Raw genomic sequence first — 72089 nt, forward strand, 5'->3', positions numbered from 1 at the left:
TTATACTAATAAGAAATTGAGTGGCCCTCATCGCTGTAAGGTAAAGGTCCCGTGTTCGAATCCAGCGGCCCTGCGTTCGAACCTGACATACTTACGAATGGGCTTCTTTTTTTTTCAAAAACCCCAACACCCTGAGTATGTAATCTCGTAGCTTAAATGCGCACAACAAAAAGGAGAAAAAGTTTGTGAATAGAGAATGTTTGTATAACTGGACCCGTTTGATAGTAAAAAATTGATAGGTCGATACTACCCTGTGAAATATTAACTCGGAATTAAAAGGAAGATATTGTGCGCATCCCTTGAATATATTTACACACACGTGAAGGTACTGAATTTCCCTTTATTTTGAAACGGTTACGATTCCACAATCTCCTAGCATATGCTATGACCATAAATTGTAAAAAAAGTTGAGAAAATAAGTTTTATTATAGAGTCAAAAACACAATTTTTACACATGGCGAATTTTATGAAGCCCTGTTGAGAGGTAAAAGAAAAAGGTGGGTATTAAAATAGAATGCAAATTAAAGGAAAATTGTAAAGAAAATATTGTTTTCGACGAAGGTTTTAATTAGTATTCAAGTTATAATTCCTAGCTAGCCTGTCAAAACTTTAGAGGCCCCTTATTTTTTTGGAGTTGCTCTTTTTGAATTATTTAAAAAAATATGATAATATAAAAAACTAGTGGGGACTCCGCTCACCAACCCCCTACGGCAGCCAGTACACGCTATCTTTTTCACGAGAGGATGATTGAGAAATAAAAAAAATGAAAAAATAAAATAAAATAATAAATTTAAAAAACAACAAACACAGAAACAGCGGGGTTGGCGAGCGAAGCGAGCAGGGAGCGAAATACCCTAGTTTCATTTAAAACATTTTTTTAATAGAATCTTCCAAACCTAAGATAAATTATTCCAATGATCTAACGTTCCATGCATAAGTTTGTTGGCAAGTTGTGTTTGGAAAGTTTTAGGTAATTGCCAGAAGTCTGATTGTCCCAGATCCATCTGGTCTACCAATTCTCCCCATGAGAGATTCATGTTCAGTATATTTCTGATTAAACAGTCTATCATCTATTCGATCAAATGCTACATGAAATTCATTTTTAATTGCATTACAAATTATTTCTTATTGGTTGACCTGAAAGTTGTTAAATATTTAAAGTTTTAACATTCTGATGAAAAATGTATATTCCGCGTAATGAATGCTTTCTTTCAAATAGGCCTCATCCCGGATCGATTTTTAAAATTATTTTTAATGTAGTATATACTACAAAAATGCAAGTTTAAAACCGCTGGTGCGTCCCCGTAAATTAGGGGAAATTAAAATTACTGTCCCTGGAAAGATCCACTTCGTGGCCTTTTCCTGATTTCGTTGACAACCGTGGTGGGTAGCTGTTTAATAGCTAAAATCCTTATCAACTCTGGCTTAGGAAAGAATTTATTACCCCTAATAAATATTTGCTGGTCTCCGTTCACAACGCGGGCTATGTTATGAATCAAGTATAAAAAACGTAGTTTTCGTGATCTATTATACGCGATCTTGACTCGCACAGAGTCAACAGAAATATATTTTAGAAAATATAGGTAAATTTAATCCGATATAATAAAAACTGTGAGAGAGGAATATACTTTGCCAGAGAACAAATCTATCAGAGTCAGCCCAGGAAATAAAGACGGCAAAAGGGCAGGTCTAAAAGAACGGTGAGGGCGAAAAAGATGACCGGAGAAGATTACCTAGATGCAGGAGTGACTTTGGCGCTAATGCCAAGTATGTGTCTGCGTGCCCTTCACTAAAAATAACTAATTTTCTATTTAGAAATATCAGAAATAAGGTCAATTTGAAAAAAAAAACTCAGTTCCATCGCCATGCTGATTGTGTAATTTATGGGTATTATAATTACAGAGTGGTTCGCTTTGAAATGCACGCTAATCGGGTTAGAGTAAACTGTAAATTAAGTAAAAATTTACCAGGATTAAACTAATTTAAAACTGAAGAAAAATACTGCTAGAAAAATAATATACAAAATATTGGCAATTATGGATTAAGATAAGTTTTTGTTAACTTAAAAAACATGCCGGCACGTTACTCTTGACTAACTTTACGAATTACTTCTAAAAAGCTGATGAATATTACCTTTATTATTACTCGGTTTGATCGTTTGCCGTTTTCTAGTTTTGCAGCAAACATAGATAGAAATCAAACTATTTTTTACTGTTTTGCGCAAAAACGGACGTCACGTCAAAAAAATTATCGGTTACTTATTCATTTTTCATCAAAATTGAGGACTTTTTAAAATCCACGTGATATATCCTCAATTATGAGTCCTCCTGAACATTTTCAGTCCAACTGATAGCCGTTCCGCTGGTACAAGCCAAACAAATTTTACACTTGAAAACCTTTTGAAGAATTTAAGAAAGTCACTACCCTGTGACAAAACCTCAAAATTAACAGAAACTGCTTGATTTAACATTCTGTTGAGAAGAATTTATAGTATGATCGGTGTTTTTTTCGAATATTCAGCGTTTCGTTAATAAAACAATTTTGGCATATATATAAATAAAATCTCCCTAATGTAAAAGCATGATTTTCCAATGATAACCCGTTTTTTTATTTTGCAGCAACAGTCATTGTGTTTTCCACAGACATGCTTTACATATGAATCAAATGTCAGTCTCTTTTAAGAACGTTTTGGATGAGTCTGTTCAAATGATTAATTATATCAAGTAGCGGCCATTGAATTTAAGACTTTGCACAGTATTATGAGACGAAATGAGAAGCGTTCATCATTCCCTGATTCTCCATCCTAAGGTCGGCTGTCTTTCGATTACAGAAACTACGTTCTTAAGCCTTATCTTGTTGATGGACCACAATGTCCAATTGGATAACGTTTTTAATGATAAAAAGGGCAATGTTATATTTATCAGATGTTTCTATTAAAATGAATGAGATGATTCTTTTCAAAGGAAGAGTATGATAATTTTCGATGCTAATGACAAACGTAGCGCCTTCAATAGAAAAATACACTTTTGGGTTTAATCATTTGAGGTGGTGTGCTTTCCTGTGTTAAATGATTTTTGTTTTAATAGAAAACTGGAGCTTACGAACCGCACGTTGATCGATGAAATATGTGAACACCTCAAAAGTTAGGAGATGTCCTTTGAGCACTACTTCCCAACTGCTAGTGACATGCGAACCAACATCGATATGAGTAAAGTATCGAATATTTTCTTTCGATATGGAGTATTTTTTTTGTATCGAATATTGTCATCCAATACAAATACTGAGGGCGTCGGTGGCCGCAAGGTTTAGTCTTTGACACGGCGCTCATCACTGTAACGTAAAGGTCCCGGGTTGGAATCCTGCGGCCCTGCATTCGAACCCGACATACTTACAAATGGGCTTTTTTCAAAAACACCGGCAGCCTGAGTGTTTACATGACCTCTGCTGTTGCAAACCCTCGTAAAAAAAAAATAAAAGTACTGTATAATACTTTTTGTATTATCGGAAAATATACTCAAATAGATTTATTAAACTTACCTTTCATCGAACTGGGAGTTGATTAATTACTGTTAAGAGCGCCTACTAGCGGCATGTGTCAACAAAGTTAATCCATATTTTTTATTGGTAACTCTGCTGATAATTCCGTTAACTCGTAATTATTTCGCGCGTCGAACCTCGCACTTTCAATTTCAGTAATTCCTTATAAAATTTTTTTGACTTCAAGATCCTAAAATGGGTTCGCCTTTTTTCTCGTAGTTAGATACCTAATCATGTCTCCTCCCAAAAGTAAGGCATGAGGTTATTTTACTAAGAAAACTGAATCTTCAGTATCTTGTAATCTCTGGGGAATACATGGGAACACGTCTTTTCTTTCCAACTCTTTGAAAACTACAAACCCGTTGATCAATTTTCTCAAAACTCGATAATATTTTTGATTCAATTTTGTTGAAATGTGTTGGCAGCTTTTCCTTGTTCTTACCTACGTACCCACTGTATGAAAAAAAAACTTAAAAATAAAAAAAACTGCAACTTCTTGATTAGTTTATCGCATAGGCGTATTTTAACTAAAGTCCGGAATAGTAAGTTGATCATTTGTGAATAAACGAAAAACTACTCATATGAGTAAATACTCGTTAGTATCGAATAATTTCTGTCTATACTTCAGTAGTATCGAATATTTCTTTTGATACCAGTATCGAATATTTCTTTCGATTACAGTATCGTGTACTAGTATCCAATATTTTCTGGTATCGCACGTCTCTACCAACAGTTCCAGATACAATGCTGCAAGACCATGAATGGGTGGTCAAACGTTTTCCGTCTCGACAAAGCCAACCGAATCTTCAAGTAAATACGAATTTTGATAGACATACTTCAGACTCCACCATGATATCAACTGACTTTCGAGTCCGGTACCTACCCTAATTTAGAGTCTGATTGGAAAACAAAACATTTTAATTCAATTAATTTTCTCGTGCAAAAATCAGCCTTCATAACTAAATACCGAAGCTGTCTAGATGCTGAACCCGATCGTCCGCCTCCAGCTATCAAAAATTAAAACCAACATATCCAAATTGTACAGGCTAAAACAACCTGACTTCCAATTAATTCATTAATCATTCATGTTCTAATTATTACTTTAGAAATTGGTTCGAGTTGTAAATAACTATTGATTCCGTTCTGTCCAGTTTGATTTTTGTGTTCCGGGTTTTGTATATAAATGTAAGTATGTCAATCAAATGTTTTCATATCCCCTCCATCACCAAATTTGGAATTGACTGGCTAATTTATCATATTTTAATTTACTATATGGTATACGAATCTTGAATCAGACCTGGAGTTTGGAGAAAGGGGTCCTCTGGCTAAAAAGTTTGGGAAGCCCCATATTTACTAATGTTTAAATATTATAAGTTGCTGCCAGGGGAAAAATATCCTTTGACTTGGAAAGTTCAGTAGATGATTCATTCTCCTCTAGCTCTTTCATAAGTCGGTGAGAATCGAATTATGATTACACGATATTTGAATATATGGCAAAAAGAGGGCAGTGGAGAGGAGTTGGTATCCGAGTGGATCGAAGTAAAGTCAGAACAGCGGCGTATTTAGCCGAAGGTCGTGGGTTCGAATCCCACTGGTAGCTTTTTCATCTCATCCAATTCCTTAGACAAAAAGTACAATTATTTAAAATAATTAATGCGGTCAATTATGACTAATAAATACATGTATGAAAAAAATATTAAAAGATGAACAGTTACATCAAGGTAAATAATTAAATGTCAATGTTACAGATAGCTAAGTTTATAAATTAATCAACACAATTTGAAGGGTTACTTTTTTTAATCACCGGATATGTCCTTTGAATTACCATCTGTTCCGATCAATACAAAAGTTAAAACAAAAACCCTTTTCAGACAATAGGAAAAGTTTTCTTCTTTATGCCCAGTATCAAAGTTAATTACAATTTTTTTTAAACAATAGTCGTAAACCTTTTAGGAAATATGTTGAAATCAATAACCAGGAAATATTTACAAATGTTTAATACATTATTGTTAAAAAATATAAAAATAGGTAGAATACGAATTAAAGCCAAAGTGATTTGGAAAATCGCTGGGCAAGGAAGTTAACCGCTAATTTGAGAACAATATTAATAAATTACAATTAATTACGGTTTTTAGTTGAGATAAAAAAGTCTAGTGACTAGTTGGAATTATGAGAAAAAAATGGCACGAGCGTTGAGCGTGGGGTTGAGATGGGACGTTATTGTCCGAGTGGATCGAGGTCACGATAGCTCAAGTGGTAGAGCAGCGGCGTATCTAGCCGAAGGTCGTGGATTCGAATCCCGCTCGTGACACTGACTTTTTTCTCAAATAAAAACCTTAATAAATATTAATTGGTCAAGCGGACCACGAAATTAGTGAATACAATTAAATATAAAAATACTTTGATAAAATAATTACAAGCAGAGTTTTAAATTATTATGTTTTTATATTTAAAGCACGTAACAACATAATTGTTAAACGTAAAAAGTTACCATCTTAACTGTTTTTCACTTGTTTACCCATTGCTTCATTCTTTGTAACTCTAAATTAACTCTTCTTGAAAGCGTGTTTATTTTTGGTCTTCGAGCTAACTACGTTCTCATGAGTTGGAATCTTGTAAATGCTTTTTTATTTATTTATTTTTCTTTTAATTTAAAACAAATTTTTCAGTCTCCCAATTGTTCACTTCTACGTACACGATGTATCTCGACCGTAATTCAGCTATTTTTCATACACTGAGGCGCTAGAAATGTCTTTTGTTTCTAAGATCATTCATATATCCCGGACTATCATCACTCAAAACTGAAAGTTATCAAAGTATATTGAGCTGGCTGGTTTTCTCCATGGTACTTCAGCGTGATTACAATAGAAATATTTAATTTAATAATAGTCTCAGATTATTCCAATTATTAATTCGTACCACTTAGAACACTGCCAAGATGGTGGCAAACGCATCGCGTCATCTTTTGTATTAGCAATTTGATCGATTTTTTTAATCAAATTTACACCATGCTTGCCAGTTGACGCGATTTTCCTATTTTCTTCTGTGGTGTGGTATTTCAAACTTATATGTAAACTACCCTGTCTCAACCATGTTCAAGTGAGATGGGAAAGTTTACATCTGTTCTGCGTGCAATGATATATCAAGAGAAATTGTATGAAAAGAGATCTGCTTGGAAAAATAAAAAGTTGATTAAGCTGGAGCTCTTCTATCGTAAAGTGACGGGTCTAAGATGATAAATGGTATGGGCATGGGCGTAAAAGGGCCTAACTTTGAACACAGCATGGCCTTCGGCCCGACCACAACCATTTTTCAAACCGAACTGCAAGCCATATAAACATGTGCACATGAAATAAATAATGAATTTCTCAAAAGTGCAACAATAATAATGCTTGCAAGCAGCCAAGCAAACGATTTCCGAGTCTATTAGATCACGTCCAAATAAATCTGAACGTGTATAAATGCCTTCCCCCCCCCAAAAAAAATAGGATGTTGAAATAGCGATAAGGTGGAATATGAGAGTTTAAAGGCAAGGAGGCAAGGTATATTTCTAAAAAAAAGAACCTCGGAACATGACATAAGCCAAAACCTATTTTGTGCCATAAGCTATAACTACATTAAAAAACATTCTTGGGTATCTCAAAAACACAACAAATGCTAGGAGTGAAAAATAGGAGACAAGCAAAAGGACTACTCCCAAAAGCAAGCCAATGGGAGAATAAGAAATACTATTTAACAGGGATGATTGAAATACTCTAAACGGTATTTTCAATTAATTAATCTCAAAGTAAGGTATTGGTTGAGATAAAAAAAGAAGTGTCACGAGCGGGAATCGAACCCACGACCTTCGGCTAAATACGTCGCTGCTCTACCACTTGAGCTATCGCGATTCGATCCACTCGAATCTAAATGGTATATTACAGGACATGCTCCAGTAAACTACCATATTAAAAAATTGGATTATAAATATTTGATTTATGTCTAGGTGAGAATGAGACGACAGAACATATCCTATGCAACTAACCCACAGTAGCTAAAAAAAGGTTTTAAAGGCTATTTGTTATTTAATTTAACAATTTATTTGAAGACAGCGAAATAAGTTAAACTATAAAAAATATAATCTTAATTACTTACTTAATAATTCTAACAAATCTTAATTAATAAAATAAAATTCAACCAGTATGTCTTTTCTGTTCTATTCTGTCTGTTCTGCGTTTTCATTTATATATATANTGTGTTGACTAAACGAGAGTCTTTTTAAAAAGAACTTTATTAGTTAAACACAAGTTATAATTTGAGAAGAACCTTTCCTGTTCACGGATATGATTAATCTGAATCTGTCTTTACAAGTGTAAAAGGAATAGTGAACAGGGAAGGGTTTATTGCTTACAAACATTCTCCGAATCTGTACAGACGCAACATCATATGTCGCTGAACTAAGGGTTTTGTGCAGGCGTAACTTATATATATATATATATATAGTTTTGTGTTCATCTCAAGTTTTCAGCACCTGGGAAATATGTTCTCGAGCCATGCATATTTTGATACGATAGCCCTCAATTGTCCATTCCATAAAAGAAAACAAAAATTTTTTCAGGAAATACATTAGCAATTACCGTCAAAATAGACGAAATTTTAAGTTCTAAAAGAAGAAATTCATACGGGACAGAATTGGAGGGGAAAAAATCTAAAATGTTTGTCACTTCTTAGGGGAATACTTTTTAACTATCTAAATTTTATGTCCAAAATTTGAAATTTTCAGTGTTTCCCGTATAAGATTATTCAAATTTTAAATTGTGGCCAAACCAACAAAAGCCTGGCTCAGTATTCAAAAGGCATAGTTTTGTAGATGTGAACTAATTCAGCTTTCCATCTTGCCAAATCCTGTTTCCTGAGTTAAGAATCATATATTTTGTTATTTGTGTGGTGTTTAGTGACCGTTAGTCAATGATTATTCGTACATCTTCAGATTCGGTCAGGTGTGACGTACTTTTTAGAAAAACATTTTCTTTATCGTTCCAACGTTTCCATTTTTTTTTTTTTTTTTTTTTTACTGTGGCTTCCGTCATCTAGGTCATTTCAGCCCCCAACTAAGTTTATATTCTATTTGCCCTTTCAAACACTACATTCATACAAATAAATACATTCATACACATAAATACTTCCATACAGTACACTCATTCCGTTTGGTCGGTGGAGTACCTGATATTCCACCACCTATACTTAAACTAATGTAGATTAGGGTCGATGGAATACTTTTATAAATATTCCTCCACCGACCCTATACTTAAACTAATCTAGATTGGGGTCGATGGAGTACTATCATAAATATTCAGCCATCGACCCCGAACACAAACTCATACGCTCTCAACGTTCGGGGGGCGATGATGTTATATTTCACCCTCACCCCTCGTCATTCACGCTAATAAATACATGCACTCGATGAAACATATAGACACAACACATAAGACATATTATATACAATAAAAAACCTCAATTTCCCCTAACAAGCAGAACAGGGGACTATGAAACTCACTACCGTGTTCGAGAACTCTTCTTAAGTCGGGCGGCATGCCTACACGCTCTCTGTATGGAGCCAAGGCATGACACGCCTCTTCCATCTTTATTGAGATCATCTTCACTGGGATTTATAAACATTGCTTAAATTATGCAAATACATGTTGGCTGTGAAAAAAGTGAATTTATATAATGCTAGAAATTTTAGACTCAATCCAAGTATTAGTACTCACTGAAAGTGTTTGTTTTCTGTGTAGATGTTGAGTTCTGGGTGTCTGTTGAGTTTGTTATTGTTATTATTTTTCTGTTTGAGTTATAACCTTCTATATTATATTTCCTAAACTTAAACATACAATAATAATGTTAAATGGTTGTGTCTCAGATGATCGAGACCTTGTTATGAATATAAAAAAATAGTTTTGTTAATGTTAAAGTTGGGTAAATGTTTTTCCTATTTCACTTTGAACTTAGTCAAAGGCAAACATGTGCCCACGTAATTAGGCTGTGTTGTTTAATAATTACCAATGTTGTTCAACCGCCGTTCTCTAATTAAATTGTAACTGAATTCATCCTGGTGAACCGTCGATGTTTACTAAAGTTGTGTCTCACGTTACGAAAATATGATGAGTAAACACGTTGTCATCGCGAAACCATCTCACCCGGCATTTCACCGGTGAACATGTTAAATCCGGGTATTTACACAAGCGCAAAACTATTTAGTTACAGTAAAAATATAAAGCAAGGTGCGGTTAAAAATTTAATATAGAACGAAACCCGAGCATAAAATTGCGGTTGTTGGTGTAAAAAAGGCGATGATTACGCCGCTTTATTCTCGTTTATTAGAACCTAAGATCACATAAAAGAGTTTACAACGCCTCGGCATGTTCGCTGCTAGTTTGTGAGCCTCTGCACTCGGCTTAATTCCGCTCTAAAGCTGAATACAAACTGTGTTTACCCCGTATGAATACCTGCAAGAATATTAACGTCAAACGCCAAGAGGGCACACAGTTTGTACATAACATTAACTTGGGCGGCGTTTGGAAAGTGTCTCCGTGAGGCACAAACCCCACCAATATACCTCCTTTGAATATTTCTTTTTCTCCCTGCGTTAAGAACGCGATTGCATGATTTCAGGCGTAAAACTTAGCACACGGAAGTTCTTTTCTCCTTTTGCTCAAGCCCATGATAAAGATATCTGAACATAAAGACCACTAATCCATTAATACAAACACGCTTTTATTAAATAAAAATTCAATTTTGTATTAATTACATTGACCTTTTATTTTTAAACATTATTTTCAAAACTCGTTTTTAAATCAAAAACTATTTAAAATTATGTAAAAAAGAAAAAAGAAGTATATTGCCAATTGTATTGTTTATTTATTTAATATATAATTTTCCATACATTTGGTAAAAAAGTGAAATAAAAGGGGAAATGTCTACGACATTGTAACATCCTTGTGGCAGAGGACTTAAATATATTTACAATTTTTGCTAATTTGGTATAAAGAAATGAAGAACAGTGTTGAACAATTATTATAAAAACCACTTGCAGTCAGATTAAATAAATTATAATTATAATAGGCTTCGTACACAGTTTGACTAGACTTGTATATTATCTAAGTTAAATAATTACGCATTTCCATCAAGAGATAAACATTTACATTAATAAGTTAATAAATAAGCCATTTAATAAAAAATACTAGACATGAACAATAGATAAGTTTAATAACAACACATTTACTTTAGTAATAACTATTATCATAAATAAATTATTAAGTAAGCAAGTTAATTAATAATTTCTAATTATAATAAATTAAAATCATTGACTAGACTAATATAATTACTCATTTCTTTGGTAAATAAATAAATTAATAAATAATTTAGTAAATAATAANAAGTTTAAACTTCCAAAAGAAATGGTGTCTGTTAAGCAGATGCAGTGAAACTGAGGAATAAACCAGGAGGAAACTCTTGTGTATCTTACCAAATCCATTTCAAAGCGGATTAACACGATTGTAAACAATTCTTGTTTACTTTTGTGGGATTGTGAAGCATAAAAAAGAGAATAAACATGAAGAGATTTAGCTGGATTTCTCTAAAAAGAATTTCTGTTTAAAAATTAAGGTGGTGCGTTAATTTTGAGCAGGAGTTTATATTCAGTCATAATGAAATGTGTTTGATCCTTCTGGGTTTCCAATTTTTGTTGAGGTTATAGTTTCCTACATTATTTACTGTCGTATTTGTACTCTCAGCGCTTCAAAAAAGGAGCTAGTTAACCTTTTGATGTCTTCCTTAATGTATGAGATGTTTAAAATTTCATGCGTATGGCTTATAGGACCACTTCTTTTAGAGGATGTTATTAAACTTAAAAATTTATTTTGAATTGTTTGTAGGCCCTGTACATTACTTGTGTAGCTCTGGCAATGTACCTTGGGAATTGGTCTTTTATAAACCTATAGACAATTCCTTTGTGCCAAACCGTATCAAATGCCTTTTCCATGTGAAACAAAACTATCCCCCTGTGTTTTTTTTAAATTAAAATTTTGTATCACGTGATCGACAACTCTAGTATGGTATGGTAAAAAGCATACTAGGAAGCGGGGTTTGCGTTCCCCAGGCACTGTAGCCTTTTGGCTTATTGCACCTTCCTTGTTCCTTAGTTAAATGCAATAGACTCAATCCTTCTCTTTGGAAGTATCAGGTCATTGACTTTCACTGCTGCAAATTGATTCCCTAAGTTTTTGTCGTACATTAGGTTAAATCTCCACTGAGCTGTTGCTTCGCAATCGAAGATGATATGAGTGGCTGTTTCTTCCTCCTTATTACATACTCTGCAAGTGAGATCATCGTTGTATATACCCATGTTGTGTATATGTTTTCTCAGATGCCAATGACCGGTTAGTAGTCCTACCACTACTCTGAATTTAGCCCTCTCCAAGTGCAGCAATGCTTTTGCCAGTCTTGGTGTGGGTTGTTTCATCATAAGTTTACTATGTCTAGCACCGCTAGAGTTTATCCACTTCTCCTTTTGTTTTGTTTGGATCCATTCTGCGATGGAGGATTCAATATTTATTTTTGTTATCCCAAGTATAGGTTCGGGACCTATGTATGGTCTTGCAGATCTTCCTTTTGCCAGTCTGTCTGCTTTCTGGTTACCCAAAATTCCCCTTTGCCCTGGCACCCAAGATTCCATCAGGTTGTTGTGTTTATCCAGGTTTTGGAAATTTTGGATGCATTCACTGACTGACAACTCTGGATAATTGAGTTGTTGTGCTTAGTCCCAGACGAAACCCATGTTGGCATTCAGAAATTGTGTTGTTGGAGAAGAGGTGACGGTTTATACGAGTGACTAATATTTTTTCAAAAATTTTGCCAATTGTTCTGAAAAGGCTGATAGGTCTATAACTAGTAGAATTTGCTGGTGACTTTCCAGGTTTCTTTATGTATATGACCTTGGATTCTTTCCAGTACGGGAAAGTGACCGTGAAAAAACAATGAACTAAAAAGACGATAAACTAGTAAGATCTTTAGCACGTATTTGTAATCAAGACAAAGTCAGGAGATTTCCTACTTCGACGGGACCTTATAATGGATTTTATCTCTTCAGGAAAAACAGGGAAGCGACGGTGGTCGTACGCACCAAGTAGTTTTCTACACTTTTAGAGTTAAACCTTTCAAGAAATTTGGGTCATTGATTTGTAGTTAGACGGTGAACTGAGAAGAAGTATTCACCCACTTTTCCGACCTTTTCCGTCTCATTTTTCCTTAGTGTAACATCGAACAAAAATTGCGTTTCATGACTGTCTTTTTTATTTCTGAATATTTTAACTACGTTCCATATTGAGTTGTCGTTAGTTTTAACAGATTTTAAACAGGTCTTCCACTTCCTGTTTCTCCAATTATGAGTTAGGTCGTTAATAATTCGTTGGAGATAGTTAACTAATCTCTTATTGCCAATAATTCATAATATTTACGTAGGAATTTTTGTTTATGATATAACTACCTAACTAGTTGATAAGAAAAAACTTATTTTATAACCTACTCTCAGGTTTATAGATTAGTAATTAAAAATATACTCAACCCTCCCATTCTTGCAGTGACCATCCAGGTCATGGTATACTATGGATACTGCAGATTATATCCTCGCTAAGTTGCACACAAAGAAAAACTTCTTGCTTTTTTCAATACATTGTTAAATGGGTGAGGATGATTCCTCTGGTCGTAATAAGTTGTCCCGTTCTTTTAATTCTTTCTGTGATATCGAGATAAAAAAGAATTACATTTGAAGGCTTATTATAAAGACAAACTGAACCTTTATTAGGGAATTTAATCTTTCTAACATCGAAAGTATTAGAAGTATGATAACGTTTTATGCTGAAGTAGAAGCATAGGGGTAATATCCCATGTCTGAAATCGTCACGTGTTTCCTTCGGAGTTTAATATTTCTCAGCATAAGTCTTAATACACGTCCTACTTCATTTGGTGAGGCCATCGCATAAATCCTCAGATTAAGTTGGAATTTGGCGTGTTATTACGTGATAATCTGAATACCGCTCATCTAAGCTTTATTATTTTGCTAATACCATAGCCCGAGGATATTATGTTACATTTCACACCTCCGTTACCACTAAGCTCGTTTAAACGTTATTACACAATACCTTGGGTTACTTTTTAATATTTGTTCAACTAATTGCCGGTGACGAAGTTTACAGGGAATTACCCTTGGATTTTATCCTCAGACATTAGTTGTTGTTTTGTTCAAAAAAGTATACAACATCCTTACATGCTTTAAAATGCAACAGCGTTAGTATCTCGTATTTTTTTGTTATAAAATTAAAATTTAATTGTATGTCTAATTTTTAAAAATATCTCAATGTTACGTTTTCATTATCTTGTCTCATTTGATTCAAACCTTCCTTTGTTTTTCACTCGCTGGATTTCCCAATTTTCATTATTCTTCTTTTGTTTCAGATAATTAGTTACGACTCCCCACGAGGTGGAGTTAGCGTAATAACAGAAAAGGGAGAAACGACAACAAGCTTCCTGCTGATTCAAAAAGCGAACCCTAATGATTCTGGGAGATACCAGTGTAACCCTTCCAATGCACAATCCAAGTCCATCAACGTACACGTCCTGAACGGTAAGCATTTTTCTTTCTTTTTCTTATTAAAGCTGTATTGAATTTATTTAAACCTATTTGTACCCTCCATTTCCATAAGTACTAACATTCGAATAATAGGGGTATTCATGATCTTTGTGTTAAATCTGTAAAGTTTGTTAGGTCCTGCTAGATCGAGAAAAATGATGACGTAGACTTGTAAGAATCGGCTAGTTAACATTCTCGATCTAACAGGACAGGGCGAATGTTATATGTTAGTTAATTAAGGTTTTTAGTTGAGATAAAAAAGTCAGTATCACCCACGACCTTCGGCTAGTTACGCCGCTGCTCTACCACTTGAGCTATCGTGACTTCGATCCACTCGGACTCGACTGACTCGATCCATTTGTCCCCGAGAATCAAATAGATTATACGACATTTGAAAAGTGGCAAAAAGGAGGGAAAATTCAAAAGGAGGGGTCGAGATACGAAGTTAGTGTCGAGTGGATGAAGGTCACGATAGCTCAAGTGGTAGAGTAACGGCGTACTCGGAGGGCCGCGGTAGCCGAATGGTTAAGGCGTCAGACTCTCGGCTAGTAGATCCCGCGGTCGTGGGTTCAATTCCCACCGTCGCCTCTAGACTTTTTCTGACGCCAAAGGGGACCGGTGCCGCAATTGAAAGAAACTGATACGGCACCCATCAATGGAAGAAGCGGGATCGGATCTCAGTGACTCTGAATTTGGTCCCAACCTCCTTCAAAAATGAGTTTCTTCGATGGAAGAACACCGGTACAACGGGGGCTCAAGTTCACATTTGTGTTGCCAGCCCTCCCCCAAAATATAGAGCCAGGAATAAAGTACAATAAGCTGTACTGCTCAGCTGCAGTGCTCAGGAGGGAACTCCTCAAGTCCCTGGTATCAAAAAAAAAGGCGTACCTAGCCGAAGGTCGTGAGTTCAAATCCCGCTCGTGTCACTGACTTTTTTTATCTCAATTAAAAACCTTAATTAATTGAAAGATATTAATTGGTCAAGCGGACCACGAAAACTAATGAATGGAGTTACATGTCAGGTCGAAAATGTAGTCACTGCTATCCGTTAGTGCGTAGGTAACCAACATAGCAGCCATGAATTTAACAGCTGTTTTTTGTTTACACGTATTTTTATTCTTAAATACGCGTTAATTAAATCAGAACATTACATTTCTTTTGTTAATTTTTGGCCTGTCCTTATACTCTCATTCATAATAGATACATCCCCTATCATAAAAAGTTGAAGGCAGTTAGATGTTAGGGTACAAGTTAGGTTTGTCAGCACGAATTGAAGCGTGTCATTTGTTAGTACTCTTCCAGTGCATAGATAGCATTTTGAATGAAAGAGTTGATTAATTTTCCTTTTTTATTAACTTCTGGTATCTTACTATTTAATACAAAAGAAAACCAAAACAAATAACAACAAGCATTGAAGGACTGTTATAGCTTTATTTTTGGTTCTACCAATCGCCACGCGCAGCATTGCTGAAAAATTAACGTTTAACATGGTAAGAAAAGAAGCGTTCACGATCTTACTGGACATTTCTCTATTTGAGTTAACATCTTACAAACATCGTGAATACCCCTAATATCTTCAAAAATTTTCATTAGTAAATGTCCATTCATTGTTTATAAATTTTTAGCAAAAATTGATTAATTAAAGCTAAATTTAGTTTTTTACCCTTTAGCCCATTGTTAAAAATAAAAGTAATAAAAATTGTAAAACAGAAATTGAAATTATTTGCGTTGTATGATGAAGTTCTATTAGATTAATATATCTGAAGTCCCTTCCCTCAACAATACTGCATGTTTCTGTTGATACTTGAATATATTTAGAGGCCTTTCAAAAAGTAATAATAACATGATGTTGCAACATAAACAAGTGTCTGGGCATAAATATGAGAAAAGTTCCCTGTACGACACGCGATAAGGTCCGTTTCTGCCAGGCTGACATATCGGAATTTCCGGCCCAGACCTTTTTTCCGTCCAAGCTGACAAAAACTTAATTCACGCTCGAATTTGCACTTATACGATGGACTGAACGTGGAAAAACCCCGCTCGTTTGCCGAGTTATTATTTAAACGGCCGGCATTCGGACCAGCCTTATTGTTGGACGAGATTCGGTGACCCGGGGGCGGAAATTGAAAGCCAGAAATGGTGTAACAACTGCTATCATCAAAAGGTTGTTAGCAACGACCAAATGATAACATTCGGCCGCCCACTTCCATTTTCGACATTCGCTCACAAATTGAAAACGACTTGTCATTTCCCGTTAACAGAGCAATTCTAATCTTTCCGATTTCAAATCTTGACGTTTTTAAATCCCTACACATGTTTGGACGCATATAGCAAATTGATAAATAAAGCAGTTCACTTTAGTAATATTCTGCAATCAGTTAATCACCATGTGAAAGCGCGTCAAGAAAAATTCAGTAAATATTTATAAAAAGCGTAATAATTAAAGACGCAAAGTTACACTGAATTCAAAAGTGTCACTTTGGAAGAGATGGGTCAATATTTGACTTCTATAAGTCGCAAAGTTTTACCCTGGATCAGAACTCTAGCTTCAGACCACCATCCATTTAGAACTTGCCAGTGTCGAAAAGCCCTTCTGCCTTGCGTCAAACTTAGCCTCGAAGGCAGTTTGTTCAGTAATATTCATACCAAATTCTTCCTCTCGGCTCTTTATTTTCCTCCCTTTACATCACTCCGCCTGTTATTGGCACGATTTGAAAAGTTGGCGTTTTCAAGGATACTAATTATAATAACTGCCAAATCGAATATTTCAAGACACTTTTCTTTCGGAGTAGCCAAGGCGGGGAGAAAAGCCCGAATGTGACAAGGAAGAAACTTAACACTAAGTTGAAGGAGTTCCACAGCCCTAGCCTGTTGAATAATTCTCCCATGCTGAGAGCGAACACATGTTCAGCTAGGTAAATTTAATGCTACACAGTCTAAAACTTAACACATTCATATAATAAATAGAATAAAAGTGTAAACTGATTATAACAAAAATAAAATTGTCTATAACAATTGCCAAACACACACACACACACACACACACACATATGTATAAATAAGTGGTTTTCTATAAATATATATTTATTAGCAACTTTGATTTTTTGTAACGGACATCAATTATTAATTAAAATCCCATTAGGTCGGTAAAAGTAAATGTGCTTGTTTTAAGAAATACACACTTTAGAGAGATAGTTTATATTTATCGCACGTTATTGTCGAAAACTTTTAACATTTACGTTTTTGTATAGTAAATTTTTATCCGTGCTTTTTAGAAGGAGTGAAACTCACGACACGATCTCGGAGAAATGGCATTTCCCACTACGGGAAGGATGCAGCAAGTGAGGGACCTCCATAAGTGGTTTATAAGATTTAGGCCGAAAATTTTAACCTCCTTTGCTGGATGGCGACGGACTAAATAGATTATTTTTCAACCTTTTACCGTGGTCCACTGATAAACTAATTCACCAACAACTTTTTCCGGCTAGTTCGAAGTGTACCCGTATAATTTAAACAGACATATATTTTTTTAAATATAACCGGGAATTTTTTAAAGTCCCTGTTTCATAAAAATAAACAATCAATAATTATTGAGATCATCTTCTGGGTCAGGGATTTATAAAAATAGTTTAAATTTTACAAATACATGTAGGATGGGAAAAAATGAATTTATGCAACGCTAGAAAATTCTATATTCAATCTTTTATATACAATCAAAGTATTTGTACTCACTCAAAGTATTTATTTTCTGCGTAATTGTGTCATTCTTGTGTATCATGAATTATGCAGAAAACAAACATTTTGAGTAAGTACAAATACTTTGATTGTATATAAAAAATTATTTTTTTCACATCCTACAGTATTTGTAAAATTTAAACTACGTTTATAAATCCCAGGGCCGGAAGATGATCTCAATAAAGATCGAACGTTGGCACGATAAAGAAAATGTTTTTCACACCAGACCGCATCTCACGATCTCAGAATAAAATAAACAATATTATAAATGTGAATGAAACATTATCTTTGTTACTTCTTGTCTTTACGCCTCATTAAACACCATTAGCCGATTTTTGTCTCGTAGGAAAAACATTTGCAAAGGAAATAAGTCCCGAACCAACGAGATTCTTTGACAGGTTGGTAGATGGATTGAATTTTAATGCTGATGACTGGATTAATTTGGAATCAGCGGTAACTTCTCCAGTTCTCTAGAAGTTCACTATTTTAAAATATATATTTAAAATTATTTTATTGTACTGTATGAAATGTTAAATGTGTTAAATGGTAAACCTTTTAATTTATCCTTGCCACTCGGCTGTACAAATTCGCGCATGTTACAGGATTAATTTAACGAACCAATGAAACACACATATTTGTCCACCGTGTCAAAACAAATTTAAAAATTATCCGAGATTCACTGGTTATAACACAAATTAATAATGCTAAGATTAAACAAATCATTTTACAGATGAAATAAATATATTGATCCTTGTGGTATCAATTCGAACAATGAGTAAACAGATTGTTTAAGCCGATCAAATGTTTTGGTTAAGGAAAACAAAAAAACGCCTTTTTTTATCTTTCCGTCTAGAAAGTTCATTCTTTATTCAATAATGAATATATTTTTTTAATAAAATGGTAAATTGAGGTACTTACTTACACCAATAGATCACTGCGCGTTTTAATTTTTTTTCGGATGTTTTATTCAAGTGCACCCAGAGAAAAAATAATTCACTAATTACAAACCCCTTCAAATACTACATAATTACAGTTATGTACTTAAATTTAAAAAAAGAAAAGAAATGACCTTCGCCACTATTTTGCCTGGATAAACGAAGAATGATTTACATTCCTGTGTTACTAATCAAAAGAGTTACAGAACATAATAATTTTTCTGTAGACACGACCGACAAGATGGAACACTTTACACAGAAACATACCTCATGATTAAACATTGCACCTAATTAAAAACACTCACGATTTTTTGCGGGAGGTTAAATTGAAATTTGTTCCTTTTAATGGGCAGGCTACTTTTTAAAAAACAATTTTTATACCACGGTAAAGAAAAATACATACGTAGAGATTAAATTGTACACAGTAGGTGACATTGAAATATTAATGTAGTATATCATTTAGAATAGTTGTATACTGTATAGTGAACAAACGATCTGGAATAAAATGAGGGAAAATCCATCCATTTTTGCTTTGTTAATTAAAAAAAAAATAACTGAAAAGAAAATTCTATATTTCTTTTCTTGAAATATTAATACAGAAGAATCGCAAGGGTTCGTAATAAGTCTATCGCTGTTTGGTATAAACTTAAGACAGTCCTTACAGAAGGGAAAATGCGATATTTCTGTCCTTTTTTGCTTTGTTAACTTAAAAACTGACCTTGTTGAAAAGAAAATGTCTATATTTATTTCTTTGAAATTACGCACTCTTGCACACACCTGCGTTAATATTTCAAGGAAAGAAAGCAAAATAGAACAGAGATGTGGCATTTCTCTCGTTTTATTGACTATCGCGAGTGTTTATCAAAGGAAGATGGACTTATTAAGCACTATTACGCACCCTTGAGACACCACTATGATAATATTTCAAGAAATGATATAAAGACATTTTATTTTCAATCAGTTTAGTTTTTTTAAAATAACAAATCAAAAAGAATAGAGCACAAATGTGGCATTTCTCCCAGTCTATTGACGTAAGGTTATATGAAATAAGAATCGACTTAGATCGCACCCTTGCTACACCCTAGGTTTTTAATTCAAGGAACGAAATGTGAACATTTTCTTGTCAATTGGTTTGGGTGTTTGTTTACAAAACAAATGGGAAAATGAATTTATAAAAATTCATCACAAAACGACTCATCAATTGTTCTATAGCAAAACAAAAAAATAATATTATTAGCGCTTTATTTGTTGTTATACAGTAATATAAAACAAAATAATGAAACAATAAGCATAATAGTGCATGGTAAATTCCATCCACTGGAGATGAAAGAAAACATGAATAAAGCAACAGAACAATTTAAAAATGAAGGAATGAAAAAAATTAAAAATAAAACAAATAATAAACAAAATCAAACAAGTAGCATTGATCAAAATAACAAAGTTTGAATATGTATTATTTGAAAATAAGTGTGTAAGTTTCTGAATGTTTGTGCAAGAATTTTAAAAGCTTGATGGAAAAACAATATCTTGTGAGTCTCCCATTTCAAAACTGCGGAGAGATTATTAGACAAATGCTTTCCATTTATAGGGTAATATATTCCGTATTTAATGTCTTCGTAAATACAACTTGAAATAAAATGAAAGGAAAATTCTCAAAATAAATTTTTTATTTATTTCTAGCAAATTGATTTTAATTTCTACAGTTTAAAATGAGTAGAAGCACACATCATTGGAAAAAAAAAGTTTTTTATTTCCCCAAATTATATAAATCTTTAAAACGGAATAACAAGAAAAAACATGAAATAAAAGGGCGATTCAGAATAACTATGATATTTGGACTATGTAAATATAAATAAAATAACCTTAAATTGTCTCATATCCAACTAAAACAAAACAAATAAAAATGTATTAAAAAAACAAAACTTCATCAGCTTCACCTCGGCCCCACCGCATAGATAAAATCACCACAATTTATAACAATTAATTAAGGTTTTTAGTTGAGATAAAAAAGTCAATGGCACGACCAGGATTCGAACCCACGATCTTCGGCTAGATAGATAGGCCGCTGCTCTACCACTTGAGCTATCGTGACCTCGATCCACTCGGACACCAACTTCCCATCTCAACCCCACCTTATGAGTCTTCCCTCCTTTTGCCATTTTTCAAATGTCATGTAATCGGATTGGATTCTTGGATGTTTTTATCTCAGCTAAAAACAACAAATTAATTGTAATATATTAATTGGTCAAGCGGACCACGAAATTAGTGAATTTAACTATTTATAACGTTAACATTTCAAGCCTTATCATCACGGATAAAAAAAGTAATTATATTTCCTTCTAGGTGTCTCTGGGCACGTGAAATCTTTTCTTACTTACTGTTTGTAAAATAATACAAATTGTTAATAATAATAATAACTTTTTTTTTTGTTTTACAGAATTTCCTGCAGCTATGCAGCATGGTGGACAGGCGCATCACAGGAGTTCACATCTTTACTGCCTAATATTTTGCGTCTGCTTGCTGCTGTTTAGCACGTAACCCGCCTGAGGCATTCGCAGCTTTTATCAGTGTTTACCTTCAAAACCTAACACAGACCTCAAAAACTCCTTTAACAACAAAAAATTAATTGGCCATAACTCTCAATTAGTTTTTCCATGGCTGCCCGTCATCGCTATTTATTCATATACTTATGTAAAAAACGTAAAAAAATAAACTGATATAAATGTTTAGCTGTTTAATGATAAAGATGATTGATTAAATATATGAAAATATATATATACTTGTAAATATTTAAGGTTGATTGAATAGAAGCGCGTATTTTAAACTGTATATTTTAAAAGAAACAATAAGAGATTATATTTAAATGTTATATTTTTCTTTCAACTGTCCAATTTTAAGTGACGCGAAAAGTTAATTTGTTGATAAATATGTATAATGACAATAGGGCTCTTTATATTTACTAAAATTGGCCTAAGAGCGTTTCTGATATTTGTTAACTTTCAATTAACAAAAATTTATTGCTAGTTAATGTTAACCCCATTAAATTTTCGGATAAGATATTGTTTTAATCTCTTCAATATAAACTAATTTATATTGTATAATTATTAAGTGTATAATGGCTATCAAGAGGCAAACGTCGATTCTTTTCCTTTACTGATATTAAACTTGTGGGTGAATGGCTGATGAACGAATTTTTTTCGAGACTGGAGATATTATCATCCTTGCATCTTATCAATTCTAATTTTGGTAAGTACAACAAAATAAATATTACTTCATAATAAAGATATATATAAATTATATAATATATAATAACAAGAAAGAAATTTGATTTAAATAATGTAACACAACACTGTGTTTATATAACTTATCTATTAATTAGGTTTTAATTTTATTACATTAATGTACGGTATAAAATAATAAAATTGTAAGGGTAGAAATGTGTGGTGATTAGTGACCGTTAGTTGAAGATTATTCAAAAATCGTGAGATGCAGTTTGGTGTGATGTAGGTTTCAGAAAAATATTTTCTTTATAGTGCCAAAATACTTTGATTGAATATAAAAAATATTTTTGGCATTGTATAAATTCAAATTTTTCCACATCCTACATGTATTTTTTAAATTTAGACGATATTTGTAAATCCCAGGCCCTGAAGATGATCACAGTAAAGATCGAAACGTTGGCACGATAAAGGAAATGCTTTTTCTAAAACCTACATCACACCAGACCGCATCTCAAGATTTCTGAATAATCATTGTATGGGTATTTTTATTTTACCCTCTCTTTGAGGAATATTGATTACATTTTAAAAATAATTCAAATTTGTGTGGTGTTTAGTGACCTTTACTTGATCACACTTTCCAGTTGTTTTTCTTTTTTTTTACCTTTTTTTACCTCACATAAATACTCAGGCCAGACTTTGCATTACTATTGATTTTTTAAAAAATAGACAGATAAGTCTAAGCCAAATAGAGAGATAATGATCGGCCAGCTCACAATGGTTTCTGCAGTGAATGAAACTTTATTAATCTTCACCAGCCTCTCGAGATTTAAAACATTTCTTTCGAAATCAACAATTCTTTGAATGAAAAGAAAAACATTTTATTTGTAGAAATATTAGAATCTTTGACATTGTTATTAAACAAAACAGAAACAAGAAGTTTAAATTCCTTAAGGTAAATGTACTTTTCGTGTGATGGACATAACGCTGAATTTCAAATGGAAGTCAGTATCAGCGATATAATAATTTTGACCTAAAAAGCAAAAATATAACAACATAAACATATATTAATGGGATAAAGAAATAGGACTGATTTTATAATCGAGGGCAATATTCAAAATGTTTTTTGTCAACACGTGGCATTAATGCAAAATATAATGTATTTTAATTATGGATAATTACAAGGGTTTAAACGCAATATTTTTATATTTGAAAGTATCGTGTAGTAAAATTTATCATATTTTTTTATAAATTGTTTTTATAAAAATTGATGATTTATATCTTATTAATGTACAACCTATTCAGGTCATATAGCTAGTTCTCCCTCGTTTAGCCTGGAATATTACTACAAAATTAATTTATGTAATGCACAAATTAGTAGATTTATTTTCAAAAGACGAGTCGTCCTTTAATTCGGCTAATGCATTTCAAACGCATTTCATTTAAATGCTTCTTCTGTAGTAGCCGACGAAGGCGGAGTAGAACGAGTTAAACAAAGTGATATCAGCATTCCTACAAGCACTTCACCAGGCCAACGCCGATATGTGAGATATGTGGGATATTGTGTAATCCGTGCGTGGTAATACAAGACAAGAGGAGGTGGCATTTGGATGACAGCCATGCGACAAATGCGGTTTTACCTCACGTCAAATTCTCAACGGGCACATTCGTATATGTCCCGTACGTCTCTGACGTATGGCTAGACTTATGGCTTTATTGGATAATTGTTAAAGGGCCCTTGGGAATTAAGGCCGATTCGATAGTAAGCAATTCCATTTCCAATCGAGATGTAACAAAAGAAATACTGATCAATAAAATCAATGCAATTACACTTTTACAATAGTAAAAACGCAGTGGTAATGAATTTGAAATGCTCGTTATCTGCTATTTTATGTATTCAACGTAAATTTCAAACAAGTAACATTACAAAATAATAACACCAAACGTCAAATTTATCTAAATGCTGATATTTAATGGAATAAATTCGATTGTCTACTAGTTTAATTGTACAAATATGTTGTTCAATAGGAATAAAAAACAAAAGAACAAAAATAGTGAGAAAAGTGAGAGAGAGAGAGAGTGAGTGATGGAGTGAAAGAGAGAGAGAGAGAGAGAGAGAGAGAAGGATATATATATGTATTCAAAGAGAGGGTGTGTGTGTGTATGCGTGCGTACGTGTGTGTGTGTGTGCTCGTGCGTGTGTGTGTGTGTGTGTGTGTGTGTGTGTGTGTGTGTGTGTGTGTGTGCGCGCGTGTGTAAACAGCAGAATGAAAAAATGACTAGATAGAACGAACAATACAAAAAATAAGCTAACGTGAAAAAAGTATCAAGATTATGACAAGGGATGAATGAGAAAAAGTATTGGAACATGAAAAGAGAGGGAGAGAGGGAAAACAAAAATATAAAGAGTTAGAAAATAGAACTAATAGAACAAGAGAGAGAAAACCATACAAAGTTAAAGAAAATATTAATTTTTGATAAGGGATAAATGAAAAGTGAATGGAACGATAAGAGAAAGAAGGAGAGAGAGTGAGAGGGACAGAGAAAGGGAGAGAGCGAGGGAGGGGAAAATGAAAATATGTATTCATAAACAATAGAACAAATAGAAACAGTAAGAAAAAAGATATCAAGTTAAAGAAAACATTAATTATGAAAAAGGAAAAATAAAATAAAAATAATGGGAGAAGAAAAGATAGTGAGTGAGAGAGAGTGAAAGTGAGTAAGTGAGTGAATGAGTGTGTGATAGAGAGAAAGAGAGGAGGGAGTGAGAGAGGAAGTAGGAGAATGAAAATATGAATAGATAGAACAAGAGAACAAATAAAACGAGCGAAAGAAAATGATATCGAGATAAACAAAAGTTCCTTTATGAAAAAGGAAAATGAGAAAAAATAATGGGAGAACGAGAGAGAGAAAGAGAGAGAGAGAGAAAAGAAAATATGAAAATATAGAAAAATAGAACGAGCGAAAAAAAAAGATGTTGAGTTCAAGAACACATTAATTATGAAAAAAGAAAAATGAAAAAAAAGAATGGAAGTACGAGAGAGAGAGAAAAAGAGGGGGAGTGGAGAATGAATAAATAGAACAAGAGAACAAATAGAACGAGCGAAAGAAAGTGATATCGAGATAAACAAAAGTTTAATTATGAAAAAGAAAAATGAGAAAAAACAATGGAAGAATAAGAGAAGGAGAGAGAGTTGAGTGAGAGTGAAATGAGTACGTATATTGGACTACTGCTAATGGGCAGTTTCTCCACTCTTGTTTTGTTTGTGTACATATCTATTACATTATTGCTAATTGTTGTTTAATTAAAAGTAGTTGTAAGGCACTGTAAATTTAAAAAAAAAGAGTGCATATAATTACAAATGACGTTTTAGAATATAAAGGATATTTGGAATAGTCTTGCAACACAAGTTAGATAATTGATTATGATAGTACTATACTTTAACAAAGAAAGTAGTTTAATATAGTTTAGAACTTGATAACAAAAAAGAAGCTGATGCAAGTGTGCATCAACTCCAAGCGTTAATTATTTTTAAACAAGAAAGAAAGTTTAACTTAAATTCCGTAAAGTAATAACTTATAGTCCAATGCAGATAACTTCTTATCGTGTCTACAAGTAGTATTTATAAATCACTTTGTTCGATAAGAACACTTCCATATAAAATAAATTGTGAGAATATTACATTATCAATTGCATACTATTACTACTGCAATATTTTTTTATCATACTTAAATTAATGCACATATTTAAATAAACTATTTTAATTTTGAATGGTTTTGCAACGAATTCGAAATATTTTCTTCAATAAATTGCCTCTTGAATTTTTCGTTTAACTTTCTTCAATCTCATTTGATTTGTCTCATGCGACTACATCAAGGCTAAGCAATGATTGGTTCAAACATGCTTGTTCAAAAAGAGGCAGAACCACAGACTGGGGAATAGCCTGTTATTTCTATACAGTCCTCGCATCTGTTACCAGGGCTTACCTCAATAAGATACTCGTCTCGGGCTTAAATCGGATTCGGGCCATCCTAAAAACGTATGTTGAGTTCGAGATTATGCAAAACCCCATCTACGTTGTTTGTGACGTCGTTTTCAACCAAGGTCTATTCACTGTATTAGCCAGGATCCCAGCAGTTAAGAGAAAATTTAAGAAAATGAATCATTTACTCGCTAAATTGCTTTTTATATTTTCACGCAAACAAATTGTTTTCAACCCATAAGCTTTGGGACTTTTGTAATAGCAAAACTACTCAATCAAAGACGCGAAAGCCAAATCCGGGAATATTGGTTTAATATTGCAATTTGGGAGTGATTATGTACAATTTTAATTATTTCTCCCAACCTTATAAACCTTTTTTTATCGCACAAAATTATTTTTGTCCTAATTGGTGTTTTTTTCTTTTCTTATGAACAGTAAAATGCAAAAATACACTACATTTTGTTACTTCTCTCTAACTAAAAATAAAATGAAGTTTACCTTTCGTGGGGGTCAACCTTTGAAAGGGTACTTTTTTAAAAAGAACGAATAAAGTAGAAAGTAAAGAGGATTTGTTTTATTAATTTCAAAGAACGAGACCCTTGGTTAAAATAAACATGAAAGCAAATTTTTTTTAAAATTCACCTTAGTGTATTGTGAAAGTTAACAAGTATACAAGAGTTTTAAAATTAACCTGACCTTGTTGGAATGAAGAAAGGAAAATTGTTATTAATAATTTATATCAAATAGTACATAGTTTGATATACGTCCATCTTTTCATTTCGTATAAAAATAGATTTCAAATGGTTTTAAATTAAGTTATTCCCATACGTACGTAAATTTAATTAACATGAATTTATTAACATAATCATTTTGATTATCTTATTCGACATCACTGAGTTTATTTTAAATATTTAAGTGTATTTTTGTTGAGATGTTCTGGAGGTTAGGTATTTTACGTGTTCTTTTATTATTTTTATGGCCATAATGTGTTAGTTTATTACAACATTATGTTACAATATTATTAGTAAAAAGAAAGTTTTGTCATGGAAAAGGGATTAATGTCCAACTACCTATTGAGTTTCGCTTTGTTTTACGACATTCTTGATTAAAGTTCACCTACTATCTTAAGATTCGAACACAGAACCACGTGGCAAATGCACGTTGGACGCTCTAACCACTCGCCCATTTCGATTGTAAAGATTGTTATTAAATATTTCTATTTTACATAAATCGTATATTTTCCCAATTTAAAAACTTTATCAATGGCTTTTCAATAAAGCTGCAAACAGAATGATTTGGTATTTTAACTCAATTTAATATGGCCGGAAAACCATTTTAGAAAAGGGCCAAATTGTAAACCAAATCAGGTTCTGCTGACCATGTTGCAACTAAAATAGAAAATTTTCAAGCGAGCACTACCCATAATCTAAGAAAAATAAATCTATAAAATTGTATCTTTTGAGAGAATATTTCATTTTCTTTAGCTTACAAGAACTACAAGAGTATTTTCAAATTTGATGTTTTTTCCTGATTTTGCTCTGTTTCTACATTTTCCTTGTGTTTTTACTTAACTCATTGCTAGTTTGCCTCATTTTTTTAATATTTAGAACGAACGTTAAGGAAAAATATTGTGATAAAATAATAGAAACATAATTTTTATATAACTTTCTCAAAATTGGTAACAAGATTTTTCGCAAATTGTGTTGTGGTAACAGAAAAATAAATGCATGTAAGTGTAATATGCATATATCATATTGTTTAGTATTTTTTTGGAATGAAACAAGTAAATCAACTGAGAACAAAGAAACTAACGTTGATCGGTCACAGAGACTACCAAGTTGGTGGGTCTCGGATTTTGACCAAACTTTTTTGTTGATTCTACCCCGTAAAATATCGTACACGTATACGCCAGTCCTTGTGAATAAGCTCAAGTTTCGCACAAAAAAAATGCTAGTTGATATTTCCAGTTTTTAATATTTTTATTTCGCCTTTTGCCTTCCTCAAATCAACTATGTGAATATATCATTTTATAGCATGCACTGTTTAATATACAAATATATTAAAAAGTTTCTAGGTAGGAAACTAATATGAAATATCGTTTTAGCACTTTTAGAGGTACCTAAATAGAAATTGTTTAAATTTAAAATAATCTATTTTTTGACCCCTAAAATTTATCTGAATTTGAGAAGTCGTCATCAGTATATCTGATTGAAACGGCTATAATTTGTAGGCTATAATATTTGACATGTCAGCTGTTTTTGAATTATAGCCGGTTTAATTAATCACGAACAACTTCTCAAGAATTGGAATATTTTTAGGCGTCAAAAAATCCATAAACTTAATTTCAAACAAAAATGTATATTTAGGAGTATCTAGAGGTGCTAAAACCAAATTTCATATTAGCTTTACGAAAAAATATATGACCTAGTTTCCTTGAAAAATCTTTGGTTTTTAGTTATTCTACTTAAAAATGCTGTAAAATGATACATTAACATAGTTGATTAGACCAAATGGAAGGGTGAAATAAAAACATTGAAAAACGAACAATTTCAGCTAGGAATTTTTTTTGCGAAACCAGGGCGTATTCCAAAGAAGTGGCGTATACGTGTCCGATATTTTGGAAAGTAGAATAAACGAAAAAAGATTGGTCAAAATTCGTGACACACCAACCTGATCCTGTCTTTTATAGTTATCACATCTGAAACAAAAATATTAAGTATATTCGCATCTGATAAATAATTTTCACAAAGCAATTAACCTTGTATCGGATTGCTTTTTGAAAAGGCGTTTAATTTTGTCACAATTAAAGTTTTTCGGCTACCCTTTCATGGACAGTCGCTGTATGCTAATGACATCAGTACAGTTTGAGCACTGACACTATTAGATAATCTTGTTTAAGCTATCCGCTAATTATGTAAATGAAATGAAATATTTTTCAGGTGTAAGAAAGTTTTCAGTAAAAAACAGTAAAAGGGACTCAGATTATTATACACCGAAAAATTATAGAAATAATGTTTTTAGTTAGAGTTGTTATACTGATCAAAATTTCCCTTTTACTTTTTTGCTCTTATATTTCAAAACAGTACAATTACAGTTTATGAATGAATGTTTGCCTTTGTTGTGTCTCTGTTTGCGTGTTGCTCGAGTCCGAGGTAGCTACTAATCCTGACGGCTAGAAAAGCTATTAGCAAAGGACCAACTTCTCTGATCTATTATTCACATGAGACCTTCCTACATGGCCTTTCATATACTAGGTAGCTGGGTGGGTATTCCTCTGACCCTTTGTTGCCATTTTCGTTTCAACTTAGCCTTAAGTCGTCGTTCTTTGAAATTAATAAAACAAATCCTTTTTGCTCTTCACTTCTTGCCGTTTCTTTTTATTTCGGTTATGCCTTCTTTTCAAACGAGAAACCTTTCAAACGTTCACGGCCATGAAAGATGTAGAAGAAAAGTGGTTTTTTTTAACTGGTTAGTTGAAAGGAGTGTGTATTTGTTGTGGACTTTTTCCCGATTGGCGAATTCTCCATTTCCAGATTTGGCGAAGTGGTTCGAGGGCAATTGAAATTTTCAAGAGTCTGATTCTTTAGGATGAATTCATGCCGCTCGAACAAAGTGTTCCCTTCGAAAAAAAGTTGTAATTTTGATTTATTGTAAAGAAAATCATACAAACTGTGATTCTCTTAAGCCTTTTCCTTGCTCGAAATGAATCTCACAATCTTCAAATAATCGTAAAATATTATTTTGAAATCAATATTTATTTGCTATTTCAAACTTTTTTTAATGTTACTCAAATAAATTTTGAAATGTTTAACAGCCTCGATTTGAAATAGAATCAATAAAAAAATTTTCCTTTTAATCGCATCAGTACGAACAAGAAAAGATCAACGTTTCAAAGGCAAAATTTGGATTAAAAACTTTGCTATGGATTTTTATTCGGCTGGAGTAAAAACGGATTAAAATTTATTCCGTGTACGGATTGCCCCGTCCGGATGAGCAGAATGCGATTATTAACGGAAAAATAAGCTTATCAATGCGCCTGGAATAGTTGTTCTGAATAACAAATCGCATTTTTCAATGCGGTAAATCAGTCGGATGACGGAAACTCAAATGGGATCCTGATTTAAGTTCTAGTATGCTTACCATTTCTGTCGCTGATAATGAATTGTATGTGGTATAAAATGAAATTAAAAAATATGAAAAATAGTTTCAATAGAGAAAATATACATAAGAGATAACGATGGTCGTAGAGATGGAGAGCCACTTCCTGACCGCCTTCGAACGTCCTGTGGTCAAGTCGATCCTTATCAGGGATATCAACCTATAAATATTCATCTAAATTTTTGTTAAAGAATATTGATTTATATATATTTAACTGTGAACTAATCTTAACTCTATTGAACTAACAAAGCAAATCTTTATTTTGAGTTAAGCAGATAAAAAGTTTATTAAAAACAAATATTCAGAAATATAAAAAAAATCAATGGGTAGAAAAGAAGGGTGGATCATGAGAAAAATAATTAAATACTCGTCACTGTATATGCAATAATTTGTACTAGAACAATAAGGTTTCGTAACTTTTTAAACTGGACTTCAGCACATTAACATGACAGTAAAATGGTTATGTTTAACTAAATAGTTTTTAAAATAAATCAAATTTTCTATTTGTTAAAAAATTGAATTGTGTGATTTCTAGGTGTAGTATTCAGATGAAGAACCCGTTGTTTTGATTGTTGATTGTTTGTGATCATCCTGATTTGACCATTTTTGCTTGTTGGTAACACGAGCATTCTACTTTTTCGACTCTATAGAAGAAACTTGACTTCTCCCAGACATAAAGAGGTTCTCAACACTTTACAACACTGAATATGACGAAATGGCGAAACGCGTGTGACAAACTAGCACAGCAAGGATAGGCAACATCAAGACGATTGTTAACGACTAAACGAAAATTAAAGACAAAATTATATAAACTATACTTTTATATAAATTTAAAATAGATGATTTGCTGAACAATAGGCCAACGAGATTAAACATAGCTCAGGCGAGTAACACGCACTCATATAATATTTTCTGTTAGTCGTTGGTCGTAGATTTCATATATAAAACCTTCTTTGTTCAACAGTGATTATCACAGATTGTATCGGATTGAATTCTACTAAATGTGTGGTGAATAGTGACCGTTAGTCGATGATTATTCGGAGATCGTGAGATGCGGTCTGATGTGACGTAGGTTTTAGAAAAACATTTTCTTTATCGTGCCAACGTTTCGATCTTTATTGAGATCATCTTCAGTGCCTGGGATTTACAAACATTGTTTAAATTTCACAAATACGTGTAGGATGTGGAAAAAAAGTGAATTTATACAATGCAAAAAAAGATTGAATTGATTTTGTAGATTACGTCAGATTTATTTGTTTTTGGTGTGGGGATTTTTAATTTTGGGAAAAACCACCAATAACAAATAAATCTGACATAATCTACAAAATCAATTGTTTAAATTGTCCGGCAACTAACATCCCAATATCTTGATAAGAGAGTAAAACAACATATCCATGATTGCAAAAAACCCAAGCAAAATCGAACAGCAATACCATTTTGAACACAAACACAATTTCGACATGAACAATCTAAAAATATTACACACCGAACAAAACAAACATAAATGTAACTTTTTAGACATGGTTTACTTCTACAGAGATAAACACAACCTCAATTAGAGAAAAAAACATGTCAACACAGTGGCAGCTACGCCAATATCACATTCAATGTCGATAACATACATATATCATCATCACACAAAACATATAATACAATATATAAAACAATCATCATCACATTCCACACATCAACCATTTCTACATAGTCTAATTTTTCAACAATTTTATCCCTGTCTATATAATCCTGAAAGGATAATCTGGCCAAACCATTACCAACATTTTTCCCATCATCGGCTCTTTTCACCTCAAAGAAGCGACTCCTTATATGAAAATATCTTTCTACACTGACCTCCTTCCCTAACCCAACAAAATCCAACATATATAAACATAAAACACCAATATCTCACTGGAACTCTCAACTCGACACACAAGAATGACACAATTACGCAAAAAACAAACACTGAATGAGCACAAATACTTTGATTGAGTTGAAAAATTGTAGCATTGTATAAACTCCATTTTTTCCACATCCTACAAGCATTTGTAAAATTTGAACAAAGTTTATAAATCCCAGGCCCTGAAGATGATCTCAATAAAGATCGAAACGTTGGCACGATAAAGAAAATGTTTTTCTAAAACCTACGCCACGCCAGACCGCATCTCACGATTTCCGAATAATCGTCTACTAAATGCTTTGTTTTTGAGTGAATTTTCATAAATAAAAACGAACTACCCATCACGCCACTATTGGTATCAAAACCGTATCATTTCTGGAGAAATTAGCCAAGTATTTCACATTTGAAGCAATATTATACTCTCGATTATTTAAAAAGTGAAGGATTGACATATTAATTCGTAACAAGTAAATATTCAAATTCAAAGAGATCAGAAATTCTTGAGTTTTAATTATGAATTTAATCGAAAACGTAATTAAAACTATTTAATTATGATGGTTTAAAGGACAATTCACAATAAACACCGAAAAACCGTAGTGATAGGTTAAAATTTAACTATCAGTTTATTACCCAATTTTGTTGTTAATTGGGTTTATTAATTCCTTTGGCATCGTGGAGAACCGAAATTCTCCTAGACAACCAGTAAATAAGCTATCGGATTTCGCCTTGTTAACAGAAACCCGTTCTTGAGCGTTTTGAACCAGTTCAATGCCTCTTGGAGGCGATGAACGATGTCTAAACGTTTTTCATGTCTCATCAATGTTGTGTAACTTTCATGTCAAGAAAACGTACTGGCCAATACGTTGTGGTACTCTCTACGCACTCCAAATAATGCTTGGCAACTCGAGCTACATGTAGTCGAGAGTTATTACGCATTACGAATGGGATTGCAGCTTCCATTAGTGGTTTCTAAATGTATCTTAGTGCAGGAAAAGATGCATTCTGAACGATAATCAGTTCGGTGCCGGCAAGGGCGTTGATTCTATATCATAACTGACTGTCTTGGGTTGCCTACGATTAAAGCATGGCACATGAAGCAAAGCCTGGTCTTATCTACACATAGTCCAGGTCATCTAAATTGCACACACCACACCGGCAGTTATTTGAGAAGCCCTCCCCATTGAACATTGTCCAAACGAGATGATGTTTTGCGAATAGTCGCCTTCCTAATCGATGCATTTCAAATATTAGAAAACTTAGGCTATTCTCGAAAAGCTTTCTGATGACTGTTTCAGAGTGCACTCTTTCATAACGACCGTTTGATGTTGACTACCTATTAAGGAAGCCGTTAAATGACGGTTCCGTAGTGTGGTAAAAGCAATAAAACGATCGTATCTAGCAGTCGTACATAGCAGTCGACCACTACCATCTCTTCGATCGAGACTTCCGGTGGCCCTAAACCGCTGTAGTCCAATTAAAAAACCAATTAACTCACTCGACAAGTTGGCTCGGGAAAGGATGAAATTGAACTGATTTTCTTTATTTTTGATCTAAAAAGAGTAAAAGGATTAGTGTCACTATAAAGAGAAACAAGTTATTAACGTTATGTTTACGTTTTAAGTCAACTATTACTCTTTATGCTTAGTTATTATGGAAAATAAATGTAAGTGTGTTGTTAGCATATCAATAATGTCCATAATTTAATTGTAGAGAAAAAAATTATTAGTACGTTTTTTAATTAAAAAAAAATTATGAAGGCAATAGAATTGGCAATGTTTTACTACAAAAAATAAAAATAAAAACAATAATTTTCGTGGTCCGCTTGACTAATTAATATCATTCAATTAATTAAGGTTTTTAGTTGAGATAAAAAAGTGTGTATTTTAGGTATCTCAGTAATTACATAAAATCAGAAAAAATAAAAATAATTGTTATAAATAAATCCATTACATTTCGTGGTCCGATTGACAAAATGACTTCTTTCAATTAATTATGTAAGTTATTGGTTGAAATGAAAAAGTTAGTGTAACGAGCGGGATTCGAACCCACGACCTTCTGTTACATACGCTGCTACTTTACCACTTGAGCTATCGTGACTTCGATCCACTCGGACACTAACTTCCGATCTCAACCCCACCTTTTCAATTTTCCCTCTTTTTTGCCATCTTTCAAATGTCATATAATCTATTTGATTCTCGGCTCTCCTTAACATTTTATATGGTTGTTTATATTGTTGACATTTGTTTCTGTTAGAACTTTCTGCATATCTTTCTTCGCCCTTTTCTAACTGCTAAATTTTTCAAATTTCCATCAACTTCACACACCCTCTTCTGTTTTTGGTATTTTCGAAAACTGGTACTGCGAACCGTAAATATTTCTAAATTTATATATGGTTATAACATTCATATTTTTATTGAATAGAGGTGTATTTAGAAAACCATTAAATAAATAAACATGAAATGATATTGGATGAGAATGACTATTCCAAGTGCAATTTGTTATTATTCAACACATACAACATGTTGAGAAATGAAAACAATTTTTTTTTATTATATGTACTCGAAAAACATGAAACAAGAGGATACACTTGAATGTTGTTATCTTTTAGGGTTAGATTTTCCTTAATTTTAATTAATCGTAATCTCTCTTCTGGAAGCTAATTCCATTGTTTTTGTTTTAGGGAATGATGCTATCAACACGGAGTCGTACAAATCTGCCCGGCTCCAGTCAACTGTACATACTTCCATCTCCAGGACTCAAATCCAGTGTGCGTTCACGTGGGAACGAATGATTGTGCCGTGTGCTTGAAGTAAGGAATCGGTGTTAGTGTTTCATAACCTATGGAGAAAAAAAAAGCTCATCGAAACAGGTGTTTCTATTTTATTTTTCAATGAACCACAAAAAGACAACTACTACTCTTTCAAACCCGTTCTTAATTATATCCAGACATGGTGATTTTGAGGACATACGAAAACCCTTCCCGAGCTCATTGTGGTCATAAAATATCTTTATCGTACAGTAGACTAATAACTAAACAAAAAATTATATATAACTTAGATGTTAAGGAAAAACTTGAAATTCATTATCACTCGTTTGAGTTTCTTACCACCAAATTATGATTGTTAAATTAGTTCTCTTTAATTAATATAGAAATATATGATTGTTGTATACATAATACGACTTTTTATTGCCCCTTCCTTCAAAATAAATAAGTTACCTATAACAAAAGTTGTTTTTTATTTCCCTACTCCCGAGGGGTTTTTTTAAAAAATAGAGATAACAAACTAATTAAAATGCTAAAAAAACCTAAAGGCAAAAAAAAATTGTTTGAACTTGTTTTGTTACATCACCGAAGTATTTTAAAGATAAACGAACACCAACAAACTTAATTATGTTTTTAAGAAAATAATTGCATCCTAAAAGAAAATAATCGGAAATAATAATACACGAGATATAAAAATTTTCTTTTGATCGTAAAAATAATGAGAACATTTCTGAAGAAAATTGATCAAGTCAAAGGACAGGCAAGTAATTACTTCGTTTTATTTAAGAGTGTTATTTTCAATGTTAAACCTTTTCGGGAAAACTGTTTTCCAAAGATTTTCCTAAAACTAAAGACAGAAAATCATAAATACCCAATTCATTTTTTTATTAATAATATCAAAAGGCAAGGTAATAATAGACAATAAGACAAGTAAATTCTTAATGTATAATGAATTTATATACATATATAAATGTATTATATATGTTCCGTCCAATGATCATAAAGGTTACAGCGGTATACAAGTCATACATAGCTAGTAAATTTCAATCATAGCAAATATGATTGAAATTTACATTTAAACGGCTCAAGCTTCAAACAAAAGTAATATTCAATGCACAAATTATTTACTATACATAAATTTGTAAAATACTAAAAAAAAGATTAAAAAGAAGAAATCACATCAAATATATATAAAAGGAAATTATTCCAAAAAAGGAATAATTATAGTTAAGGGAACAAAGTATAGTAGAACAATACAAACTTAGAACTGTATATTTATAGAAAATCAAGCATGTATTTCAGAAAAATTAACTCCTCATTAAAAAAGCACAGTTGGTTGGTGCCTGACAAGGTCTGTATTGTTCATAACTCGAATGGCACTGCGTTGCCCGGCAGATATAAATGAAATGGCTACAGCAAAATCTGACAAAATGATAATATAAAAACTGGTGACAGCTCTTGCACATAAAATTAACAACAGGAGATGTTTTGAAGAATGAAAACCTTAAAACTAATAAAAAGGCCTTATTACGGTACAATGATGAATCCAAAATAGATGAGATGCTGATGGGGGATTTTAGTCCCACGTTTTGTCCTAGGGAACTTCTACGATCGGCACCATCTATTTACCTTTCTTTAGTAAAAGCTCTATAACCTGGTGTTACCCAGGGAGGTAATAAAAAGTGTAATTTATTACAATATTTGCAGTACACACACTGCTATTGCTAGATTGGAGCATGTATGTAAATTATATGAACACAATTGAATGTTTGATATCAATTAATGTATTTAGTCATCATATTTGATATTTACTTATACAATATTATTTTTGTTCTGGATTATATTGCATTAAATTGTAATTACTGTTGTATTCAGCTTTGAATTCATTGCAATGCTCTTGGATGTACTATGCTTTAGGTGATTCCATTTGGTGTATACAAACATCAAATCCCAAATCCTATTTATAATTGTCCATGAGAAAACCATGGATTTTCCAAATTCAATCCACATAATGATTGAATGTGATATTTGTTTATCATTACTGCAAAAGCCATTTAACAGGAAATTGCAATCATTTGACTTGGAAAGGCACTTCTGATAGTACCATTGGTACATGTTGTATTAGCACATCCTCTGCTTTAAATTTGAGTAAGAATATTAAAATCATCATTCTACGGACAATACGTTGTAGTTTTGGGGGGTATTTTAAACAACAGCAAAATGTAATTCTACAACAGAGACAAAAAGTCAAAATGTAAGATTAAACATATTTCATACTTTTTTTCTTTTTTTAGAAATCGTGAGATGCGGTCTGGTGTGATGTAGGTTTCAGAAAAACATTTTTTTTATCGTGCCAACGTTTCGATCTTTATTGAGATCATCTTCAGGGCCTGGGATTTACAAACATAATTTAAATGTAACAAATACATGTAGAATATGGAAAAAAGTTAATTTATACAAAGCAAAAAAATATTTTTTATACTCAATCAAAGTATTTCTACTCACTCAAAGTGTTTGTCTTCTGTGTAATAGTGCCATTCTTGCGTGTCGTGTTGGCACTCTCGACACGACACGCAAAAATGACAGAATTACACAGAAGACAAACACTTTGAGCCCTGAAGATGATCTCAATAAAGATCGAAACGTTGGCACGATAAAGAAAATGTTTTTCTGAAACCTACATCACACCAGACCGCATCTCACGATTTCTAAATAAATATCGATTAACGGTCACTAGTCACCACACATATTTCATACTACAGCAAAATCATCACAATTAATATTGAACAGTAAGGACTTACAAAACTAATGTAAACACAAAAACTTACAAAACTAATATAATTTACAACTTCAAATTGATCTATAATAAAATCTGATTGTTAATTTATATAAGCACAAATCCACAGATGTTTGTGCATAAATTCACACATGTGCAGAGTTGAGCCTATCACTCCTTGTAGTCCACCAGCAATTCCAGTTTGTAATTTATTGTAAATTACCGGCAGGACTCGAGAATCACACCCACCGCGTTTCGGTTCGGCGAGCTGCAAACAAGTTATACATCATTTCATCTCTCAACGCAGTCAGTTCTTTAAAAAAAATCCACACTCTCACTGTACTATTACCTAATTTATTATAATAGCTGGAAGGGATATATACAAATTAAATGAACATACTTTAAAGTTTAAACTTATAAACTTATACTTTAAGTGTGCAAACTTTGTTTAAACCTCCAACAACTACAACTGGAGCAAATTATATTTAAAATATAAATTATACTGACATGCAATACTATCAAGTTTTACCCACTGATATAATAGATTCATTTCCATGCGTAATCATCTATTGTCACGCTGTTCATTTTGATCACAATACGGCAAAGGTTGTCTTAATTATTACTCAACTTGCTTCATTTTGAGCTTCGTGATGTTGTGATCATTCATTATCATGTGAATGTGTCATAATCTTCTTCTGCTTTGTTTCGCCTTTCATTTCGTATGTCCTTGGCAACATTTGTACGACGACCAACATTTCGACGTTTTCGTGGCATTTTAAACATCAACAAAATATAATTCCGAAAGCGATTCTACAACAGCGTAGTCAAAAAGTCAGAACATAAGATTGGTTAAATATAATTCATAGAATTATCTCAATTAATTCCAAAAATTGAAAAACTGAACATAACAGAACTTCGCAACCTCACAATTACTATAAATTCAGCATGTTAATAAATCCAATTGGCAAAACAACCGTACCACGCATCACGTTTAATTTAAACTGGCCAAGTTCGGTAAAACAATGTTTAATAATATTTTACATATTTATAATTCTTGTTATGCGATCAACCAGCCTTTAATACGATGTTGATTGGGATTCCGGTTGTGGTCATCAAACATACAATGTTTTTATATCAACGCCCAACCTTCGACAAGATTTATTGCCTTCTTCAGGGGATCTACAGAGACATAAGGACATAATCATTTAAATACATAGTTATAAATTACTGTAAATTACAATAATTGTACTTACAGATACAAAGTCATAACTTAAACACATTACACATTTCACGACATTTATATATACAAACTATATACATGTATAATAAATAAATAAATAAAAACCTCTTCGTAATAGCCTCTTACATATATATGCATTTTTTTAAACAGAAACAATTACTTAACAATTAGTATTCTTTAGGTACATAAATATCATGTATAATAACAGGCTGTGATAACATAGAATTACCAATGTACTAGAAATTAAGATCTTGTTTTAAAAATTGTGGAAAATGATTGATATCAGTAGGTGATAGTGCGAGGAACCTCCCATCTGATAACGTGATAAACTCAATTTTCTAGTCAAACGCCTGTGATATTTATGTACCTAAAGAATACTAATTGTTATATAATTGTTACTGTTTAAAAAAAATGCATATATATGTATGAGGCTATTAAAAAGAGGGTTTTATTTATTTATTTATTATATATGTATATAGTTTGTATATATACATATCGTGACATGTATAATGTGTTTAAGTTATGATTTTGTATCTGCAAGTACAATTATTGTAATTTACAGTAATTTATATCTATTTAAATGATTATGTCCCTATGTCTCTGTAGATCCCCTGAAGAAGGCAATAAAACTTGTCGAAAGCTTGGGCGTTGATATAAAAACATTGTATATTTGAAGACCACAATCCGAATCCCAATCAACATCGCATATTTATAATTGTTTCTGTATAGATACCTGTAAAAGGAAATCGGTTTCTGTATCTTTATGTTTGTACACTAAATAACATTCAATTGGACTACCTTTCTCAATTCTGATGGTTTGTCTTAGTTGAACAGTCGTCGGTCACACCACAAGCCGGTAGTTATTTTTCCTGACGACACCACTGCTGCCTATATTGAAGATACAACGGTGAGGTTTGTATCTTCCTATCTTTACATCAGCGAAACCAATTCTGCATTTTTCGTGACCATAATGTATTTGTAGTTTTGCAACTATAGCCGATTCAGTAATTTTTGCAACTAAAGGGTATTAGCGTAGTTTCTGCGTCTATTGACTGTTAGCCCTCCAAATCGGAATTTGGAATACACGGGAAACGTGCAGTTTAGTCCAAAATCCGACTGGACAGCTGAAAACTGAGAATACAGATGTGAAAATGGAAAACAGAAATTTCTGAAATCGCTCTCTCTTTTTTTTTTTTTAAATCCTAACCTTATTCATTATTTAGTATGAAAACTGTGCAATTCTCAATTCTTGAATTAAAAAATTAGTTATATATTGCGAAAAAGTATGTGTATATTTATTAAAGTATATTTTAAAAAATTTGTACTAATAAAGTTATCGTCCATGAGACCTTTACTGAAAAAAAGGATATTAATGTAAAAAAAACGTTCCCTAAGGAACTGTTATTTTAACGGACAGTACATACATATGTTAAACAGACAACAAAATACATAAAATTTTAACAGCTTAATTTTTACACCAACCCAAAAAAGCCAGCTTCATTACCTGCCTATTAAATTCTGTTGTTCGTCCTACCTACTCAGTACAGCATACATACATTGTATATTTTCGAATGTTACATAAACAAAACATCAACAAATGTACAGCTTTGTTTATGGCAAGGTTATTAAATTTTAGAAAAGCTCCTATTAAAATAAATTCTTTCAATCCTATATTCTCAAAATCCCCCAATATCAATATAGTTTTAGCAACTACCATTCGACTATCTAACAGTGCCATCGTGTGGTAGACATTATGACCTCCTCATTCCAGTTGGGACTGTACTGTTCTAGGGCCTTTATTGACGTAAGGCAAGATTCTGATCGAGTTTGGTACTCGGGCTTGCTTTCATGTTCAGGGCATTCTTCCCTTCACCTACACAAGGTTAGGGCAGAAGGAGAGGCACAGTTATCTCACTGATCAGTGTTTCTGAGTCATTCAATATTCTCTGAATATTTCCCCATCCATGCTATACCAGGTTTATACAGCTGACATTCCATCACATCCTCGAACCACCAAACTCACGTTTGCAGATGCACGATACACTCTAGTAATCTTTTTAAAAGATTAAATTTAACATTTCAACTATGTAGTAACTCCGATCCTGTCATTTTCATCCGAAACCTTGAGCACTACTAGAATCTTGAAAAAGAAAAGAAAAATTAAAATTTAACAAAGACAAGTCCACCTGCATTACCTTCACTTACTTCCTGACTACTTAAATAATATTCTTCACACATGACACAAACCTTAAGAATATGTCATGTATAATGTGACAACGTAAGGCTCTTCACGATTTCTTCGCTTACCACTCAAATATAAACGGCGATATGGACATACGGTTTCAGTTCAGTCAAACATTCCAGATCCACCGCATTCAAACTGCTCAATCCTTAATCTTAAGAAAAATCCTCAAACGATCTTTTTTGTCTCAAACAAATATAAACATATAGAATTAAGTATTTCATTCGTTCAAGATGAAAACCGCTCCCTTTTCGACAATTTGACAAAACACTCCCAACCCCAGAACGTGTATCATCACATTCAAAAACTCGCTAAGAATTCCCTTGAACAGACCCCGCCTGAAAAGAAAATGGCCCCGAGATCTCCTACGAATTGATAATTAAAGTGATATTGACAGTACAATTAATTAAGTAAACAAGATTTTAGCACTGGTCGAGTACTACCGATTGGTTTTTTTTTCACTCTTGTCTTTAATTTTGTATAAATTATTTCATACTTTTTATTAAATGTTACCGAATTGGATGTCCAATATTTCAAATTTAAAAAAACATGAATAAATAAAAGAAAAAGAATAACATTTTAATTTTTATAATAGATAACCTTAATTACTAATTAAATGTGTGGTGATTAGTGACCGTTAATCGACAATTATTCAAATATCGTGAGATGCGGTCTGGTGTGATGTAGGTTTCAGAAAACCATTTTCTTTATCGTGCCAACGTTTCGATCTTTATTAAGATCATCTTCAGGGCTCAAAGTGTTTGTCTTCTGTATAATTGTGCCATTCTTGCGTGTCGTGTTCAGAGTGCCCCGACACAGATGACAAACAATCCGCATCTCACGATTTCTGAATAATTACTAATTTTAAATGTAACTTTTTTTAGAACTCGTGATATTTCGTTGTCCGTACATTCTTTTCTTCAATTGGAAAGGCTTAAAAGCCAGGTTTTTTAAATAAATTTTAAAAATGTAACATTATCGCATTTTCAAATTACTGATGATTCCAAAACGCTGCAGGTATATTGTGCATAGTGACCGTGACATAGTAACAGTAGATGATCTTGAACTTGAAAGTTGATAAGTATTTCCAGTTCCGTTTTCTATTTTAGTGTTGGCAAAACCTTTTAGTTTCTCCTTTCTGTGTGGTAGATTTCTATTCGTCATCCCACCTGGTCCTCATTTTTCAAGAAGTGGATTCTTTAATCGTGATTTCGAAACTCTATTTTTTAGAAGAAAACAATAGTAATAATAAAAAAAGCTAAATTTTTTCTACCAATTAAGTCCATTTTTTTAGTATAGATACAAGGAACTTGAGGAGTTCCCATGTGCACTTCAGCTTTACAACTTCCCTTCCATTTTTGGAGCTCGCAACATTTTGTATAAACTGACATTCCATTGATGTGTGTTGTGTCATCTTTCATCGCGGGCACTGCTTATGCGTCAGAGAAATCCAGAGGGGGACGTTGGGAATCGAACCCACGACCGCGGGAGCCTCTAGCCGAGAGTCTGACTGATGCCTTGACTACTCTGCTAACGGTTCCCCAAACCTATCACGACCATGGTAAAAAACTAACCAAAAAGTATATATTCCACTATTTCGTGCGCCCAATGACCTGTATATTAACTAAAATTAAATAACTTTCATAAAACGCTCAATACTAGGTTGACAAGGGATAACAGAAAGTAAACTAATATGAGTCAGATTTGAAAAAAAAAATTATTTACATAGCAGGATAATAATTTTCATTTTAATATGACCTTACCTTTTCCAGGCTATTACTGACCCACTCAGTTCCAAGGGCTCAAAAGAAGCTGGCCTTTCTCCCTGGCATTCACAATAAATCTAATCTGTTTCTGTCTAGGTTTGCGTTTGCCACGACCTACATTCGCCCATCTAATCTCCGACTAAGATTCAGCTATGTTGAAACGCAAAAATATTACCCACTCAAAAATATTAACCCCTGCTTTTTAGGGTGATTTATTATTATATGACAAAGCCGAATTAATTTTAATTTTACCAGTTTTTATCTAAATAACAATACTTTTCTGTCTTTTGTGTACGAAAAAATTTTGGACATTTGGTTCTAACAAAACCAATAAAGAAATATAATTCTGTAGTTTGACCGTTTCGGTCATACCTACGTATCCTCGCTTCTTTGGTCTGTCAGACTTACTGCATGTAGTCATGTAAGGTTTAAAGTATAATAATTTGCAGTATTAGTGTCAGCATCTTACTCTTTCAAAGAAAAAAATCTATAATCGGGAGTTGGTGTCTGAGTGGATCGAGGTCATGATAGCTCAAGTGGTTAGAGCAGCGGCGTATTCAGCCGAAGGTCGTGGGTTCCAATCCCGCTCGTGACGCTAACTTTTTCATTTCAACCAAAACCTTACATAAAAAGATTAAGTAATTGAAATACGTAATTATTATTCTTATTATTACATACAACTATAATTAATGGTATATTTATAACAAAAAAATCATCAGTAAGCTGAAGAAGCAGTCTGACGTTTCAACAAATCATCAGGAAATAGTTTCATGAAGATAGTTTTATCTAAATGTACAAAAAATAAATCAAGTAAAAACGATTGATTTCCTCTACACAAGGATCTCGCTGGGAAAAGAGTTTTCAAACTAGATAACTTAAAAAGGAACTTTCAACGTACATCATATTCTACTTTTTTTAGTTTATTTTTTTACGACGGTTCGCTACAACAGAGGCCCATCAACCTTCGTTCACCAGTGTTTTTGAAAACATAAATAATAATTTTCAATTAACTATTTTCAATTAACTAAGGTTTTTAGTTGAGAAAAAAGTCAGTGCCACGAGCGGGATTCGAACCCACGACCTTCGGCTAGATACGCAGCTACATTACCACTTGAGCTATCGTGTCTTCGATCCAAAAAGACACCAACATGTTAAAGCATTGTTTAAAATTATAACGATTTATTGCTCTATATTGCAGACAAATCATTAGCTTAAAAAAATATAAGCTGAATGTATCTACTTCCCATTATAATATAGTTCTAGTGGTATCTGGGCGATTGACATACCAAAATGAATTAAGATGATTAATAAAACGATCTATTTTTGGTCGCAATCGCTTTATTATTACTTTAATAAATATTTAAAAAAGAAGCAAGTGTTTACAATTATTTTTATGCCATATGTTAAACACTAATCAATTTTTGCCATTTATTCGATCAATCTTCTTTATTAAATCAATAAATACTTATTTTTATTAAAACAGTTCCCTTATTTACAAAAAATAAAAAATAAATTAAAAAGGGACGTACTAAAAGAAACATCATAACAATTGTTATGTTATTATTGTTATTTATTTTATTTATATTATTTTTATTCATAGTGATTAAGTTTATTTTGTATATCTAAAATTGTAAAATTTATACATGTTTGTAATTATTTAATCAGTAAAATTTTTTATTCAGTTATATTCTACAAACATTTGTATTGTTCACATAATATCGATGTCAAATTAGAAGTAACGAGGTCCACATTTTATTGATTAAACAAAAACATATTTTATTTAAGTTACAAGTTTGAATTTGAATAATTAATTAGATTTTTCCTTGATTAAAACTTTGTTTCTAGATGAAGTAGCCGTCGCCAGTGATAATGTTTTATTCATTAAAGCACCGAGTTCGACTCCAACGCGAGTATGCATGTGGAAAGCTTTAGCATGAAGGTTGAGGTGTGTAATTACAGTGAGGTTAGTGTTAATGTTGAAAGCTACCCTCGGCCGGCTACGACTTTAAACTCACCCTTCCTATCTTGTTACCCCTTTGTTTACCCCGGAGACCTGACCGGCATCTGATAGCGTTTTCTTTACAACATTTCTTCATAGCCTGGCACTCCGGCCTAAAAGTTTTTTCGACGCTGATCTCATACATATTGGTCCAAAATGACTCAAATCTCTTTTCCCTGAGATCTTCATTTTGCAGTAAATTATGATGAGATCGCATTAGAGAAACTCTTTCGATGAAAAAAATATTCAAAAGTAATCGTTACTTCAAAGAAAAACAATACATAAAAATGTAGGATTTTTAATTAAACTTGCTTCATTCAACTTTGACGTAAAAATTTTAAAAAATAAAACGTTTAGCTTTTTAATTAATTTTCAAAAATGGGTAGACAAAATGAAAATCAGAAGATATCAATTTTTTCGGTATTCTTGCGGTCGTTCACAATTCAATCACTACGGCTTTCTCTCTCTCTCTCTCTCTCTCTCTCTCTCTCTCTCTCTCTCTCTCTCACACACACTTTCTCTCTCTCTCCCCACATAAGGTCTCCCCATAGGTCTTTTCCCGATAAGGAGAAGTCCATGGATAAACGGGGAATGGCCTAAACGTGAGGGGGAGACAACTTTCCTTTTTTTAAGATCCCAATGTACCTCCCAAACCCGCCAATGAAATCTATTTGTACTAGAATAATAAAGCGTAGGGGGCGTCGGTGGCTGCAACGGTTTAGGCGTTGACGCGGCGCTCATCACTGAAAGGTAAAGGTCCCGGGTTCGAATCCATCGGCCCTGCATTCGGACCCGATATACTTACAAATGAGCTTTTTTCAAAACCGGGGGGTTGACTCTGGGGGTTACCTCTGCTGTGGCGAACTCTCGTTAAAAAAACAAAAAAACTAATAAAGCGTAAAAAAAGTACTGGCGTATTATCACACCCAAGTGACTACGCCCATGTGTGCGAGTATTTTTGGGTGTGAATGGTTAAGAGGATGTGTTCGAGTCTGTGGTGGAATAAAGACGGGGAATGGCCTAAACTTGAGGGGAAACTACTTTCCTTTTTTTCAGATCCCCATGTACCTCACAAACCCAACCACAGATTTTTTTCCTATCCAATTTAATTATTTTATTTATCGGCTCGTCAGCTAATTAAAAAAGTAGCTCACTTTACTGACAGAGCGATGAACCGCTCTGAAAAAAGAGCTGGAGCTCTGACATACCCTCTACTAGGATACCAACTCTTCAGTAATTGGGCTTAATTTTGAATTTCAGCATAACCACCGCTGAGAACTTGACAAATCACTCCGTTACCCTTCCAGTCGTTCTCACTATTCTTCGATTCTAACTCACTCAGCTCCAATTCTTCATTTCTTTCATATAACAACCCTGTAATTCAGACAATCAACATTTACCATTGGAAATTAGTGTTGGCCCACCCAAATTCAAAAAACAGCCATAATCCCATAAAATTAGGGCAAATATAAATTTTGTGATCGGAAGCGGTGAGCCTTGAAAAAACCTGATTCATTTCATTTTTTGATTCGATCTCAAAATGAGCGGTTTTAAGTTTTTTAGCTCTAATGGCAGGCGAGTAAATTCCTGAGAAATATTAAAACTACTCTGGCTCCTAAATTTTTATTTGATATCTGATTTGAACTATTTCACATAGTATGAATGTGCGTATTAGCGTGATGTTGGAAAGAAAGAGGTTACAAATAATAATACTTCTATTGTAATTTTTATTATACGTAACTTTTACAGTAATTTTAGTCTGAAGGTCCTCAGTAGTGTTTGAAATACCCCAAGACCACCAAAATTCTATTAGATTATTGTTTATAATAGAATAATTAATGAGGATATGTAATTATTTACGTAATATCATATTAGAACCATATAGACTAGAGTGGAAAGGTTAGATACGAGCGACAGCATGAATCCGGAAGTAATCAGCCAGAAGAGAATAATCAAGTGTATAAAAGTTTTTCTTAAAGTTTCAAAAAATCTCGAATTTTTATTTGTTAATTTATCTTACTCTATTATTATCCCAGCTTTAAAGTTATTTGTTAAAACGAAGAATAAATAAGAAAGCTAAGTCATAAAATCCAGGTATTTTATTTTACGGGGTGCCATGTCGGAGAAAACAAAAGGTATTCACTTACCATAGGGTGAAATAAAAAAAAATAAATAAAAAATAAAAAAAAGGATTTTGGGAAAGGGGCTGACTGAGCAAGTTGAAACGACGCCAACTGACCCTGTCAAAGCCCTATTTTTTTGTCTGCCTTTGGGTGTTAGCGTACAGACAACCGGCACAATTAATTATTTATTTCGGATTGAATTAACAAAGGCTCACTGGCTATTTATCTTGTTAGTCTTAAGCTTTTCAGAATAATATATTGCCTTTTCCTGATAATTCCGGAAAAATGTATGTCATGTTCAAAGAATAACAGGTTTCCAGCTGAATTATTAAAGAAATTAAACAATGAATAAAAAAAATACTTTTTTATGTCACTTCACAGTGAAAAATATTGTTATATTATAATAACTTTTTATAATTATAACTTGTTTAATAAATATTTAATTTTTGTTTACAATATATTGTGACATTGACAGGAATAATAATTAATTAATTAATAATTACTAGTATGTATAGCATTATAAGTCCATAAAATTGTGTCGTTACTATCCAATGCATGAGAAATTTAAGATAAACTATAAAAGAATGTCATCTTTTAAATCCTTTCAATCCGACTTATAGCCGTTATATAGGCACGAACCTTTAAAATTTAAATACAAGAAGAAATTTGAAGAATTTCAAAGATTTTTGCACTATCACAAAACTTTCTAGAGATCATAAAATTTTTCACAAACTGCATAATTTAAAAAACCTTCCGAATAGTGTGCTTGATATGATTGATACATTCTTCTTCTTCGCCGAGGAGTATGGTAGATGAAACCCAAAAAACGTGTATCGTAGGAAAATCAAGGTTTTCTACTGCTGGGAAATTTAATTGATTAAAGAATTTTTAATAACATAAAAAAATTGAACACTAAAAATTAAAATTAAAAGAAAGATAGACTTTTTCTAAATAAAACAGCAAAAAAGTATAGGTTCTTATTATGAATATAGTCCACGACATACATTCCATCCACATGCATTACTAAAACGTTTCCTCTACTCTGGTAAAACAAAAATGATTAATACTAGCAGATTTTGGACTAGATTCACTCTTGGTACTACACACGTTTGTTCTAGTAGGATTAGCAGGCTAAATGTCAACTTTTTTCTTGATTAAGAAATAACACGTTATGCTCAAAACCCACGCGCTGTTTTCATTTGTTTGGCTCTATTTTAATTTTAATTTGAAATATTTAGTGCTTCAGTCAAAAGTTCGATCGATTTTCCAACCAGAATATTCTTATTTATCCTATTTTTTAAAGAATGATTATTTAAGATCAATTAGTGTAGCAAATTGTTGAACATATTAGAGACTTACTTTTAATTTAAATTTGATATCACTCCAGATTAACAAAGAAAAATAAAATTAAAAACAACTTTTATAGAGCTTTTTTTTTACTTCTCCCTTTAGTTTTTAATAAACAAACAGGTTCGCTTAAGTATTTGTAAAAGGAGTAAACCTCACCAATCAAATTACGACCCCACTTCCGAATAGAAGGTAAAAAATTCAATTTGGCAAAAGGCTGCATCAGGCTCGTCCGCAAGACCCGGCGGTCGTGCCGGTTTAGCATCATGCAGCGCCGGTTTTTCTCCTCCAGGGTTAATGCCTTGTCATCGGAAAGAACCCTCTTCGGTTCCAAAGTCTCGTGACTCACCCTCGTCTATCCGTATTTTATAGGGGCGGGAAGGCCTACTGTGAATATCTGCCGGACAGCATTATTCAGGCAAGAAGGGACAAAGACACTACGTGGACTGAACGCAGCATTTCGTGCCTCGTAATTGCCTTCCGCAGCAGTGCCTTAGGGGTGCTGCGATAAGGTAGGTAAAGTCGGTGAAGTTCCTTGGCCTTGCGTTTGATCTAAAGCAGCCACACATTGACGCCATCGAGGTGAAGAGAAGGAAAGGATTCAATTAAGTAAACATTATAAATGCTGATCGCTCACTTCAGGTGAGGATCGGACAGGGAAACCCTCCTGAAAATATTTAATTCGCTGGTCAATCTTGTTTTATGGTTGCATCTTCAGATTGAAAAACGCTGATTGTTGTGGAAACATAGGTGTGGAAGATAATAAAAGGCGGAGGAGGCGGTTAAGGCTGGGACATCCCAACCTCCGGACTTAACCATCGAGATCCGGCCCTCTAACTATATGAAAGCAGTAAAAACATGATTAAAAGTATAGAAATGGTGAATGAACAAAAAAATGAATTAATGAAAGCATTGATTAAAAGAAGGTTCGACGTTAGCCGGATCAATACAGAAGCACTCCCGTTTCAAGAGCACTGCCCAGGGAGATTTCAGAGGATCTAACTCTTAGAAGAAGGGTCATCCTCATCCCATTAAGAATAGGCTATGCGAGATGGACACATGGACACTTACTTTTCAGCCAAAGCACGCGTATGTGTCCGGGATAAAGAGGAAAGATGCTCGATATTTCCACCTAATTGAAGGGTGCAATTACTTAGCTCCATGCCGAAAGAAGCGCAGGAATGCCACCCGATTCAAGAATTTGGCTTGAGCAAGGCAGCGAGTATTTGGGTCCCCTGTTTTGACTGTCGGAGGAAAGAAGGTTACTCTATTGTATATAGTAATAATTCTGTGTATACATAGCTTGTGATGCAATTTAATGGATTAGTGTTAATGTGTGATATTATAGGGTCTATGACAGAATATCGAGTACCCATCGACACTCAGTTGCGTTAGTTGTAAAATATATGCAAAGGTTTTGAGTTGAGAGTAAATGTATTTATTAGCATGCATGTGTGATGCGAATGTTTGTATGAATGTACATGTGCGGATTTGAGCCTATATCCAAATCCAAAAAATATTGAAATCCTTCAGCATTACATAAAGGCCTTCAGCTTTCATTTCGCTTCTTTGTTCTCCAACTTACTTTCGCCTTTAGTGCTTGTTTTTCGTGCTTGTTTGGCGGCATCTTGGCTTTTGTATTTTATATACCTTTCTTATTCGATCCAAGTCAATTGTTTTAGACTTCAGCTCAGAATTTACTGGTTTTAGAGAAAATGAAAGACCCGCCATGTTATTGTAAATCTAGTGTTGTAAATAATAAGCAATATTAATTGTAAATAAAAAAATATAGGTGTAAAAAATTAACTATCCTAGTCGCTGGTGCTACAAAAATATTATATACACATTCATATAAAATATTGTCAACAGACTTTTATTATTTATTTATTAATGGGAAAGATTACCGGCGTTGAACGTACTATTGCATGCAGACACGGCAAATGTGTTTTAGAAGATTTGAGTTAGGGTACCGTGATAAACGATAGTTACTTATTGTATAAACTATGAACGAAAGCCCGTAATTTTATTGCAATGTCTTATTTACAGAGCGAATTAAGACGTTTCAGTTTTAATTCTTTTGAACAATAATTTTTCACCCATAAAAGTGCAATTTGTTATTTTTCATTTTTTTCCAACCAATTTTATAATAAATTTTAGAATCATTACGAATTACGATTAGGAAAAGTTATTGTTAAGGAATCGTAGAAATAATGTGTAGTTTGTGAGAAAAATAGAATAAACTAAGTTTTACGTTGGGAAAATTTGACAATTTTTGTCCAAATATCAAATAATTCTATCAAATTACAACTACTAACTTTAGGTTATGTTCATTAGATAAAACTATTTGTCACCCAGCATATACAACTTTATTGAAATTGATTGAATGGGTTTTGGGAAATGTTTACAAACGTGGAGGGTTTTTCCATACAGATAGGTTGGCCTTGTCTCGAGATGGGGCTCGCCAGCTGATCAAACGAGTTCACTCACTGTGCGAGCGATGGACCACCCTAGCATAAAGAGCGGTAGCTCTTATATTCTCACCACTCCAGCGATTGCCTTTCAATTTTGAATTTTGTCCTGACCACCACTCAGTAATTTTGATGAGTGACGTCACCTCCTTTGCCCCTCCTACCGATCTTTGCTCCTACAGTCCATAGCTCTTACAGAACTTTGCTTCTACAGCCCTACGCTCCCCTTTTTCTCAACTCAAGGTCCATGATGTAGGTAGGGCCTTTGGAGTTTGCCTTTCTGCTTTCTCGACCGATGAATTTTCAACGCTCCGCGGTCCCAGTTCTCAACATTGAGCATTATTCTAGTTTTTACTTACTTATTTAATATACCCAGTTACAAGAAATTACAACGTTTACAGAAATATAGATGAGCCTGCGAGTTAAAAAAATATGTGTTATGACAACAATTTAATACTCTTTGAGGGGATTACCCCTGCGGGGTTGGAAGGCACTGGCGACAACATCGATTAAAAAAACCAAATTGAACCTTGGCTAGGAACATATCTTTCCATCATAGAACACCATCTACAAATGATCGGTGGGGCCCTTTACCCTATGAACATCTTTTAAGGTCGAACTTGCAATTTGAGCATCGCCTTGCTCGCTGTTTCAATCCAGAAGTCCTGCCTGAAGTTCGCGGACTTGTTCAGCCGAGAGACCACAGCCTTCACCACTGCATTGTAACCATAAGTTTTTATTTTTATTATTGTTTTTTAATATTATTATCATTATTTTACTTTCATTCTTTCTCAGCTGCCTGCTTGCGATAAAAGAAATAAGAATAAATTTGTTTTATTACACCCTATTTTTTGCTTTGTAGGTATTTCTTTACTTTCTTTTGACGGTCCGCACAACCCCCATCCAGAGTCATAGTTTATTTATATTTTTAAATTTTTAGTAAAAATTTTATTTCTAATTTTATTGTGTATATACGTATTTTGATTCCCGTCTTTTTCAGAACGAAAAGGTAATAAATTTACAGGGTTGTTGATAGCTCATTTCAGCCCCCAACTAATTCTATATTCTATTTTCCCTTTCACCCTTTTAAACACTACATTCATACAAATAAATACATTCATACACATAAATACATACGTACAGTACACTCATTTCGTTTGGTCGATGAAGTACTTGATATTCCTCCACCGACCTATACTCAAATTAATCTAGATTGGGGTCGATTGAGTACTTTTATAAATATTCCTCCATCGACCCCGAACACAAATCATTCGCTCTCTACTTTCGAGGGGAGATGATGACGTTATATTTCACCCTCACCCCTCGCCATTCACGCTAATAAATACATGCACTCAGATAAAACAGATAGACACACAACACATAAGACATTTTATATAGGAATAATACGATTAAAAAAAAAATCCCCGAAAAAGCGGAACGGGGGACCCAGAAACTAGCTGCGGTGCTCGAGTACCATTTTCAGATTGGATGGCAAGCCTACACTCTCACTGTTGGGAGCCAAGGCATGACATGTTTCCAGTATGTGGGACACATCGAGAAACCTTTCTCTCCATAAGGGGCGGGCTTTGGCCTTCTGTGAACGAAATGACGAAATGTTCAACTTTTTTTTTTAAAACCCGCAATTTAGACATGGAATGATAGGTAAGATAAATTTATTGGGCGCGAACAGTTAGCTACAAAAAAGAGGATTCATTTTACGATTTTGATCCTATCCTTAAAAAAAGCGGTGTTTCTTATAGTCTTCTCTGCTTTTATAATGTTCATTGGCAGTACAGTCCGCTTTTCTTTATTCAAATCTCAAAATATGATACATATCTTCAATTAAATATTATTTTTTATGTGGTGATTAGTGACCGTTAATCGATAATTATTCAGGAATCTTGAGATGCGGTCTGGTGTATTGTTATATGTAATTTTTTTTTTTTTTTTTTTTTTGAATTTTTATGTTTACTTAATACTGTTAACAATTGCGAGTTATGAGAGATTTAACGTTTATTTAAGTGAATTGCAGTTGGTAATTTAAATGTCATGAAGAATTTTTGTTAAGCCATTATTAAGGGTTGTGTGTAAAGCAGACGGGGCTACCAATCCCATCACCGATAAACCAATAAAGTCTTTTAGTAAGGGGTGAGCTATTGAAGAGAAACATGTCTGAATTTGGTAATATCCCGCAAGGAATTGATGTGGAATCAGCGGTTGAAAGGGGAAGGGTTATTCGCCGCTAATGAAATGTGGCTCACCCTGAAGAAACATCAGCGGGGGGAAAAAAGAGTGAATCGGGGAAAAATAATTTCCTAGGCAATTTGCAACGTGTGTAAATCGAATTGTTTCGGCGATCAAAATTTATCGCCTCTAAAACGGACGGTGATTCGCCTGGGGCGTAATTGTTTCCAGATTCAATCAAGTGAAGCGCAGGAATTTTCACTTGAATATCCATTTTTCTCGCGTGTATCCAACCCGACGTGTAAAATTTCTCGGACCCGATCGCTTCTTAAAAAATTACACCATATTACGACACAGCACTAGCAAAGATGTGCAGAAAAAACTATAACGAAATAAATAAACTGAAGGTTTACTATACGATTACCACCTGCACACCATAAAATAAAAAAAATAAAAATATATAAAAATAAAACTTTTGGCAAATTGTATTAATAATAACATTGGAATTGTTGGAACATCCCATGATTAATGTTAATAATAATAAAATGTCGTTAATTTTATATTATAATTTAATCAGCGATATAGCCATTTAGACAGAAAATCCGATCGTCTAACTTTCAAGGAATAAACCTCCCTCGTCAGTACTACAAAACAATATTTAATTTACTTCAAAATTGGAGCAGAAAGGTATGGACTAACTTATTCAATACATTGGACATAAAAATAGCACTGAAACCTGCTATTTTTACTACGACAAAACATCGACTCGACCCACCAACTAGAAAACATGGAATATACTAACATACGAATGTGAAAACAAATACAACGAACTGACAAGACTAAAAGTAAAAGACAGATTTAAGGAACATATGAAATTCTTTAGGGCCGACGACGGAAAATCGAATTAAGCGACTCGTCTAACAGCAAACCACCATCGACAATACGAACAAGTAAGAACCTATTACAAAAAACGAGAAATTAACAAAGTCTAAAATTTAAAAATGTATGAAAGTAACATTCAATACTAAAAGCCATTTAAAATTTTACACAAATTAAAAAGAATAGGACTGAAGATCAAAAGTATCGACTAGAACGATATAAAACACCCGAGTTAATCCAACAAGTAAACCAATAAACAATTCAAATTCCTAACCCCACCCCGACCACGACCTCTTAACTAAAACTTCACTCCACAGAAATCTTTCAAACATTCAAAATGGCGAAATTGCGAAACGAGTTTGTTTTTAAAAAAAATCAGCGAGGGTAAGCAGACCGCTATGATAGGAAAACTGTTTGAAACCAATTTTTTCGCCTTCGGTAAGTTGCGACTCGATATACTTTATAATATACTCTCGTATTTAATTTATAAATCTTTGTCAGAAGCTACCTTCTACCAACGTAGAAATAGTCTATCAACTCATCATCATCAACAATCATAACGAGCAATTTGTTACTATACCAATTGGCAGCGGAGAAACAGATTTTATTTGCATTAGAAAAAATATGTATTATTTTGTACCAACTTTAGGATATGTCCAAATATAAACTATTCCCTATTTTTAAAAACTTCTAGATACGAATTTGTTGTATTGTAATTTAAAAACAAAAATTGATTTTAACAGACCAAACAAATTTTGGAAAGTTGGGATCGTAAAATGACAACTTTTTAACTCATGTGAGTAATATGTAACCCATGTTAATAAACGATAATTTTAAGATCGTGAGATGCAATCTGATGAGATGTAGGTTAGAAAAATATTTTCTTTATCGTGTCTACGTTTCGATTTTAATTGAGATCATCTTCAGGGCGCAAAGTGTGTGTTTTCTGTGTGGTCGTGTCATTATTGTGTGTCGAGTTGGTCGTGTTGACACACAATAACACGGCAACAGAAAACACACATTTTGAGTCCTGAACATGATCTCATTAAACATTGAAACGTTGGCATCATAAAGGAAATGTTTTTCTAATCTTCATCACACCAGACCTCATCTCACGATCTTTTAATAATCAATTTTTACCCTATATTTGTAGGAATAAATGACTTTGTTATATCGCTGAAATATAAAAAAATCGAGTATGAGGTTTAAGCAGACAATTCAGACTTTCTTGTAAAGGAAATCAATAACAAAATTTAAGTCTTTCAAAAGTTTTAGAGGTTAAGAAAAAAAAATCGGACCAAAACAGCTGATCGTCCAAAAAAAATTTTTTTATGGATTAAATAATAATATATTGTGTTTTATAGTTAGTTTAATATAATTATATTGTGTTTACCAATTTGAATAAGTTCAATTGATATCGCATTAATTTGATATATGACGTTTTATCAGCGATATTTCATAACTTGGTCAATTTATCATGACGTATTGGTTAGTTTACGTAGGCAATTGCAAATTAGTTTGCATCAGGGGAATAGATGATTGATTCATCAGCATCTCGGTAGGGTCAAGTCTGCTCGCCCCTTGCTATATCTTCACATCTCCTCGTTAACACACTTGTTAACTAAGTTAACACTCCCTAACCCCCTCCTCATACTAATAGCCCGAAAGGCAGCTATTACCGTGAAGATCTCTTGTTACTACCACAGGAGTAGAGAGCTTTTCGGCCCAATTAGAAATTTGTGAATTTGCCAGGGCTGAATTGACTTTACAAGTTTTGATACCACGGTTAATGAACTTTTTGAATGGCGTTTAACGTTGCTTGTTGTGTGAAAGCGTGTGAAAATTGTAACTGTGCCTTTTAACTGTTCTTCTGACTTCTGAGAATGAATCAATTAGCGGGATTCAATTATTCTTACTAGAAATTACCTTGACATAAACGGAAAACAGTTTCAATTTTCGGAATGTGCCATTGTCAAAGAGTATCGCGTGTTCCATTAAAATCATTGTTCATGTTCATGCCTGTTTACCCACTTTACTCCTAAAGTTTAAAACATAGTATTTTGAAATAATTTCTTTATCGATTGAATTGACATAAATATTTTAGCAATAATTACATCTCTAAAACGTTATGTTATTAATAACACAGGGGTAAGAGACGTCTTGGGCAGACTGATTTTATAATAACTGAAATGCTGATTACGAGTAATCATACACTTTATTCAGAGTCAAAAACACGTTTTATTTAATTTTTAAAGCGCCTCATTGCTTTATGTTTTTTTAAAATAACTCAGAACTCAGAACTCTTTAAAAAATAATAAAATATAAATTGTACAGAAAAGAATTTCCTTTACGAAAGTATAAAAAAATACTCCATAAAATCAGAAGGGTAGTATTTGATCAGGGGGTTTGGATGCAAAACTGTACATACAGACAACTCTGTATAAAATAGGCTGTGATTAGTGACCGTTAGTCGATGATTATTCAGAAATCGTGAGATGCGGTCTGGTGTGATGTAGGTTTCAGAAAAACATTTCCTTTATCGTGCCAACGTTTCGATCTTTATTGAGATCATCTTCAGGGCCTGGGATTTACAAACATTGTTTAAATTTAACAAATACATGTAGAATGGGGAAAAAGTGAATTTATACAATGCAAAAAATATATTTTTTATATTCAATCAAAGTATTTCTACTCTCTGAGTAATAATATAAAAAACATATTTTTTGCATTGTATAAATTCACTTTTTTCCACATCCTACATGTATTTGTTAAATTTAAACAATGTTTGCAAATCCCAGGCCCTGAAGATGATCTCAATAAAGATCGAAACGTTGGCACGATAAAGGAAATGTTTTTCTGAAACCTACATCACACCAGACCGCATCTCACGATTTCTAAATAATCGTCTGTATAAGATGTACATATGTTCTACTTAAAGATAAAAACTGGACACTTGTATTTATTCACTTATTTTTCGTAATAAGTAGGTATAAAGTTTAATAGAGGACTTAAAACGTAAACACAATATTAATAACTTGTTGTTTACTTTATATAGTGTTACTAATCTTTTACCACGGTTTTGATTAAAAATATAGAAAATCAGTTCAATTTTATTTTTTTAAGAAAAGTTTGGAATTGAGAAAAAAATTGGCGTAAGAAATTACAACTAATTACGATACAGAACGAGTCAAAGAAATTTTTAGTTGACCGTTTCCTGGTTCATTAGGAAATGACTAAATTGCAGGTTTACTGTACGATTACGTACGACCACCTGCTCATCAAACAAAGAAATCTCACAAATAACATATAATAAAATTTTTGGCTAATCTCAGAAAAATGTATCTATAATAAGTGGGAACAATACAATGATTAATAATAATAAAATGTTAAGTTTATATTATAATATAATCATGGACATACCCATTTAGAAAGAAAATCCCACCATCTAACATTCGAGGAATATATCTCCCACGTCAATTCTACAAAACTATAATACATATTAATTTACTTCACAAATGGGATAGAATAGTATGAACTAACTTTTTCAATACATTTGACATAAAAATAGCAATGGAGCGCAAACTCTCGACTCAACTGGGGGTTCAAAATGGAAAATCGGGAAAAACATACTTTTACGATGTTTTTTTAGACTTTTGATATTTCCTTACTTTTATAAAGTTATTCTAAATATTTTTACCAAATTTTAACAAGATTGATACACGAAATCAAGTTGAACAAATCGACAGGCTACATTCGCAAACTCGCAACTCTCGACTCAACCGGAGGTTCAAATGTGAAAATCGGAAAAAACATACTTTTACGAACTTTTTTTAGACTTTTGATATTTCGTTAGTTTTAAAAGGTTTTTCTAGATATTTTGACCAAGCAAGTACAAGCAAAATAAAAAAATTACTGCCAGAAATCATCGACTCGACCCACCAAATAGAAAACATGGAATGTATATACTAACATTGGGAATGGTGGTACAAATACAAATACGACGGACTGACAGGACGAAAAATAAAAGACAGATACAAAGAAAATATCAAATTCTATGGGACAACGACAGAAAATTGAATTACGCGACTCAGCTAAAAGAAAACAACCACCAACCATCGACCATGCAAACAAGTACAAACCTATTACAGAACGTACGAAAAGGACGAGATATTAACATACTCGAAAATTTAAAAATTTATACTAAGGTTAATACTAAAAACTATTTAAAATTTTAAACAAATTAAAAAAAAGGAATGAAGGTGAAAAATATCGACTAGAACGACATAAAAACCAAACTTAATTCATCAATAAACCGACAAACAATACTAATATATAACCCCCTCTCACGATACCATCAATGACGTCTTAACTAAAACTTCACTCAACAGAAATCAGCCAAACACTGAAAATGAGAAATGCCGAAACGAGTATGTTTAAAAAAAATCAGCCTGGGTAGGCAGTACAATAGGATCGTAGTTATCAAACTATAAATCAAACTACACAATAAAGTTGTATGTCCAGTGTTCCCACCTTGATTAAGTTTGGACCCGACATTCTTTAAAATTAATCCATTTATGTTTAGTGGTCTAATTAATCATATTAATTGTTTCAATTAATTATTCTTCTTATGTAATAAGTAAGTTTTTTAGAATATTTGAAGACTCTCGTGTTTAATTTATATAATCTTTGCCAAAAGCTACCTTCTACCAACAAAGAGATAGTGTATCAACTCAGCATCATCAACAATCATACCGAGCAATTGTTTTCAAAATCACCCAGCAGCGGAGAAACAGATTTTATTTGTATTAGGAAAAAATATTTATTATTTTGTCCCAACTTTAGGATGTGTCCAAAAACAAACTATTCCCTATTTTTAAAAACTTGCAGATACGAATTTGTCATATTAAATATTAATAACTTGTTGTTTATCTTCGTAGAGAGTTAATAATCTTTTATCACTGTTTTGATTAAAAATATAGAAAATCAGTTCAATTTTATCTTTTCTAAAAAAGGTTGAAATTGAAAAAATTTGAGTAAAAAATTATAGTTTTTTATGACGGTTTTAAGACGAAAAGATCTCGCCCGAGCAAATGCATTGGCCAACGACAGACGTAGCGCTTGTTACATAGTTTTCGGTTGCGCGCTTCCATGCATGATGGTGCCAAGTGGTTTACGGTCATTGAATGTCCCAATCCAAAGAGAGGTAGTGGTCGACCACGATGTACGTTGGCTAGGACGATCGTTTTATTGCTCTTACTGCACTATGAAACCGTCATTGAAGGGCTTCCTTGATAGGTAATCAACTCCAAACGGTTTGTTATGCAAGGGTGAGCTCTAAAACAGTCATCAAAATAACCTAGGTTCTAGACATCCCACATCAGGTTTTGTACTACTGGAGAGGCGTTTGGACATTTGAACAACTGTTCCCTATATACTTTAAAATTCCCAAGATGAATGAAAAGTTTAATAGATATATATTATTATTTGACAGATAGATTGGACCGATGTGATAAAACGTACAAGTAATTTTTTATATTAATCTTTTAGAAGAATGTTCCAGTTATTAATTTTGTAGAATTATTTAACATTAATTTCACTCTTAACATCAGGATGTCGTGATTATTACTCATTTAATTTCAGCTAGCCATAATTTGTATTGTTTTTTTTCTTAAATTATTATTAGCTTGTGTTTTAGTTGATATATATTTATAATCTTTCTACGAATTTCTCCGTGGCCATTTCATTTGTCGCCGCGAATCGAATCCTGATTACACGACATTTGAAAATTGGCAAAAAGGAAGGAAAATTCGAAAGGCAGGTTGAGATGGGGAGTTGGTGTCCGAGTGGATCGAAATCACATCTTAATTGGTTGAAGCAGCCGTGTATTGAGCCGGAGGTCATGGGTTCAAATCCCGCTCGTGACACTAACTTTTTCATTTCAACCAATAACTTACATAATTAATTGAAAGAAATTATTTGGTCAATCGGACCACAATATGTAATGGATTTATTTATAACAAGTATTTTTATTTTTTCTGATTTTATGTAATTACTGAGATGTCTGAGATATACATTCTATTATTACAGTTATTACAGTTAGATAGTTTTTAGATATCAAATAGCTTATTCAGTTGTGGTAAAATGAAAGTTTTTTGTTTTGTTTTTTAATAGTTTGTGTTTTGTAAGCAGAGAAGCAAATTATCGCTCATTTCACTTCATGAACATTTATTAACATGTGGGTGGATTAAGAGGATTTTTTTTAACTTTCTTTTTCTTATGGTAGACATGCTATCTATCAGAGTACAGATAGAAGTATATTATTTATCTTGGGGGAAGAGGAGAGCGTGAATAAAATCCTGAGTGACGGTAGGAATCGAACCTACGACCGTGGGGTGAAAAAGAATTAAAGAAGTTAGATTTTTAATAATTAATTAATTATCATATTTGGCCGAAATTTGCAAATTGAGATTAGTCTAAACACTAAGAAAGGGAAGAAAACAGAAAAAGTTAACTTTCATCGGGCCTTGAACTTGAACTTTGCTTTAATTATGTTTCAAGTTGTTAGGACCGCGTAAAGCTAAAAAAACCTAATATTGCCTTTGCCCGTCAAGTTAAATTCATTTCTTAATCCATTACAACGGAAAAGGGTCAAGATGGAAAACTTAGAAAAATTTTTCCCCCTTGACTCCTTGCTGGAAAGTTTGAGCGAGCCCAGACATTTTTCACAATGATTTCATTACTGGGGAAACTTCCAGTCGGTGGGAGGGAATGCGGCAAAAAAAATTTAGTTCATATTGTCTCATAATAATGTCGTTAGCGTTTTCAAGCGGTAACGAATTGAATTTTTCACACTTTTCGAGAAGAAAAACCAATCTGGAATGGAAGTTTATAAAGAGGGAGAGAAAAATATTTTTAGCCCAGTTTCCACGGTCAGTGGAGGTAAATTAGAATAGAAATGGCTAATTAACTCTCTTAACTTATATTGTATTTGTTCACTTATGTAACTTAATCTGAGAGAAAACAAGATAATTCTCTTTTGTTATTGAATGCAAATGTTTTTGTGCTTAAGATTACACAGGACCAAAATATGTGATATGTAATATTTAGTGACCGTTAATTAATGATTATTTGAAGAGCATGAGATGCAATCTTGTTATCTAATCTTATCGATTTGGAGAAAAAAAATTTAAATTTTTTTATGAATATATTTATTTATTTTTAAGAAAAAACTATGAACATCATACTTGTATAACAAGCTTTCGTTATCAAAACAACCAGTCCATTATTGAAATTATCGGGTGACAAAGAAGAAATTCTTTACGTTATTATACCTGGCCAGCCATTAGATTTGGGCACTTTTAATCAACATTTAGAAGCAAAAACCGCTGACCTCACTCCACCTCCTGCCACAACGGAGAATGGAATTTCTTAATAATCCGACCAGTCCTTAATCGACTTCGACGCGCTTCGGTTTATAATTAAATGGGATTTTTTTTTCATTATTCGAATTTTTCCCTTAGGGACGCCTCGCTATTGGCTCTTTTCTTGTTCATAATCTACAAATACTTTGGTTTCTGACAATAATACAGATAGTGAAACAAAGAAAACATTTTCTGTGTAAAGTATTTGATACATATTACAAAAAATACTAGATTCTACTTGCCAAACAAAACAATAAAAGTAGTGCAAAGGCAAAAGTATCATATTGACGAACAATTATTCCTTGTTTATCCATGTGAATGAGAAACAAACATGAACTGACATAAATAAATAAGCTATTTTATAAAAACTTTGAAAATTGAAAAAGTTCGCAAGAGAAGTAATATTTATGAAAAACTTCAGGGTTGGGGTTTTGTAATCCAGATTTTCCAGCATTTAAATTGTAAGTTATTATATATTCTTTATTTATTTAAGTGCGGAGGTAAAGTATTATTAATAGTACACTTTGTACTATGCATGTGTAGGACAGTAAATTAATAATTCTGAAGGTTAGGAAAAACTGGCATAAAAAGAATGGAAAAAATGCATTTATTTGTTTCATTAAGTTTATAATGGACAACAAAATCTTTATTGCCGTTTGGGCGAATTTTATCCGTGGGAATTTAAAATTGCATTTTCCCGAGAATGTTTCATTCTCGACCTACTATCCCGGTGAGAGGATTAATCCGTCGCCGACAATTCTGAAATGTTGTATTGCTCCGGGAGGAATTTTCCGACCGACGTATAGCAATTTTTCGCGTGTAACTTTCCCCGTAGTACATCTGGCTCCATCGAAGAGGGATGGCGACATTCCTACAATTTCTGGTGAGCTGGCATGATGACATATTACACCATTTCGTCCCTGTTCGATTTATCTTGCTTGAAAAAATTATTATGAAGTATATACATATAAAAAACGAACATATATCGAATACTTTAATATTAGTAAATATACAAAATTTGGGAAAGAGAGAGAGAGAGTGAGAGTGGTACATTTGATGTGTTACATTTTCAATCACTCATTGCCTTACTCTCTCTCGTTTTCTTTTTGTTTATTTGAATTGCTGCTAAAACCCATTAAATACTTTCTCTCTCTCTGATCTTCCTTTACTTAACTTTTTATCTTTTTTACTTCCCCATTTTTATTGCTGCATTTTTATTATTATTATTATCTGTAAATAAATCAATGTTAATGTCGCTCTCTCTCTCTCTCTCTCTCTCTCTCTCTCACTCTCTCTCACTCTCTCTCTCTCCCCCTCTCCCTCTCTCTCTCTCTCTCTCTCTCTCTCTCTCTCTCTCTCTCTCTCTCTTTCTTCCACTATTTCTGCCCTCTCCCACATTGTCTTCGATTCTTCGTTTTAAGTTTTAGAAATTAGCATTTCTGAACTAATCTTCTACTTTGGCCAAAGCATTGACAAATTAGAGTTAGTCTTAACATACTAAAACTTTTGTTTGGTGCTATCGCGAATATGAAGAGATAGAAAAAGTTCACCGTATTTTTGTTCGTAAGTTGTTTGCCCTGCCATCATCAACTCCTAATTACATGTTGTATACTGAGACCGGCATGGAACTGTTGTTTGTTTATTCTTTAAGGTTACATTTTAAGTTTATTTTGAAATCGCTTCAAGCTCCTGATTCTCGCCTGGCAAAAATTTCATCACTTGAAGTTATTAAAGGTAACATATCCTGGTTCAGATCCTGGAATTCTCTTGCGGAGAAGTATAATGTGGCTCGGTTCTCTTTGGATAATTTTGCAGCGTGGTCTGAAATGTTTTCCAATCTTCTTCATATTATGGGGGCTCGTTATCGAGGGAGTTGTATTTCTCGTGTCATGGACTCAAGAAGATTCCAACTCTACAAGGAGTTGAATCATTCCCTAACTCCTTGCAATGTTTTTTCTGCTCCACTCCTGCCACTGCAGTGTGCTCTCTATGCAACTCAGGTGATCATGAGGATGCATTTCATTTTCTCGCTAGATGCTCGGTCCTGAACGAATTGAGGTATCTGTATGTGGGTAAGGGTTTTCTGACGAGGAAAGAGCTCATAGCCCTTCTGAACGGCTCCGATTGCCGGGGTCTTGTTGATTTTGCTCGGAAAGCCTGGTTCATTACAGATATGAATACATTGGAATGTAGGGAATTAATATTCTGTTCGTCTTATTTTGTTTATATTTTTTTTTAATTTTGTTCTGTTGTCTTAATACATATAATTTCTAGTTTGTGGGCTTCTAAATGTGAATTCTGTTGGCCTGTGGGGGACCCTTTGTAAGTTAGAATCCTTTTGTTCTTTGAAGTGTCATTTTTATTATTTTCAAAGTTTATCGCAATTCAACCTTGTAATTTGAAAATCCTGTAAATAATTGTAACGTCTGAAGTTGATATTTTAAATTCTCCTTTTCTTATAATTATATAATTATGCATATTCTTCGGATAGAAATGCACTCCGAACTCTGGCTGACGGTTTTAATACCATGCCATAATAATACTGTTTTTTATTTTTAACTTTAAATTTTTTCATTTTGTAAATAAAGTATATCTATCTATCTTTTGTTTTATTTAGCTGAAAGAATGTATGAAATAATAACTTTTTATTATGAAATTTACAAAAAAATTAATTTATATAAAATTAAGTGTTTGTTGTTGAGAAGTATTTCATTTTATAGCAAGAGTAATGTATTCAATATCCGTTATGACGTTTGATATCAAATGTTTGGTCATTGTTATAATTAATTGTTGTATTATTTAATAAATAAATATTTTGTTGTTTAACTTAACGTTATCTCGGAAAGGGAAAATATGAGTCACCGTTAATTGAGTTTAAATTTTAGGTCGTGTAATTTGTTCTCCGACCGGGGAAATTCGATATTCGTTTTAGCCTTCGTGAATTCCGCATTAATGTTGACAGATTACAAAGCTCGAAACAAGTTGAATTACGAGAAGTTAAGCCCGTTGTAGTTATAAACCTGTTCGCAATAACTCGGCCTACCCTTGAGAATGGGAGAACCTGTTGGCTTCGCAAGTTGTCCACAACTCCCCGTCCTTCGCTTTACTTGCCAACTCTTGCGTTACTTGATCACCAAGTTTGATTTGTATAATCCGCATATATATGCGTACAGATTATTAACAATAAATTATAGATTTTTCGTGCGACACGCACCCTGGGATGCTTTTACGTTTTAATTTTAAGTTGAATTAATTTGTGATTTTGCCCTCTCTAGCAGGCAATTCCGTGCCTCGCGTGCCGCAAACCAGTGATTAAAGCGCAATCTTCTTCTGAGTAATAAAATGAATAAAATTGTACGATATACACCGTGGGCAAGATGCTATATCTTGTTCGCTTGATTTCCGTCTGAGAACCATTTTTATGGTAAAAACATTTATACTTTATTTTTCATTGAATTTATTGTAATTCGACACTATTTTATTATTATCCTGAGGATTGACACCATCATAAGGTAATATTTCACTTGACATTATTTTCTGTAAATATGTACAATTACAGTTTTGGTTTTGTTATTAAAAAAGATGAAGATGATGACGATGAAGACTTTTGTTATTAAAAAAGGTTGGTACGATAAAGAAAATGTTTTTTCTGAAATCTACATCAAACCAGACCGCATCTCATGATTTCTGAATATTTATTATTAAACATAACTGTCAGTTAGTTTAGAATATATTTACAATAAATTTTAAGCAGTGATAATATTAAAAATGTTTTTAATTAACTTAAAAAATATGTAAGTCTTAATAATAATCAAAAATAAAAATCGAATTTTTTACCACCCAATAATATAAAGTTAATCTTAAAATAGGATTACTATCAATTAAATTGTCTTTATGTAAGGTATTGGTTGCAATAAAAAAACCAGCGTCATGAGCGGGATTCGAACCCAAGACCTTCGGCTAGATATGCCGCTGCTCTACCACTTGAGCTATCGTGACTTTGATCCACTCGGACACTAATTTCCCATCTCAACCCAACCTTTCGAATTTTCCCTCCTTTTTGCCATTTTTCAAATATTTTCGCATGTCACCTAAAAGCAGTGCTTGTGACTGGTGGCAGGAGTTGTCAGTGAACAAAATTGCTAAAAAGTAAATCAAAAGGACAGAGAAGGTGTATATGAACAAATAAATGAAAGAAAAAACAAAAATAATGAAAAGAGAAAACAAAACTAAAATAAAATAAAATAAATTCAAATAAAGATAAAATAGAAATTAAAGAATATCATAATTGCCATATGATGCCAAATATACCACAAAGAAAGTTCAAATTATAAATTTAAAATTTTTACAGTAACAATTTTTTAAAAATCATAATAAGTATTAAATTAGAAAATATTTATTTTATGATTGTAAAGAAACCTAAAATAAACATTTAATATAAAATTAAAGTAAAAATTAGTGTTTACTTTGGATATAAAAATATTAGTCATTATTTTTTGCCTTGTTTGATACTCATTGTTTGATTTAGGAAAAATGTTATTTTTAAAGACATACATGCAAGAATAATTTACAAACATTTGTTTAAATTTTAGAACCTGAAAAATGTCATATAGTTGGTTGGTATTAAACTAAAATGTTTAGAAAGAATAGTCCTCAAAAGAGAATTTTGAGTTATGATTAATGTATTTAAATAACAATTACTGGTTCTACCCCATGTAACAATACCCTAGCAAATTATAGACTGAACCAAAGCATAATAAACTGATTTTAATAATTTTAAGTTTAGGATCTTTCTTAATACACTGAATTTATAAAGGAGTTTTCTCAGTCGCATAACCAAAAATGGTAACTTAAAATTTAACCTAGAGTCTAATATAACTCATAAATACTTAGTATTATTTGTAATTTGTATGGGGGAACAGTTACAGCCATGAATTAATGCACAATTGAAATGGCGACGGAGAGCTTTAGTCATCAATCTTATGTCAACTAAAAACCTTAATTAATTGTAATGATTTAATTGGTCAAGCGGACCACGAAATTAGTGAATTTAATGAATTAAAATGAAGTACACTTCTCTAAAGCTCTCCGTCGCCATTTCAATTGTCGTCGAGAATCCAAACCGATTACACGACATTTGAAAAATGGCAAAAGGAGGGAAGACTCATAAGGTGGGGTTGAGATGAGGAGTTGATGTCCGAGTGGATCGAGGTCACGATAGCTCAGGTGGTAGAGCAGCGGCGTATCCAGCCGAAGGTCCTGGGTTCGAATCCCTCTCGTGCCATTAGCTTTTTTTCCTCTCAACTAAAAACCTTAATTAATTGTAATGATTTAATTGGTCAAGCGGACCACGAAATTAGTGAACTCCCTTATTAAGTTGTACCCGATTTCCCGCTCCTTTCTCGCAAAAGCAATTAAAGGTGAAATGTCAAATTTCTGACATTCAATTGCAGGACCAGAGAGAGAGCTACTTCCCACGTAGAACTGGCGAAATTCGGCCAGCACAGGACATCCACAAAAAAAATGATGGACATCCTCCCTGGCATTCAAATTGCACGTAGAACTTCTTTCCCAGCGAGGTTCGTTCTTCAACCATAGCAAATAATTGAGTAATAGAATTAGTAGTCTTAGGGCTTGACATCATCATAAGGCAATTTATGATCTTTTTCGCAAAAATAATAGTTTACTTGACATCATATTCTGCAAATATATCCAACTATAAGTAAATGAATAAATATATTTCTATAGTTTTAGTTTTGTAATTATTTTGGTATAGTAGAATCAACAGGTTGATATTGATGTTGTAAAACAAAAAGCTTATTTTATTTTTGAGGAATTTTTGATTATAAAAATTATTAAAAATAAGCTTTACAATAGAATAAATATCAGTCCATAGAAGTTTTTCTAATACATTAAATACATAGAAAAGCTATCTTTCTTAATGATGCAAAAAACTACTAAGTCATATCTGTATCATATTCATGATTTGCCAAATACAGAAAATTTCAGAGGCCCACGGCAGAACATCAGCCTGGCAAGCCTGAAATCTCTGGCTAAAGGGCAGACATTAAAAAACACATTAACGGTTGTAGCTGTTTGTACTATTAACTTCAGTCAGCCTTAGAAAACGCATGAGCGGACAACATCCATATCACCCATGAACGGCTTCTATAGGATTTCAGGTAGTGTATGAGATAAGGGCGTGAGAATTCGTTGGGGCAAATATTTGGGCCAATCAAGCAGGGTACCCATATACAAGTTTATATAGAATGCACAAAGAACTACCCCTTTTTGCATTAAATGGCAGAGATTCTGCAGTGACCTGTGCGTTCACCACTTTATTTCTGGACTTTTTCATTGAGCTATGCCATAATTTCACAGTACGCTTAATTTATCGCAGTTTATTTTCATTCATTAGTCTCCATTCCTCTTGCCACAGTGGCCAAATCTGGATTTTCAAAAACAAATTGAAGAAGTCCCTAGAAACGTCTATCGGCTTACCACGTGCTGTGGCTTTAGCTGCTCTAACTTCTAAAAACCCTAGAAACCAAATAAACCAATAATATAAGAATATTTAAAAAATAATTATATTTCTTAAATGGTGAAATTATGTGCAAATGAAATAAATAACAATAATAATTTTAGATTGCCATATTGGTCTGAAGACTCAGTTTTCGAGATCAAGTCAAAACTTGTCTAGAATATCCTAAAGCCTTAAAAAACTGGGATCTCCTAAGAAAGTTACGATAAGGTGGATCACAAATCAGGAGCGAATTTCAGGCAACAACGCAGCAGATATACAGATAAAAAAAGGATTGAAATCTTGGGTAATTAGAGTACACAACAAATACTTGAAACGTAAACATGTCATTAGGCAAGCAAAAAGAATAATCATAAAAAAAAACCATGGGCTCTCGTTAGAGAAAAAGGAAAATCTACTCAACAGAAAGGAATAAAAACACGGTCATTACTATATATACGGGCTATGCTTCAGAAAAATCCCATTTATAAAATCGAACTATCAACAACGCCCAAAGTCGATTATGTTCGATGAAAGCGAGACCGAATCCTCTTCAACTGCTCTGTAATGCCTAGGAACATACGAATCAAAGACGTTCTTGAGCTATGTAGATTTTGATATCTTCATCGGGGATGCCACAGTTAAAAGTTAAATGTTAAAGGGAGAAATCCTTACGACTGCAAGCGAAGAAAAAAAACAGGAGACCTCTGACTTTTATGTTCAGATTTCTTTTCTTTCTTGGTCAGACGTTTCTACATGACGTAGTCAACCACTTAGTACTTGTACAATTTATATTTTGTCATTTTTTATAAGTAATATGTTAAAATTTTAAAAAAGAACTTACAAAATATTTTTTATTAATTTTTTTACAAAAAATAACATACACGTTCTAAATAGGCTCACAAAATTAGTACAATAAAATTAACCATAACGAAAAATTAGTAGGATAGAAGAAACGATAAAGAATATAATTATTACAATACATTTACAATAATAATCACGTAATATAACCGTAATAGCAATTCAAATAAATGTGCTTAAATTTAAAATTAAATTTTCCAATATAATATAATAGAAGACATTTTTTCAGATGATTGTTATACTTGTAAGTTTAATTTCCGTTTGATAAGATATTTTCAAAATTAATACGTACACATATATTTGTTTATTACGTGGTTAGGAAAAATTAATTAATTAAATTTGTGGTGATATTTTTGTATTGAAACTTTTCCTTTTTTAATTTTTAGCAAAATGAATGTATAGATATGTTTCTTATTAGAATTTATTTAGTAATTGTATTTTACTTATTTTTTGTTGTATTAGTCTTGAAAAGTATTCTATAACTTTGCGTGTATTTACAATGGTATTTTTGAATTATTTTTTGGGTTATCTCCAGCTGACGGCGGTAAGCCACGATGTAATTTACTTTTTAAAAGAACTAACGATTATTACTTTTTCTTTTATGGCATGATTATTATATTCCCTCGTTTATACTACAGATCAAAACAGTGAATATACTTAATTCCCTAATTTCGTGGTCCGCTTGACCAATTAATATATTACAATTAATTAAGGTTTTTAGTTGAGATAAAAAAATGGCAAAAAGGAGGGAAAATTCAAAAGGTGAGGTTGAGATTGGAAGTTAGTGTCCGAGTGGATCGAGGTCACGATAGCTCAAGTTGTAGAGCAGCGGCGTATCAAGCCGAAGGTCATGGGTTCGAATCCCGCTCGTTCCATTAAATTTTTTATCTCAACTAAAAACCTTAATTAATTGTAACAGTGAAGATAGTTATATCAACATGATCGGAAGCGATCAAAGTTCATCATTATGAAGATATGACGAGAAAATCTTTTTATATTAAAATAATTGAGAACATGTAAAGACCTACTAACTTGTATTGAACAGTTTACTTTTATCTTTAATTTTATCCAATTAGTTTGTGGTTTTTAAAGACTGGAAGTTTTTAGATGATTGCCGTATCATTTGGAGTTTGGTTTCCAATTTTCTCAGGCTAAAAAATCATAAATTAATCGTTCTATATCATAATAATTTTGCTGTTTAATCAGCTTTGTACGTAATAAACAATTGAAGAGCATTATAAAACTATAAGTTACATAATGCTTAACAAGTGAAAGATTTACCCTATGACGATGACAAGGTAATCATTCAAGAACATAAAAGGCTTTTATCGTTAAGTTTATTCACCCTGTACTCAATTTAGACCTTTACCGAGGTCAAAATTGCTAAATCAATAGTTCTAAAAACCTAGAAAATTGAAAGTTTTATATAAGCCATTTTGGTGATAGGGCTCATCACTAACCTGATACTCCATTTATCTGCTGATCCAAGCGATCCAGGGCCGTTATCGTTTCGTCGTCCTATAAATACGTTAACAGATCAACATCGTAAAAATAAAGAAACCTTGAATGGGTGGAGCCAAGCCTGAGTGATTTTTGTTTTAATGCATAGTTGATAATATAAAATAACTTTTTTTTTAAATTATTTACATTATGGTTTTGCATTGTTTTGCGTTAAAAGATAAAGTTATAATCAGAATTAAAGAAAAATATTATTACAAATAATATTCAAAGAAATATTCGATATTGGTATATACCTTAATTGTACATCAAGTTTCATCATACAAACTCAAGTAATTATTACTTTGTTTATAAAATCAACAAATAGTTTAAAAGTTAGCTTTTGATTGGAGTATTCATCTCAATTTGTTTCTTGTGCTGTTCCCATTTTTGGCTAAAAGATTTGTTGAAGAGAAGAACTGTCTAGAATGCTATATTTTTTGACTCTATAGAATTTTTTCTTCTATACATTTTTTGTGAATCGATTAATATTAAATTGAGGAAAAATTTTTAATGAATATTAAAATTTATCGATTTATTCAAATATACGTTTTGACTAATATCAGTGTAACTTACGGAGGGTTGTTTTTATTATAATAATTCATTTATACAGAATAATTTAGTTTTGTAGATATTAATTTTTCACCGTTCTTTATATTTAAAATGTGAATTGACCTACGGATTTCATTAATATTTTATGTGCATGAGGGTTTCTCTAGGGGTACTACGTAATACTTTAAAATCTTTTTACAAATATTATTCTTTTAAAAATTAATGAAGCATTTTGACTTAAAATCTGTGAATGTATTATTAAATTTTTTTTTCTTCAAAAAACTGTACATGTGTGTAATATTTTACATATATTATTTCGATGGATGTTTAGTAATATATATAGTATATAGTATATTTTTGTGGCTTAAACAATTATATTGATTGCAAATGTTTAATTATTTTACATGTATGAGAAGACAAAAAATATACATTCTAATTGGTATGATTTATTGACGAACCTATCATTTGTTCGTTCAGATCATTTTTATCTTCCCTGTGTGGGTCCGGCAGAAGCGTTTGGGCATCATGGCTTCTTTAACGATGATGATGGGTACTAGGAAATGGGCATTTTCTTCCCCAAACACAACAGCCTTCTAGCTTTTTGTGGTATCCTAATTCCTTAGTTCGATGTAATTGGCTTGATCCTTATTTTAAGAAGGACTCGGTCATTTACTATCGTTGCTGCAATTCCTTTCCCTGGGTTTTCGTTGTATCCAAGGTTATGTCTCTACGGAGCGATTAATACGCATTCGAAGATGATATGGGTGGCTGTTTCCATAATCTCATTGCACCCTCTACAAACGGGATCATCTGTGAATATACATACCTCTGTTGACTTCTCATTTGCCAGTAGTCCTGTCACTCCTCTGAGTTTAGCAAGAGTAGCAGTGAGTTTGCCCATTTTGGTGCGGGTTGTTTTAGCATAAATTTACTGTGTCTTGCAATGCTAGAGTTTATTCATTTTTTCTTTCTTTCCGTTCTGTGATGAAGGATTCTGTGTCCCCTCCAAGAATACGTTCATGGATATATTTGGTCTTGCAAATCCTCTGGCAGGTGTGTCTGCTTTTTCGTTATCCAAAATTCCTTTCAATAAAAAACCACATTTGCATACAAAGTGAAAGCGACTTTTTTAAAAACTGTGCACTAAAACACCACTGAAGGTCACGAACTCAATAAAAAAAACTACTAAGACAAAAATGGATAATAACGTTGTTGACACGGCTACCATAGATGTACGCCGTAACATGCAAAAATAAAGATATACGTAAAAAGAACTTGTAATCGTTTAGGGGCAATGACGTAATGTCAAAGTAAGGATCTCACC

At 32.9% G+C, this 72089-nt stretch overlaps 1 long non-coding RNA gene across 1 annotated transcript; it reads left to right on the forward strand.

Moving 5' to 3' along the window:
* Positions 1-14028: 14028 nt before the first annotated feature.
* On the forward strand, positions 14029-35279 carry LOC106667091. The gene is made up of 3 exons (XR_002910354.1): positions 14029-14197; positions 21311-22119; positions 34807-35279. It is a non-coding gene; the product is annotated as an uncharacterized LOC106667091 (long non-coding RNA).
* Positions 35280-72089: the final 36810 nt, after the last annotated feature.

This window comes from Cimex lectularius, unplaced genomic scaffold (genome assembly GCF_000648675.2).
Source record: "Cimex lectularius strain Harlan isolate CLEC.00 unplaced genomic scaffold, Clec_2.1 scaffold181, whole genome shotgun sequence".
Taxonomy (NCBI): Eukaryota; Metazoa; Arthropoda; class Insecta; order Hemiptera; family Cimicidae; genus Cimex; species Cimex lectularius.